The 71,470-nt window shown below is 43.7% G+C and overlaps 3 protein-coding genes and 1 non-coding gene across 4 annotated transcripts; all 4 read left to right on the forward strand.

The window, feature by feature from the left end:
* Positions 1-33,082: 33,082 nt before the first annotated feature.
* On the forward strand, positions 33,083-39,764 carry LOC125545818 (phosphatidylinositol transfer protein PDR16-like). Its single transcript, XM_048709853.1, has 4 exons — positions 33,083-33,390; positions 38,790-39,057; positions 39,150-39,403; positions 39,495-39,764. Exons 1-4 carry the CDS (start codon positions 33,289-33,291, stop codon positions 39,609-39,611), a joined length of 741 nt encoding a protein of 246 aa, XP_048565810.1. The 5' UTR covers positions 33,083-33,288; the 3' UTR covers positions 39,612-39,764.
* A 2,370-nt stretch (positions 39,765-42,134) lies between these two features.
* On the forward strand, positions 42,135-46,535 carry LOC125545819 (phosphatidylinositol transfer protein 3-like). Its single transcript, XM_048709854.1, has 3 exons — positions 42,135-42,351; positions 45,620-45,887; positions 45,990-46,535. Exons 1-3 carry the CDS (start codon positions 42,256-42,258, stop codon positions 46,358-46,360), a joined length of 735 nt encoding a protein of 244 aa, XP_048565811.1. The 5' UTR covers positions 42,135-42,255; the 3' UTR covers positions 46,361-46,535.
* Positions 46,536-47,531: 996 nt separating this feature from the next.
* LOC125545820 (phosphatidylinositol transfer protein 3-like) lies at positions 47,532-50,426 on the forward strand. The gene is made up of 5 exons (XM_048709855.1): positions 47,532-47,807; positions 48,522-48,780; positions 49,213-49,249; positions 49,339-49,555; positions 49,733-50,426. Exons 1-5 carry the CDS (start codon positions 47,706-47,708, stop codon positions 49,841-49,843), a joined length of 726 nt encoding a protein of 241 aa, XP_048565812.1. The 5' UTR covers positions 47,532-47,705; the 3' UTR covers positions 49,844-50,426.
* TRNAK-UUU lies at positions 50,418-50,489 on the forward strand. Its single transcript has one exon. It is a non-coding gene; the product is annotated as a tRNA-Lys (tRNA).
* The last annotated feature ends 20,981 nt before the right edge of the window (positions 50,490-71,470 follow it).

Raw genomic sequence — 71,470 nt, forward strand, 5'->3', positions numbered from 1 at the left:
CAATTTCTTGTAGGTGCTTCTCAAGCCGGAGGACAACATATTAGTCAAGACATTAGGAATCCTCATTGATGTTTTATCTCTCGTCTGCACTTATTTTGTTTGCTCCAATTCTATATATTCTCACAAGTAGATGCGGTGTAAGCATCTGCAATGTAGTTCCTTTTTCTATATATGGTGATTGATTTCTTCTTTGGTAACCCAACTAACGGATGGTAATCAATCTTCAAATACCAAAACCAAACGTACAAGGCAACAATCAATTCACGTATCACAATCAGATTCTTCTTTAGTACCCAGCTTAACTCACGGATGGTAATCAATCTCCAAACAAAGGAAACAATCACCATCGTTTACCTCTCGCCAATGTTACATAAAAATAACGCTGAGAATTTAGATGTATTGTTTGTCATGGAGCTATGGTTGGCCGATTACATGAAATTAATTCCCTCAATTTTGGTGGCAAATATAATATACATAATCCATATTGTTATGCACTAGCGCGTGTGCGTGTGAAATAGATGGATTATGGTCCCGTACCCAATAAGATGGATATGTGTGTGTGTGTTAGAGAGAGAGAGGGAGAGGGGGAGAGGGGGAGAGGGAGAGGGGGAGAGAGAGTGAGGAAGAGGGAGGGAGAGGGTGTGTGTGAGAATTTGATGGTAAAAAAGGTCGCCAATGTCACTTAATATGTATGAGAATATTAAATATAATACTAACATAATTGATATTGAACTCTTAAAGTTAATGTGGCCCCGTTGCAACGCACGGGCGTTCAATAGTGTGTGAATAAGTTTCCAAATTCTTGAATTTTCTAATGCATGGTTTAAAAAATTGGTATATATATTCAAATTCATGGATTTCAATAAATGTCATAAATGTTTTAGGTTCGTGAGCTTTTCTTAATTCGTTAAAATTTTCAAAGGAGGGTGTTCCTTTTCACGAGTGAGCTAGAAAAGGAAACACAAGCAACCGCATAGCATGCAACTAAGTGTGATCACTATTGGGCCGCTGCCCATTTAGTATGTGCACTATTCGACGCCTGTAGCACGAAATAGGCTCCCCACGAAACCAAAGTTCATCACCAATGGATTGGCAGACCCTATTATGCGTGTGAAACTCAGAATAACAGGTAACCACGCACCCGCCGAGCGCTGCACTGTTATAGGGCTGACACATTTTGTGGTATGCTTTTAAGTGGTTATTCTTTTGTTAAGTACTTGTTTTTGCTATCTTTTTCTAAATTTTATTTCTTTATTTATTGTTTTATTTTCCTTTTTTATTATTTTTTCCAAATTCATGAACATTTCTTGAATTCACCGACATTTTGAATGCCATGGAGCTAGTTCTTCAAACACATTTAAAATGCTTCCTACAATATAGTATTTTTTATAACAATGTTTCCCACAGTATGTGCAAGCAAGCCTTGTAGATTAATTAGCTACCCTAGAGAACATGCATAAATCATGACATGGTTTAGCTAATCAATGTTTTCCTTGCACAGAAGGCTATGGATTTATATTAAAAACTTCCAATGATACAAGACATCGAGAAAAAAATTCTACCGAGTTATCACAGAGCCAAATAAACTCAATCTTCACCATGAGCCGAAGGCGTAACGCCATTGCCGCTCCATTGTCGGAGTCGACCTAACACTGTATGTCGCCATCGAGAAGTCGTCTCCCTAAGGTCCAGCTGGACCGACACCCTAGAGAAGAAGTCGTCGTCATAGAATACTTGCATAAATTGAAAATCGGAACCGAAACATCTCATGAACAAAACTTCCCTCAGCTTCGCAATGACGGAGGAGAGAGCACCGCTATGACGGATAGGGAGCACGAGAGGGAGCACGATCCATCAGTGAGTGATCTCCCGCATTATAGGGACACACAAGGGGATAAAAAGGGGTCACACCCTCGTCTCTATCGCAAAACCGGTTAGGGGAACATCACCCCGGTCTCCAAGGGTCGGTCATCCACTATCTAAGCCGTTACCTCAACACCAACAAGACACATGAAGCCCCCTCCCGGACTTAAAGGGCGCGAGACGATGTAGACACCTCCTCCTAGATCCATCACTGGTAGTTGAGAGAACCACCGTTTCAGTGAGGAATCTAAGGGAAACTTATTCGATGTCGCTATCGCCACGGATGGAGCCGAAGTCATGGACAGTGAAGGACCTATCTACTACACCGGACTACCGAAGACACGGAAACAAAGTCCTAGTGTTTTCCTCCCACCGCCACTAGAGCAGTCGATGGCGGTGAGGGGACCCTAGTAATACGCAGTTCGGGGCACATGTTCCTTGTTGTGGCGGCTAGGCCATGACCTAGGAGAAATAACAATTCACTTTGTTGATGAACTTAATTAGTTAATCAATGTTTATGGGTTTAATATTTAGTAGTGGGTTATCTGACTTTGTGGATTATTTACTGTCCTCAAGAAAACCCTAGGTCTAGCCTTCGGTGGTTGTACCTAACAATGGCGGCTCCCTAGTCATTTTTCTTGTTGAAGACATTGTTTGGAGATGAGACCTTCTCAAGAGTCTGACCATGATGGTTAGGCCGTGTTAAACCAGGTGCATATACTCTGTCACATATGGTTTAGGTAGAGGATATCTTGCGCATGAGATAAGTTCAGGAGGTAGTTTAGACTAGATCTTCTTGTTGTAACTAAACCTATCTCCTCCTCTTTCTTTCTCTCCAAGATGTATCCTCTCAACCAAATCATGTATGCGCTGTCAGGGTTATTGCGCCCCTGCTATATAACATGCAACATGTCGCCCAAGCTAGGGTAAGATGTTTCTGCCAGTCGCACATGGTAATCAGAGCCTAACCTCTTCCCATCTAAGCTTTCCATGATTCCAATCTGTGCCTAGCCATGTCTTCCTCATATTCCTCATCCGGCGCTATCTCCCAACCTACCCTCAGCAGTCAGGTCACCGAGAAGCTTTCCCGCACAAATTATGTGCTATGGCGCACGCAGATCATCCCGCAACTGCGTGGTGCCGGGGTCTTCGGCTATGTCGACGGCACCCTACCGGAACCAGCCAAACTCCTTGCCACCAAGGACAAGGATGGCAAGGAAACGTTTGAGCCCAAACCTCTCTACTCGATCTGGGTCGGGGAGGACCAACAGGTGCTCGGCTACCTGCTGAGTAACCTCTCCAAGGAAGTCCTCATCACGCTGACCACGGTCACCACAGCGACTGCGCTCTGGATGACTCTGGCGGCCATGTACTCGTCGCAGTCGCTGAGCCGCGTCAACAACATCCGCACCTCCTTCATCAACGCCCAGAAGGGCAACCAGTCCGTCGCCTCCTACTTCGCCTCCATGCGTGGTCTTGCTAACGAACTCGCCGCGGCCGGCAAGCCGATCCAGGACGATGAACTCATCTCCTATATCCTTCATGGGCTGGATCAGGACTATCAACCCCTGCTCTCGGCCCTCGATGCTCGTGTCACTCCTGCCTCCCTCGACGAGATCTTCTCCATGCTCAGCAACTTCGACCAACGCATGGCTCAGTTCCATGGCTCCGACGGCGGCGGCGGCTTCAAGTCATGTGCAAACGCTGCCTCTCGGGGTCGTGGTGGTGGTTCTCGCTACCGTGGCTCTTCCTGCGGCAAAGGATGGTCCTCAGGTGGAGGGCACGATGGTGGCGGCGGCGGGCGCTCAGGCACCAGGGGTCGCCGTGGTGGCAGCTCTGGTCGCGCTAATGCAGACAGTCCTCGCTGCCAGATCTATGGCAAGCCGGGGCACACAACAAAATATTGCTGGTACCGCTACGACGAAGATGACGACGACTCCCAGGATGAGGACAAGGTCGCCAACGCTGCTGATGGCTCCTATGGGATTGGCACCAACTGGTACGTCGATAGCGGCGCCACCAACCACATCACCAGCGATCTTGAGAAGGTGACGATGAAGGAGAAATACCGTGACAAGGACCAGATCCATACTGCTAGCGGCGAAGGTATGCGGATATGTCATGCTGGTCATTCAATTTTTAGTACCCCTAAACGCAAAATTCATCTTAGGAGAATTCTACATGTTCCTCGTGCCGACAAAAATCTTCTCTCCGTTCATAGAATTGCTATTGATAATCATGTCTTCCTCGAGTTTCATCCCTATTTCTTTTTGATAAAGGATCAGGCCACGAAGAAAATCCTCCATCGAGGTAGATGTATTCGAGGGCTTTACCCATTGATTCCGGAGCGTAGAAGATGTAACACCCACGATGCGGCTATATCTCCCACGTGTCGAGGCACGACTTAGAGGCTGAACCGCATGGTGGTTTGGTCGCAAGAGGGGTAATCTTCACACAATCCCATGTACTGAATAAGAAAGGGATAAAGAGTTGGCTTACAATCGCCACTTCACACAAATAACAAGTTAAACATACATCATCCAGAGTACAATCAAGGTCCGACTACGGAACCAAAATAAAAGAAGACAAACCCAAATGCTAGATCCCCAATCGTCCCAACTGGGCTCCACTACTGATCAACCGGAAAAGACACATAACAACGATCAAGATCTTCATCGAGCTCCCACTTGAGCTCGGTTGCGTCACCTGCACTGGTATCATCAGCAGCTGCAAATGTTTGGAAGTATCCGTGAGCCACGGGGACTCAGCAATCTCACACCTGCGAGATCAAGACTATTTAAGCTTATGGGTAGGATAAGGTCATGACATGGAGCTACGGCAAACGCAAAGCAATATATGGTGGCTAACATACACAAATAAGAGCGAGAAGAGAAGCAACGCAACGGTCGTGAAGCTAGAAGTGACCAAGAAGTGATCTTGAAACTACTTACGTTCAAGCATAACACAAGACCGTGTTCACTTCTCGGACTCTGCCGAAAAGAGACCATCACGGCTACACACGCGGTTGATGTTTTTTAAATAAGTCAAGTGTCAAGTTCTCTACAATCGGATATTAACAAATTCTATTCTACCACATAACCACGGGCATGACTTTCAAAAGTTAAAACCCTGCAGGGGTGTCCCAACTTAGCCCATCACAAGCTCTCACGATCAACGAAGGATATTCCTTTTCCCGGAACAACCCGATCAGACTCGGAATACCGGTTACAAGAGATTTCAACAATGGTAAAATAAGACCAGCAAAGCCGCCCGATGTGCCGACAAATCCCGATAGGAGCTGCACATATCTCATTCTCAGGGCACATCGGATGAACACTACGTACAGCTAAAACCAGCACTCAAGTTTCCCCGAGGTGGCGCTACAAGTGGTTCTCGGTTGGACCAACACTCGGAGGAGCACTGGCCCGGGGGGGGGGGGAATAAGATGACCCTCGGGCTCCGGAAACCCAAGGGAAAAAGGCTAAGGTTGTTAGGCAAATGTAAAACCAAGGTTGGGTCTTGCTGGAGGAGTTTTATTCAAAGCAAACTGTCAAGGGGGCCTCATAACCCCAACCGCGTAAGGAACGCAAAATCAAGGAACATAACACCGGTATGACGGAAACTAGGGCGGCAAGAGTGGAACAAAACACCAGTCAAAAGGACGAGCCTTCAACCCTTTACCAAGTATATAGATGCATTAATTAAATAAGAGATAATGTGATATCCCAACATATCCATGTTCCAACATGAAACAAACTTCAACTTCACCTGCAACTAGCAACGCTATAAGAAGGGTTGAGCAAAAGCAGTAACATAGCCAAACAATAGTTTGCAAGGAAGGTGGGTTAAAGGCTTGACATGGCAATATGGGAGGCATGATATAGCAAGTGGTAGGTAGCGCGACATAGCGATAGAGCGAACAACTAGCAAGCAGAGATAGAAGTGATATCGAGGGTATGGTCATCTTGCCTGAGATCCCGCAAGGAAGAAGAACGGGTCCAAGAAGTAGACGACCCAATGTAGTCAAACGAATCCTCACAACTCCGGAACAAAACCGAGGCTAACGAGAGAAGCAACCCGGAAAGAAGCAAGCAACATAGTAAACAACCATCACATAAACATGGTATGATGCACAACCAAGTATGATGCATGTCCGATTTAATTAAACATGGCATGGCAAAATGCAACAAACAATACTACAACTTAAGTGGAGCTCAATATGCAACGAGTTGCATATTGAGGGAACACCACATTCGATTATTTAGTTCACTCCTGATTATGTACCCAACATAATTAAATGTTGTTAGCCATGGCAAGAGGTGAAACATAATAAAACTAACTATCCAGGCAAGTTTAAATGAGGCCGGAACAACAAACAACAATTCCGAAAAATCCCCATGTCATATATATAGCAAATTTGAAGCAAAGAACAATTTAAACATTTTAGATGTCGTTATCATGATGCGGATGACATTGCAATTTTTATGCAATTTTTGTTAAAAGTTGACATGCGCATATTATGAAGTATTTGTCACCGTGGTGGAAAGAAAGGGTGCCATGGCGACGATAACGAAAACGGTGCCACGGCAATGTTCCGGTTCCGGTAACTCGATTGAGATGCCAGTGAAAAAGATAGGGCGTGAGCGAGTTGAGCAAAATGGTGGGGTGCTCCCGACTACCAGGTTCCCACGGGTTAGTGGCATGGAAACGAGTGACAATTCGGACACGGTGCAAACATAGGATGCATCTCATGCAACACATGTATTCGGTCCACGGGCGGTCGTCTCGGCGGTTATACCTTCGAAGCATGCAATCGGGACGGTTCGGGTTCGTAGAGGGAAGTTGTGGTACACGGGTCTTCGCTTTATAGTCGGACTTGGCAAATCCAAAACGATTGTCGGTGGTGGAACTTGGCGCCGTATTGGGAAGTAGTTGTACTCGCGGTCTTCGACGACAGTAGTCGTACATAGTTCGTAGACGTTCGGGTCTTCCGTAGAGGTACTTGATGCATGCGTTACACGGGTCTTCAACGACAGTAGTGGTACACATTGTAGTCGTTGTAGTCGAACTTGTCGGGACATGGGTGTCGTGGTACTCGTCGCGTTACAGAACCAAAATGGTACTAGGCATAGGTGAACTTTCGAGGGACTTGCGTATCCGAAGGGATACTTGGCGATACTTGTCGGTCCGGGTCTTGACGTATCCGGGTTCTCTCAAAGCAGTTGTATAGTGCGGTGGCCTGGAGCGGCACCGATCCAGTCAACGCAGCGGTTCTCCTCCCGTTCGATGTACAGAGGCCGTCCATGGAGGTTGAGGCCGCGACAGCGGTGTACACAGGAGGCAGGCGAGGCGGGAGGTTGCTGGTGGCGCCGCGCAACGACGCAGCTGCGACGTACGGTGGCTCGTAGTAGAGTAGCAGCGGGTTCAGGTGCTGGCCGCGGTCAGGCGAGCAACGGGCACGACAGCGATGCAGGCGAGGAACGAGAGGACGGCGCAGAGCCAAGGAAGCAGCGAAGCTCCGAGCTCGGCTCCATGGCGGTAGCTGCGAGAGGCGCCTGGAGGTAGCAGGGAAGCGGCAACGGCGACCTTGGCGCGGAGGGAGGAGGTCCGACGGTGGCCCAAGGGTGCAGGTCATCTGGGAGGCCGTAGAAGGGGCTCACCGGCGGCGAGGCAAGGAGGCGAGCAGAGGACGGTCACGCTGGCGGCTTGGCGCTGAGGAAGGAGGCGCGGAAGACGACGGATGTAGGCGCGGGTGCTCGAGGAGAGGAGCTCTCCTCGGGCGCTCGGGCGACGGGGAGATGGGGATTGAGCGTTGGGGAGCTCCTCTCCCTGGCGATGCGAGGCGGCGGCAGGAAGATGGAGGGGATCGAGGGATAGAAGAGCGAGGGAGACCCTGGTGACGGCGCTCGGGAAGGGAGGAAGGGATCGAGGGGGTTAGGGATAGCAAGCGAGAGAGAGATGGCGGCGCGCGTGGGAACGAGGAGGGAGAGATCGAAGGAGAGGGGGTCGGCCTAGGGTTTAGGTGGGCTTCTGGTGGCTGGTTGCTGCTGGGCCTGAGTGGCCTGCGGCTACAGGAGGCCCAAGAGGCAAGGCTGGGCTCTCTCTCTTAACCTCTCTTCGCATAAGAAAAAAATAAATAAAAACAACACATAGATAAGAAAGAAAAGAAAGGGAGGTTAGGGGAAGGAGTTGGACACGCGGATAAATTTCCCAGACTCACAAAAATGTGCTTTTTCCAAGAAAATTGGAGTGGGCAAGATTGCAAGGTTTAAATTCAAACTCATCCGAATTTAATGAAACGGTTTGAACTAGGACTAGGGTTTTGAAGTGCCCAAAAATGTTGAGAATTTAGGTGGAGCTCGGGAAAGTGACGAAAGAATTTACAGGAAAAGTTTGGGGACCAAACTTGAAGCGGAAAAAGGCATGTGATTATTTGCAAGTGTGTTTATGGGTGATTCCGAAAATTAATGGGATATTTATTATAGCTCCCTAAATATTGGGAGGATATGTTTTAAAGAGTATTTCACCATGTGAATTTCCCTCGATTTAAATAGATCAACGATCTATGCAATTTATTTAGTTGAGTTTTTAAAAAAGGGTGCAAGATGACATGATGCAATGCACATGATGCAAAGATGGATGCAACGAACCAAACAAATCACACGACGAATCTCGGAAAAACAAGGAAGGCATCTGGAGCACCGGTCTTGGGGCGTCACAACTCTCCTCCACTTACAAGAGATATTGACCCGAGATCTAAGGATGGCACCGGGAAGAAACGGAAGAGGAAGAGGTAAGACAAAATTGCTTCTTTGACAAACGAGTGAAACCAATGAACCTTGAGAGGTTGAAAACTTGAAAGAAAGAACACAACAGAGTTCAACGAAATTGAGAGCACTCCGGTGGAAAAGAGAAACAAGGAACACCATGTGAACCTTGGAGGTTGCAAATCTATGAATGCCGAGCACAATGGGCAAGAAGGAACTGAAACCACTCTGATTGAAACGAGATAAACAAGGAAGAACGAATTCGAACAACACTCCAGTTGAAAAGAGATACAAGACTTGATAAGATGAAAAGAACTTGAGCAGAGGACACAACACTCTTGCTAAACGGATAAGCAAGGAAAAGAACATGATATTTACAAAATAAGATGATGGGTCGAAGAGAGTAACATCACAATACCTCCGGAAGAAAGAATATAAGATATATCATTGGAATAAAAGAATGGAGAAGAAAATGCAAACTTCTGCCACAAATGATCTTGGAAAGCACCCTTCCAAGAAGGTTATAACGGAATTGTTAGAAAACCAACAACGAAACGAATAAGCTTGTAGTGGGCTTATGGAAAAAACTTCTCAGAATCTTGAGGTGAAATTCTGCCACCAACGAAAACAATAGATTGGATTGATATGAACAAGGAGATGAGAAACTTATTTCACGTGGAGGATAAATGAAGAACTTGGGTCATTTATGAGCACCATAAATAGAAACAATCCTTAGGGAAACGTTTAGGTGAAATATAACTCCAATGAAGAGATTGATGGATTGAAAAGATGTCTTGAGCGAAGAGAAAATGGTGGATTTAGATATGTCACTCTTGAAAACTTGTGAATCATGAAACACGAAGGGAAATTATCAACAATGACACAACACCACCTCAAAAGATGAGATATGAAATAATTGCACTTCGGAATGCAAGATGAAGAATGCTTGAACTTCTCAAAACAAGACATGTGTTGAGCACCATGTTTATTTTAGAGTATAGCTAGGCGGATCTTAACTCTGGGAAAAATCTTGAAGAAGAAATGAAGAATGAAAGAAATCCTTGACGAAACACCATGTAGAGTCTCCATAAAGAACTCCGGTAAGATAAAAAGATGGTCGCAAAGAAAGGAAGCTTGAAAATAATAAAATGAAGCCTTGCAATGATTTAGATGGATCTTAGTGATGATATAATGCGGAAAACTTAGAACTCTGGATAAGAAAAGATGAAGCACCTCAAACCGAGAAATTGATATCACGAACAAACTCCGGTAGAAAAGAATTAAACACTTGGAAGAAGCAAGAATAAGAATTACGTTATGCATATCCTTCACCAATTTAAATTGATGTCAAGCAACGGATTTGGAATACTACTTATTCTCGTAGAAAGGATTAAGAGAGATATAGCGCAAACTTGATAAGGACTTCAACGAACTACCGGTAGGATTTGGAAAGAATGAATGAATTGATACAATAACAACGGAAGAGAATTGTTGAACGAACCGCCGTAAGAATTGAAAATGAAAGTAGCAAAGGCACAATTCACCGGGAAGAATTGGAAAAATGAAAGAAGATACTTGAGGGGATTTAGATACATGAGAACGAAGAGATCATGAACTGATTAGAGGATATTTGAATGATGCACCGGTAAGATTTGGAGAATGGGAGCTGAAATCTAGAATGAATAATTCTGAGATGATGTGTTCCAGAGAATCAAACTGAAAATACTCCTGAATTGCTCCGGATGGGTGAAAATAATTCTCACAATTGAAAACAATATGAGAGGATGGCATGAAGCTAGAACCATGAATCTTTGGAAGAACGGGTAAGGATTTAAGAGGAAATCTTCTTCGGTCTTCAAAATCCGAGAATGACGACGAGAAACACCACCATGAATTGTTGAGACACTCCGGAATAATGCAGAATATAAAGGTTGAATCAACAATGAAAAGAATTTGAAAGATCTTGAGAAAGACGTTTGACTAATGATAATTCATTCTTACGTCAAACTTTGAACGGATTTGAGAATAATTCTAGAAAAATTAGAAGAGTCAGGTAGAATCCTGGGAAAAGACCTGTGGGTTAGGGCCCACTCAAAAGATACACCGTTGAAAAGATTGCTTGAAAAGAGAGATTGCACCTGTTGAATTAAATGACTCAAAAGAGATAACACCCTCGAGATAGCTTGAACGGATCTTGAATGAAAAGACGAGCCTTCTGAGATATCTTCAGCACTCCAGAACAAATGAATAGCGAGAAGTGAATGATTAAGAGGTGCACCGGCATGAGAAAGCATTTGAAAGGAGGAAAAGGGATATGATCAACACCAAAAGCTTGAATTGAATCCCCGGAGAAGAAAAAACGAAGAATGATTAGCATGAAACTGTTGCGCATCTTCACGAGAGATCATCGGTTAAGAATTTTGAAGGAAAAGAATGAAAAGACTCCACATCAATAAAAGGATACTTGATTAAGAAGTCTGAGTCCTTGAAAAAAAAGGGGGGGGGGGGGGGAAAAACAAAGGCAATTTGGGACGGATGAAACAAACACCGTTGAGGAAAACTGAGATTGGATCTTGCGAATGGTAAAAATGATAGGATCATCTTGAAGAGAATCACACTGGTTGGAAAGAATTGACATGACAATCTCGATGATCACGAAGGATTAGCATCCACATAGAAATATGAGAACACTGCTTAGGAAAAGGTATGGAATCCATACTTGGCATTGAAGCAACTCGAATACCCCAACTCAAAACAAAACAAAGATTTGGTTTGCAGGATAAATCGGAAACAAACATATGATAGATCCCATATCGTATCATGTGTCCGTTGGAATGATATCCTAAGTGATACTTGAATTCCCACTTATAAACTCCTGAAACTTTATGGTTATGCAATCTGGTATTGGGGATACAGCGGAAGCATAATATCTCACCCAAACTAACAATCCCTACATCCAGCTATATCCATCCGTCAACACATAACCAAGAAACCTTCGGAAATCATGTACCTCAACCTTTGAAAAGCATCCGTTATACGAGTTATGGCAATACTCCCGAACTCCCGCCCCAGTACTGGGTGGCGTCGAGGTTATCTCACCAACAACTGCATAAAAGAGATTTTCGATGTCGGCGAACTCAGCTATTCCAGAACTGCAACGATAAAATTGTGACGACAACACCTCGGAGCTCAACTCCCCGGGACACTGCCACAGCCCCTAAATGCCAAGAGGCACCAAGAACAATGTTCTCATTACAAGACTATCGGAACAATTCCAAGATACCCATGCAATCCTAAATTTTTTTAGTGAAATTTAAGGAGACCTCGCCTGAGCGACGAAGGGACTGAGGGGTAAAAAGAATCCTACTCTCCGATATATATATATATAATCCTAAGACTCAAAACATTTTTGCTCTAGACTCAACAACGTTAGTGATTCAACCAAGCAGGGGGCTCCTAAGTTGGGGCTGGCTCTGATACCAACTTGTAACACCCACGATGCGGCTATATCTCCCACATGTTGAGGCACGACTTAAAGGCATAACCGCATGGTGGTTTTGTTGCAAGAGGGGTAATCTTCACACAATCCCATGTACTGAATAAGAAAGGGATGAAGAGTTGGCTTACAATGGCCACTTCACATAAATAACAAGTTAAACATAAATCATCCAGAGTACAATCAAGGTCCGACTACGAAACCAAAATAAAAGAAGACAAACCCAAATGCTAGATCCCCGATCGTCCCAACTGGGCTCCACTACTGATCAACCAGAAAAGACACATAACAACGATCAAGATCTTTATCGAGCACCCACTTGATTTCGGTTGCATCACCTGCACTGGTATCATCGGCACCTGCAAATGTTTGGAAGTATCCGTGAGCCACGAGGACTCAGCAATCTCACACCCGCGAGATCAAGACTATTTAAGCTTATGGGTAGGATAAGGTCATGAGGTGGAGCTGCAACAAGCTCTAAGAAATATATGGTGGCTAACATACGCAAATAAGAGCGAGACGAGAAGCAACGCAACGGTCGTGAAGCTAGAAGTGATCAAGAAGTGATCCTGAAACTACTTACGTTCAAGCATAACACAAGACAGTGTTCACTTCCCGGACTCCGCCGAAAAGAGACCATCACGGCTACACACGCGTTTGATGTATTTTAAATAAGTCAAGTGTCAAGTTCTCTACAATCGGATATTAACAAATTCCCATCTGCCACATAACCGCGGGCACGACTTTTGAAAGTTAAAACCCTGCAGGAGTGTCCCAACTTAGCCCATCACAAGCTCTCACGATCAACGAAGGATATTCCTTTTCCCGGAACAACCCAATCAGACTCGGAATACCGGTTACAAGACATTTCAACAATGGTAAAACAAGACCAGCAAAGCCGCCCGATGTGCCGACAAATCCCGATAGGAGCTGCACATATCTCATTCTCAGGGCACATCGGATGAACACTACGTACAGCTAAAACCAGCACTCAAGTTTCCCCGAGGTGGCGCTACAAGTGGTTCTAGGTTGGACCAACACTCGGAGGAGCACTGGCCCGGGGGGGGGGAATAAGATGACCCTCGGGCTCCGGAAACCCAAGGGAAAAAGGCTAAGGTTGTTAGGAAAATGTAAAACCAAGGTTGGGTCTTGCTGGAGGAGTTTTATTCAAAGCAAACTGTCAAGGGGGCCCCATAACCCCAACCGCGTAAGGAACGCAAAATCAAGGAACATAACACCGGTATGACGGAAACTAGGGCGGCAAGAGTGGAACAAAAACACCAGTCAAAAGGACGAGCCTTCCACCCTTTACGAAGTATATAGATGCATTAATTAAATAAGAGATAATGTGATATCCCAACATATCCATGTTCCAACATGGAACAAACTTCAACTTCACCTTCAACTAGCAATGATATAAGAAGGACTGAGCAAAAGAGGTAACATAGCCAAACAACGGTTTGCTAGGAAGGCGGGTTAGAGGCTTGACATGACAATATGGGAGGCATGATATAACAAGTGGTAGGTAGCGCGACATAGCGATAGAGCGAACAACTAGCAAGCAAAGATAGAAGTGATATCGAGGGTATGGTCATCTTGCCTGAGATCCCGCAAGGAAGAAGAACGAGTCCAAGAAGTAGATGACCCAAAGTAGTCAAACGAATCCTCACAACTCCGGAACAAAACCGAAGCTAACGAGAGAAGCAACCCGGAAAGAAGCAAGCAACATAGTAAACAACCATCACATAAACATGGCATGATGCACAACCAAGTATGATGCATGTCCGATTTAATGAAACATGGCATGGCAAAGTGCAACAAACAATACTACAACTTAAGTGGAGCTCAATATGAAACGAGTTGCATAATGACGGAACACCACATTCAATTATTTAGTTCACTCCCGATTATGTACCCAACATAATTAAGTGTTGTTAACCATGGCAAGAGGTGAAACGTAATAAAACTACCTATCCAGGCAAGTTTAAATGAGGCCGGAACAACAAACAACAATTCCGAAAAATCCTCATGTCATATATATAGCAAATTTGAAGCAAACAACAATTTAAACATTTTAGATGTCGTTATCATGATGCGGATGACATTGCAATTTTTATGCAATTTTTGTTAAAAGTTGACATGAGCATATTATGAAGCATTTGTCACCGTGGTGGAAAGAAAGGGTGCCACGGCGACGATAACGAAAATGGTGCCACGGCAATGTTCCGGTTCCGGTAACTCGATTGAGATGCTGGTGAAAAAGATAGGGTGTGAGCGAGTTGAGCAAGATGGTGGGGTGCTGCCGACTACCGGGTCCCCACGGGTTAGTGGCATGGAAACGAGTGGCAATTCGGACACGGTGCAAACATAGGATGCATCTCATACAACACATGCATTCGGTCCACGGGCGGTCGTCTCGGTGGTTATACCTTCGAAGCATGCAATCGGGACGGTTCAAGTTCATAGAGGAAAGTTGTGGTACACGGGTCTTCGCTTTATAGTCGGACTTGGCGAATCCAAAACGGTCATCGGTGGTGGAACTTGGCGCCGTATTGGGAAGTAGTTGTACTCGCGGTCTTCGACGACGGTAGTCGTACACGGTTCATAGACGTTCGGGTCTTCCGTAGAGGTACTTGACGCATGCGTTACACGGGTCTTCGACGACGGTAGTGGTACACATTGTAGTCATTGTAGTCGAACTTGACAGGACATGGATGTCGTGGTACTCGTCGCGTTCCAGAACTGAAGTGGTACTAGGCATTGGTGAACCTTCGAGGGACTTGCGTATCCGAAGGGGTACTTGGCGATCGACGGACGTCGTGGTACTTGTCGGTCCGGGTCTTGACGTATCCGGGTTCTCTCAAAGCAGTTGTATAGTGCGGTGGCCTGGAGCGGCACCGATCCAGTCAAGGCAGTGGTTCTCCTCCCGTTCAATGTACAGGAGGCCATCAATGAAGGTTTAGGCCGCGACGACGGTGGACACAGGCGGCAGGTGGGGCGGGAGGTTGCTGGTGGCGCCGTGCAACAGCGTAGCTGCGACATACGGTGGCTCGCAGTAGAGTAGCAGCAGGTTCAGGTGCTGGCCGTGGTCAGGCGAGCGACGGGCACGACAACGATGCAGGCGAGGAACGAGAGGACGGTGCAGAGCCAAGGAAGCAGCGGAGCTTCTAGCTCGGCTCCATGGCGGTAGGTGCGAGAGGCGCCTCGAGGTAGCAGGGAAGCGGCAACGGCGACCTTGGCGCGGAGGGAGGAGGTGGCGGTGGCCCAAGGGCGCAGGTCATTTGGGAGGCCGGAGAAGGGGCTCGCCGGCGGCAAGGCAAGGAGGCGAGCAGAGGACAGTCGCGGTGGTGGCTTGGCGCTGAGGAAGGACGCGCGGAGGACGACATACGCGGGCGCGGGTGCTCGAGGAGCTCCTCTCCTCGAGCGCTCGGGCGATGGGGAGATGGGGATTGAGCGTTGGGGAGCTCCTCTCCTTGGCGATGCGAGCCGGCGGCAGGATGATGGAGGGGATCAAGGGAGACCCTCGTGACGGCACTCGGGAAGGGATGAAGGGAGCGAGGGGGTTAGGGATATGATACGTCCATTTTGCATCATGCTTTTATATCGATATTTATTGCATTATGGGCTGTTATTACACATTATGTCACAATACTTGTGCCTATTCTCTCTTATTTTACAAGGTTTACATAAAGAGGGAGAATGCTGGCAATTGGGATTATGGGCTGGAAAAGGAGCAAATATTAGAGACCTATTCTGCACAGCTCCAAAAGTCCTGAAACTTCACGGAAGTCATTTTCAGAATATATAAAAAATACTGAGCGCAAGAAGTTCCGGAGGGGGGCCAAACCCTGCCCACGAGGGTGGGGGCGCGCCCCCTGCCTCGTGGGCCCCCTGGTGGCCCTCTGATGCCCATCTTCTGCTATATGGAGTCTTTCGATGAGGAAAAAATCATAAGCCAGCTTTCGGGACGAGACTCCGCTGCCACGAGGCAGAAACTTGGCGGAATCAATCTAGGGCTCCGGCGGAGCTGTTCTGCCGGGGAAACTTCCCTCCGGGAGGAGGAAATCATCGCCATCGTCATCACCAACGATCGTCTCATCGGGAGGGGGTCAATCTCCATCAACATCTTCACCAGCAACATCTCCTCTCAAACCCTAGCTCATCTCTTGTATCCAATTCTTGTCTCTAAGTCCGGGATTGGTACCTGTAGGTTGCTGGTAGTGTTGATTACTCCTTGTAGTTGATGCTAGTTGGTTTATTTGGTAGAAGATCATATGTTCAGATCCTATATGCATATTAATACTCCTCTGATTATGAACATGAATATGCCTTGTGAGTAGTTACGTTTGTTCCTGGGGACATGGGAAAAGTCTTGCTATTAGTAGTCATGTGAATTTGGTATTCGTTCGATATTTTGATGAGATGTATGTTGTCTCTCCTCTAGTGGTGTTATGTGAACGTCGACTACATGACACTTCACCATTATTTGGGCCTAGAGGAAGGCACTGGGAAGTAATAAGTAGATGATGGGTTGCTAGAGTGACAGAAGCTTAAACCCTAGTTTATGCGTTGCTTCATAAGGGGCTGGTTTGGATCCATATGTTTCATGCTAGAGGTTAATCATAAATGGGATGCTTGTCCAAGTAAGGGCAGTACCCAAGCACCGGTCCACCCACATACCCAATTATCAAAGTACCGAACGCGAATCATATGAACGTGATGAAAACTAGCTTGACGATAATTCCCATGTGTCCTTGGGAGCGCTTTTCTCTATATAAGAATTTGTCCAGGCTTGTCATTTGCTACAAAAAGGATTGGGCCACCTTGCTACACTTTATTTACTTATGTTACTTGTTGCTCGTTACAAATTATCTTATCACAAAACTATCTGTCACCCAGTGCTTGCAGAGAATACCTTGCTGAAAACCGCTTATCATTTCCTTCTGCTCCTCGTTGGGTTCGACACTCTTACTTATCGAAAGGACTATGATAGATCCCCTATACTTTTGGGTCATCAAGACTCTTTTCTGGCGCCATTGCCGGGGAGTGAAGCGCCTTTGGTAGGTGGAATTTGGTAAGGAAAATTTTATATAGTGTGCTGAAATTTACTGTCACTTGTTACTATGGAAAGTAATCCTCTGAGGGGCTTGTTCGGGGTATCTTCGCCCCAACCAGTAGAGCAAAGAGTTTCTCCTCAACCTATTGAACCTACTGAAAATGAAAATGTCTACTTTGAGATTCCTTCGGGTATGATAGAAAAACTGCTAGCTAATCCTTCTGCAGGAGACGGAACAATGCATCCTGATGAGCACCTAATATATGTGGATGAAGTTTGTGGATTATTTAAGCTTGCAGGTGTGCCCGATGATGTTATTAAGAAGAAGGTCTTCCCTTTATGTTTTAAGGGAGATGCATTGACATGGTATAGGCTATGTGATGATATGGGATCATGGAACTACAAACGATTGAAATTGGAATTTCATCAGAAGTTTTATCCTATGCATCTTGTTCATCGTGATCGCAATTATATATATAATTTTTGGCCTCGCGAAGGATAAAGCATCGCTCAAGCTTGGGGAGGCTTAAATCAATGTTATATTCATGCCCCAATCATGAGCTTCCAAGAGAAATAATTATTTAAAATTTATATGCTCGGCTTTCTGATAACAATCGCACCATGCTCGATACTTCTTGTGCTGGCTCTTTTATGATGAAGACTATTGAATTCAAATGGGATTTATTGGAAAGAATTAAACTCAACTCTGAAGATTGGGACCTCGACGAAGGTAAGAAGTCAGGTATGACACCTAAGTTTGATTGTGTTAAATCTTTTATGGATACCGATGTTTTCCGTAAATTTAGCACTAAATATGGACTTGACTCTGAAATAGTAGCTTCTTTCTGTGAATCTTTTGCTACTCATGTTGATCTCCCTAGGGAGAAGTGCTTTAAATATCATCTTCCCATAGAACTAAAAGTAGTTGCACCTATTAAAGTTGAAGAAAAGATTGTCACTTATAATGATCCTATTGTTCCTACTGCTTATGTTGAGAAACCACCTTTTCCTGTTAGGATAAAAGATCATGCTAAAACTTCAACTGTGGTTCATAAAAGCAATATTAGAACCTATACACCTCCTAAGCAAATTAAAGTTGAACCTAATATTGCTATTGTTAAAGATCTCTTGTCTGATAATATTGATGGGCATGTTATTCATATCTGTGATGAGACTGCTAGAATTGCTAAACCTTGTGCTAAAGATAAACATAGACCCGTGGTAGGCATGCCTGTTATTTCTGTTAAAATAGGAGATCATTGTTATCATGGCTTATGTGGTATGGGTGCCAGTGCTAGTGCTATACCTCATGACTTATACAAAGAAATTATGCATGATATTGCACCTGCTGAGATAGAAGATATTGATGTTACCATTAAGCTTGCCAATAGAGATACCATATTACCCATTGGAATTGGTAGAGATGTTGAAGTCTTGTGTGGGAAAACTAAATATCCTGCTGATTTTCTTGTTCTTGGTTCCCCACAAGATAGCTTTTGTCCCATTGTATTTGGTAGACCCTTCTTAAACACAGTTAATGCTAAGATAGATTGCGAAAAGGATGTTGTTACTATTGGTTTAGGTGATATGTCTCATGAATTTAATTTCTCTAAATTTTGTAGACAACACCGTGAAGAGGAATTGCCTAGTAAAGATGAAATTATTGGTCTTGCTTCTATTGCCGTGCCTCCTAGTGATCCTTTAGAACAGTATTTGCTAGACCATGGAAATGATATGTTTATGAATGAAAGAAGGGAAATAAATGAAGTATTCTTTAAACAGGAACCCATCCTGAAACACAATTTGCCTGTCGAAATCCTAGGGGATCCTCCTCCACCCAAGGGTGATCCCGTGTTTGAGCTCAAACCGTTACCTGATACTCTTAAATATGCTTATCTTGATGAGAAAAAGATATATCCTGTTATTATTAGTGCTAACCTTTCAGAGCATGAAGAAGAGAGATTATTGAAAACTCTGAAGAAGCACCGTGCTGCTATTGGATATACTCTCAATGATCTTAAGGGCATTAGTCCCACACTATGTCAACACAAAATAAATTTGGAGAAAGATGCCAAACCAGTTCATGATCACCAACGACAGCTAAATCCTAAGATGAAAGAAGTGGTAAGAAAGGAAATACTAAAGCTCCTTGAGGCAGGTATAATTTATCCCGTTGCTGATAGTCAGTGGGTAAGTCCTGTCCATTGTGTCCCTAAAAAGGGAGGTATTATTGTCGTTCCTAATGATAAAGATCCGCAAAGAATTATTACAGGTTATAGGATGGTAATTGATTTCCGCAAATTAAATAAGGCTACTAAAAAAGATCATTGCCCCTTACCTTTTATTGATCAAATGCTAGAAAAATTATCCAAACATACACATTTTTGCTTTCTAGATGGTTATTCTGGTTTCTCTCAAATACCCGTGTCAGCTGATGATCAATCTAAGACCACTTTTACTTACTCGTTCGGTACTTTTGCTTATAGACGTATGCCTTTTGGTTTATGTAATGCACCTGCTACCTTCCAAAGATGCATGATGGCTATATTCTCTGACTTTTGTGAAAAGATTTGTGAGGTTTTCATGGACGATTTCTCCGTCTATGGATCCTCTTTTGATAATTGCTTAAGCAACCTTGATCGAGTTTTGTAGAGATGTGAAGAAACTAACCTTGTCTTGAATTGGGAGAAGTGCCACTTCTTATATTTACTAATTAGAGGCACCATACGAGGCACCACGTTAATCCTTAGAATTAAAGAATTTTGACCGTTGGATTAATATATAATCTATCCGTAGCCATCAGATGAAGTATAAGAAATGTTGTCTCAAACTACCATGTATGGAAGTCTTGACCCCTTGGGACTCTCTCTATTTCCTAGAAAAAACAAAAATCTGAGCGGCCATATGTTGTCTTATACTACCACGTATGGAAGTCTTGATCCCTTGGGACTCTCTCTATTTCCTAGAAAAAACAAAAAGCTGAGTGGCCATATCAATTAGATGAAATCGTTACATTTGTAGTCCAGCTTCCTCACGTCCAACATTGGTTGAAAGAAAGAAAATCAGCCATGGTTCCATAAAAAGGATAGCCCACTTCCAGAAAAATTGGGCACTAAAAAAGAAAAAAAAACATATCGCATCTAGAAAAGGAAAAAAACAAATCACATCTGTCACGTTATAATTTGGTGAAACAAAACTAGGAAAGACTCCACGGTTCCCTCAAAAAAGAATAATATCCTTCAATAAAAACACCACCGATGAAAAAAAAACAGATCTAATCTCCTTGCATAAAAAACTCCAGGGATGAAAAAAAAATATGTTTGACTAACAAATCTTTTTTTCCCGATTTAAAAGGAAATAAACACCCACACAAGGCTTCCATACGTGGGTGAAAGTTTTTTTTTGAAAGATACGTGGGTGAAAGTTATACGTAACATATAGATGGCCCGGCCAAAAAACCAGGCATCTACATGTAACGTTGGTGAAAAGAAAGTAGGAAAACATCATCATATAGATGGTTCCTTATATGAAAAGGGATAGCTTCTTTACATAAAAACTACACCGATGGAAAGAAAAAAGAAACAGATCAAATGTAAGAAAGGAACGACATCTCATCCTCAAAGAAAAAAGGAAAATATCCCCCTCGAATCCTGTACATGGCTACTTAATCCTATATAAAAAGGATTAACATAATTCTTTGGAGGTGTAGATTGTCATATATAGTAAGTACGTACATGTATTTTTTATCCTAATAAAAAGAGAAAAATAATAGCTATTAAAACATCATTATATACATATAAATCGCTGAATTAATAAAAAAAGAATTTGATTGTATCATTAGCCACAAATATCTCATATAAACAGTACAGTTTTTCTATAGCCACTACTGTCCCTCTCATATAAACATGATTGTCTATGTGATATGCATATGTATAGTACGGATAGAAAATATTTAAATTTTCCCATACATGTTAATCATAAGAGAAATTCTTTAATAAAAGTTGGTACATACAAGATCTTATAATCAGAATAATTTATGGTGCTTATAGTATAATGAGAATATACAACTGCCTATTTTTTAAATATGTACATTATTCGCTACGACGTGGCGTATGTTGATAAAAATTCATTCATGTATGTATCCATTATTCTGTATAGAAACAAAGTTTTTATAATTCTACCATACTTCCGTGGCAAAAAGAAGACGTCTGTCTTTTTTGGCTTAATAAGAAAGTAATATATATGCTGCAATTGGGCACTTTATCTTTATACCTTCTAGAAACTTTTAGATCATAAGTACATGATACATGCAAGAACTTCTAGGTCCATAACCATGTTTTTTACCAACATAACACATATATACCCTTATGTAATCTTGATAAGTAGGACATCCATATGTCCACATATCGGCCATAAATCTGACGTGGATCGCTGTGACATAATTGGATGCAAACAATCTAATCACAAAATAGTCAAAGCAATGTAACTTCATTGCAACCTATGTGCATGTGTGATAATAATAACTTATATCAACATATGCAAATTATTGTTTGACATTTGGAATCTCTCAAAACATTGTTATATATAATATTAAAATTGCTAGCCCGTGCAGGTGCACGGGTTGACGACTAGTTATGGTTAATGAAGGTATTGTCTTGGGGCATAAAGTTTCTGAAAGAGGTATTGAAGTTGATAAAGCTAAGGTTGATGCTATTGAAAAGATGCCATGTCCCAAGGACATCAAAGGTATAAGAAGTTTCCTTGGTCACGCCGGTTTTTATAGGAGGTTCATTAAGGACTTCTCAAAAATTTCTCGGCCTCTCACTAATTTATTACAAAAAGATATACCATTTGTTTTTTATGATGATTATGTAGAAGCATTTGAAATACTTAAGAAAGCATTGATCTTTGCACCTATTGTTCAGCCACCTGATTGGAATTTACCCTTTGAAATTATGTGTGATGCTAGTGATTATGTTGTAGGTGTTGTTCTAGGGCAAAGAGTTGATAAGAAATTAAATGTTATTCAATATGCTAGTAAAACTCTAGACAATGCTCAGAGAAATTATGCTACTACTGAAAAAGAATTTTTGGCAGTTGTATTCGCTTGTGAAAAGTTCAGACCTTATATTGTTGATTCTAAAGTAACTATTCACACGGATCATGTTGCTATTAAATATCTTATGGAAAAGAAAGATGCTAAACCTAGACTTATTAGATGGGTTCTCTTGCTACAAGAATTTGATTTGCATATTATTGATAGAAAGGGAGCTGAGAACCCCGTTGCAGACAACTTGTCTAGGCTAGAGAATGTCCTTGATGACCCGCTACCTATTGATGATAGCTTTCCTGATGACCAATTAAATGTCATAAATTCTTCTCATACTGCTCCATGGTATGCTGATTATGCTAATTATATTGTTGCTAAATTTATACCACCTATTTTCACATACTAGCAAAAGAAAAAGTTTTTTCTATGATTTGAGACATTACTTTTGGGATGACTCACATCTTTATAAAGAAGGAGTAGATGGTGTTATTAGACGTTGTGTACCTGAGCATGAACAGGAACATATCCTACGCAAGTGTCACTCCGAAGCTTATGGAGGACACCACGCTGGAGATAGAACTGCACATAAGGTATTGCAATCCAGTTTTTATTAGCCTACTCTCTTCAAGGATGCCTGTAAGTTTGTTGTATCTTGTGATGAATGTCAAAGAATTGGTAATATTAGTAGACGTCAAGAAATGCCTATGAATTATTCACTTGTTATTGAACCATTTGATGTTTGGGGCTTTGATTATATGGGACCTTTTCCTGCCTCCAATGGATACACACATATTTTAGTTGATGTTGATTACGTTACTAAGTGGGTAGAAGCTATTCCAACTAGTAGTGTTGATCATAACACCTCTATTAAGATGCTTAAAGAAGTTATTTTTCCAAGGTTTGGAGTCCCTAGATATTTAATGACTGATGGTGGTTCACATTTTATTCATGGTGTTTTCCGTAAAATGCTTGCTAAATATGATGTTAATCATAGAATTGCATCTCCTTATCACCCGTAGTCTAGTAGTCAAGTAGAACTGAGCGATAGAGAACTCAAATTAATTTTGCAAAAGAATGTTAATAAATCTAGAAAGAATTGGTCAAAGAAACTTGATGATGCATTATGGGCCTATAGAACTGCATATAAAAATCCTATGGGTATGTCTCCGTATAAAATGGTTTATGGAAAAGCATGTCACTTACCTCTCGAACTAGAACATAAGGCTTATTGGGCTATTAAAGAACTCAATTATGATTTCAAACTTGCCGGTGAGAAGAGATTATTTGACATTAGCTCACTTGATGAATGGAGAACCCAAGCCTATGAGAATGCCAAATTATTTAAAGAAAAAGTTAAAAGATGGCATGACAAAAGAATACAAAAGCGTGAGTTTAATGTAGGTGATTGTGTATTGCTATACAACTCTCGTTTAAGATTTTTTGCAGAAAAACTTATCTCTAAATGGGAAGGTCCTTACGTTATCGAGAAGGTCTATCATTCTGGTGCCATAAAAATCAACAACTTCGAAGGCACAAATCCGAAGGTGGTGGACGGTCAAAGAATTAAACATTATATCTCGGGTAATACTATAAATGTTGAAACCAATGTTATTGAAACCGTAACCCCGGAGGAATACATAAGGGACACTTTCCGGAACGTTTCAGACTCTGAAAAGGAATAGGTATGTGGTACGGTAAGTAAACCGACTCCAAAACAGTTCTAATGGCATTTTTTCCATTTTGGAATATTTAAAAAAATAGAAAAATAAGAAGCAGTCCAGGAAGGACATGAGGGCTCCACGAGGGTGGAGGGCACGCCCCCTACCTCATGGGCACCTCGTGTGCTCTCCGGACTCCATTTTCTTGCACGTTACATATTTTGGTCGGTAAAAATTCATTATATAATCTCCCGAAGGTTTTAACTCCCGTATCACGCAAATATCCTCTATCTTTGTTTCGAGCTGTTTTTCTGACAGATCCAGGTCGTCATGTCGTCTTCAAGTGCCTCCAAGGACTAGTTCTTCGAGAAGGTCATCAACCCCTACCTCGCGGAAGTGCTGCAACACCCTCAAACCATTGAGATGCGTGAGGGGTTGTTGCACATCCGCGATGTTGAGGGACCAAGGAAGACCGGAAGCACAGAGGCAAGGCTCGAGACATTGGAGCAACAAGTTTTCAAGTGTCAGGAGATGGTGGAGCGTGGACTCGATTCCAATCCCATTATGATCACGGAGTTCACCAACAACCACAAGATGGACGTCAAGGACATTGGGGAGGCCATCTTCAAGCTTCATGAGAAAATCGAGCACCTCCAAGCCCAGATCTATGACCTGCAAAATCAAAACTGTGAGTATGAATATAGATTTAAGAGGATGAGTTTGGCTGCAGATTTGAGGTTTCAGGAGACTCGATCATCCTTCTATGATGGTGAGCCTATGCCTTGGAAGAGGGACGACAAGCCTACGCCATCAACAAAACCATCAACTCCTTCACCGGCAAAAGAGATATAATCACATGGGTATGGGCACTCCCCTTGGCAACTGCCAAGCTTGGGGGAGTGCCCCGGTATCGTATCACCATCACTTCTATCTTTACCGTTTTTCTTAGTTCGATCCTTTTGGTAATATCTTGATCTAGTAGAATAAAGTTTTAGTATGATCTAGTTGTGAGTTTTGCTTTATGATCCTTCTATGTAATCGAGTCCGTGAGCTATATATAATAAAGATTAGTGTTGAGTCCAGGGCTTGATTATCTTGCTATGATCTTGAGGGAATAAAATAAAAGAGAAAGAATAAAAAGGAAATAAAAGAGATCATATGGATCTTATGGAGAGTAATGATCTCACATATAAAAAGTATGATGAATAAAAGTTGTTGAGAGTTGACAAACATAGTTTTGGTCATCGTTGCAATTAATAGGAAGTAATAAAGAAAGAGAGGTCTTCACATATAAATATACTATCTTGGACATCTTTTATGATTGTGAGCACTCATTAAAATTTGACATGCTAAAGAGTTGATGTTGGACAAGGAAGACAACGTAATGGGTTATGTTTTCTTACATCTGAGATAAATTATATTGTCATGGATCATCCAACATGATTGAGCTTGCCTTTCCCCCTCATGCTAGCCAAATTCTTTGCACCAAGTAGAGATACTACTTGTGCTTCCAAACACCCTTAAACCAGTTTTGCCATGAGAGTCCACCATACCTACCTATGGATTGAGTAAGATCCTCCAAGTAAGTTGTCATCGGTGCAAGCAATAAAAATTGCTCTCTAAATATGTATGACTTATTAGTGTGAGAGAAAATAAGCTTTATACGATCGTGTGATATGGAAGAAATAAAAGCGACGGACTGCATAATAAAGGTCCATATCACAAGTGGCAATATAAAGTGACGTTATTTCACATTAAGATTTTGTGCACCCAACCATAAAAGCGCATGACAACCTTTGCTTCCCTCTGCGAAGGGCCTATCTTTTACTTTTATCTCCTACCTTACATAAGAGTCTTGGTGTTCCTCACCCTTCCTTTTTACGTTTTATCTTTTGGCAAGAACAACATGTTGGAACGATCCTGGTATATATGGCTAATTGGATGTGAGTTTTCATGAACTATTATTGTTGACATTACCCTTGAGGTAAAACGTTTGGAGGCAAAACTATAAGCCCCTATCCTTCTCTGTGTCCGACTAAAACTCCATACCCATAAGTATTGCGTGAGTGTTGGCAATTGTGAAAGACTATATGATAGTTGAGTATGTGGACTTGCTGAAAAGCTCTTATATTGACTCTTTCCTATGTTATGATAAATTGCAATTGCTCCAATGACTGAGATTATAGTTTGTTAGTTTTCAATGAAGTTTATGATTCATACTTGAAATTGTGATTGAATTGTTACTCTAGCATAAGAGATCATATGACAAGAATTATATAAGTTGCTGTTCTAAGAATGATCATAATGCCCTCATGTCCGTATTTTATTTTTATCGACACCTCTATCTTTAAACATGTGGACATATATTTCGATTTCGGCTTTCGCTTGAGGACAAGCGAGGTCTAAGCTTGGGGGAGTTGATATGTCAATTTTGCATCATGCTTTTATATCGATATTTATTGCATTATGGGCTGTTATTACACATTATGTCACAATACTTATGCCTATTCTTTCTTATTTTACAAGGTTTACATAAAGAGGGAGAATGCTGGCAGTTGGGAATCTGGGCTGGAAAAGGAGAAAATATTAGAGACCTATTCTGCACAGCTCCAAAAGTCCTGAAACTTCACAGAAGTCATTTTCAAAATATATAAAAAATACTAAGCGCAAGAAGTTCTGGAGGGGGGCCACACCCTGCCCACGAGGGTGGGGGCGCGCCCTAACCCCCTGGGCGCGCCCCCTGCCTCGTGGGCCCCCTGGTGGCCCTCCGATGCCCATATTCTGCTATATGGAGTCTTTCGATGAGGAAAAAAATCATAAGCCAGCTTTCGGGACGAGACTCCGCCGCCACGAGGCGGAACCTTGGCGGAATCAATCTAGGGCCCCGGCGGAGCTGTTCTGCCGGGGAAACTTCCCTCCGGGAGGGGGAAATCATCGCCATCGTTATCACCAATGATCGTCAATCTCCATCAACATCTTCACCAGCACCATCTCCTCTCAAACCATAGCTCATCTCTTGTATCCAATTCTTGTCTCTAAGTCCGGGATTGGTACCTATAGGTTGCTAGTAGTGTTGATTACTCCTTGTAGTTGATGCTAGTTGGTTTATTTGGTGGAAGATCATATGTTCAGATCCTATATGCATATTAATACTCCACTGATTATGAACATGAATATGCCTTGTGAGTAGTTACGTTTGTTCTTGGGGACACGGGAGAAGTCTTGCTATTAGTAGTCATGTGAATTTGGTATTCGTTCGATATTTTGATGAGATGTATGTTGTCTCTCCTCTAGTGGTGTTATGTGAACGTCGATTACATGACATTTCATCACTATTTGGGCAATAGGAAGGCATTGTGAAGTAATAAGTAGATGATGGGTTGCTAGAGTGACAGAAGCTTAAACCCTAGTTTATGCGTTGCTTCGTAAGGGGCTGGTTTGGATCCATATGTTTCATGCTATGGTTAGGTTTACCTTAATACTTTTGTTGTAGTTGCGGATGCTTGCAATAGAGGTTAATCATAAGTGGGATGCTTGTCCAAGTAAGGGCAGTACCCAAGCACCGGTCCACCCACATACCAAATTATCAAAGTACCGAACGCGAATCATATGAACGTGATGAAAACTAGCTTGACGATAATTCCCATGTGTCCTCGGGAGCGCTTTTCTCTATATAAGAATTTGTCCAGGCTTGTCCTTTGCTACAAAAAGGATTGGGCCACCTTGCTGCACTTTATTTACTTTTGTTACTTGTTGCTCGTTACAAATTATCTTATCACAAAACTATCTATCACCTATAATTTCAGTGCTTGTAGAGAATACCTTGCTGAAAACCGTTTATCATTTCCTTCTGCTCCTCATTGGGTTCGACACTCTTACTTATCGAAAGGACTATGATAGGTCCCCTATACTTGTGGGTCATCAAGATAGCGAGAGAGAGAGAGAGAGAGATGGCAGCGCGGGTGGGAACGAGGAGGGAGAGATCGAAGGAGAGGGGGTCGGCCTAGGGTTTAGGTGGGCTTCTGGTGGCTGGCTGCTGCTTGGCCTGAGTGGCATGCGGCTACAGGAGGCCCAAGAGGCAAGGCTGGGCTCTCCTTCTCTTAACCTCTCTTCGCATAAGAAAAAAATAAATAAAAACAGCACATAGATAAGAAAGAAAAGAAAGGGAGGTTAGGGGAAGGAGTTGGACACGCGGATAAATTTCCCGGACTCACAAAAATGTGCTCGTTCCAATAAAATTGGAGTGGGCAAGATTGCAAGGTTTAAATTCAAACTCATCCGAATTTAATCAAACGGTTTGAACGAGGACTAGGGTTTTGAAGTGCCAAAAATGTTGAGAATTTAGGTGGAGCTCGGGAAAGTGACGAAAGAATTTACAGGAAAAGTTTGGGGACCAAACTTGAAGCGGAAAAAGGCATGTGATTATTTGCAAGTGTGTTTATGGGTGATTCTGAAAATTAACAGAATATTTATTATAGCTCCCTAAATATTGGGAGGATATGTTTTAAAGAGAATTTCACCATGTGAATTTTCCTCGATTTAAATAGATCAACGATCTATGCAATTTATTTAGTTGAGTTTTTTAAAAAGGGTGCAAGATGACATGATGCAAAGATGAATGCAACGAACCAAACAAATCACACGACGAATCTCGGAAAAACAAGGAAGGCATCTGGAGCACCGGTCTTGGGGCGTCACAGAAGATTCAATAAACAAGCCTATGGTGTTGCCAAGATTTCGTCAACACGGTGGCACGATCGTCTAGGACATGCTTATTTTTCTCTAGTTGAAAGATTGCTTAGGAAAAATAAGCTCCCGTTTGTTGGTGAGCGTCATGTTGAAACTATTTGTGATTCATGTGAACGAGCTAAGAGTCATCAGTTACCTTACCCTATATCTACTAGTGTCTCCACACAACCCTTGCAATTAATCTTTTTTGATGTTTGGGGTCCTGCCCCTAGTTCTGTGGGTAGACACACCTATTATGTGAGTTTTATCGATGACTACAACAAATTCTCTTGGATCTATCTTCTTAAAAAGAGATCAGATGTTTTCCAAGTCTTTAAAAATTTGCAAGCTCTTGTTGAACGCAAGTTTAATAGCAAAATTATTGATGTTCAATCCGACTGGGGGGGAGTACGAGAAACTAAACTCCTTCTTCCAAACTCTTGGCATCTCACACCATGTGTCATGCCCCCACGCTCACCAACAAAACAGTTCGGCTGAGCGCAAGCATCGCCACATTGTTGAGGTTGGACTTGCCCTCTTAGCAGGAGCTTCCATGCCGCTCAAGTTTTGGGATGAAGCGTTCCTCACTGTCGTGCATATTATCAATATGCTTCCTAGTCATGTCATTAACAATGAAACACCACTAGAACGCCTTCTCCACACCAAACCCAACTATAAGTCTCTCCGTGTGTTCGGATGTGCCTGTTGGCCTAATCTGCGTCCATACAATAATCGCAAACTTATGTTTTGCTCCACACAATGCATGTTCATTGGATATAGTGCCCAACACAAAGGAGTCAAACGCCTAGACGTCTCTACAGGCTGTGTCTATATATCTCGTGATGTTGTCTTTGACGAAACTAAGTTTCCTTTTGCTGATCTCCATCCAAACGCCGGTGCACTCCTTCGCAAAGAAATTCTCCTATTGCCTTCACATCTCACCGGTCTTGATCAAGGGGGAAACAATATTGATGATCAACTATTGACTAATCCTACTAATAGTGTGCATGAGCATTGTGATGATACAGGAGCAAACAATGAAGAAAATCACAAAAATGCAGCTCAGAATGATGAAAATGGTGCAAGGTTTGGGCCTCATTTTATGTGTCCCGAATCAGGAGGCAGATCCTCCCCGGGATCAGCTCCAGGGCAAAGAATCCGATCCTCCTCGGGATATGTTGCCGCAGACGGACCAGGCGGACCAGGCGCACGCGCCGCTGCCTCTGATCCCGCTGGCGACACGCGGTGTCCTCCCACTCGCCGTGATGCGGCCCCAGCCTCGTGCCAACCATCATCTGACATGTGGCAGCGTGCCGCTGGTGCAGGCGACACCCGATTCGGCGGCCAGCCTGTCTGCTACGGGAGGCGAGGCCCAATCGGCTCCACCGATGTGGGCCACAGTACAGGCACAGAATCTCGCGTCAATCCCCTGTGCACCCGACAGGCGCGGACTCCCGTGTGGATCCGCCTGCACGCCCAACAGGCGTGGACTCTGGATCAGATTCGCCATCATTGGAGAATGATGGGCCGGCCCACAGGTCGGGATCTTCTGTGGATCAGGCCAGTACAGAGGCGCGGCTATTGGACGCAGAAAATCCTCACGCGGCGGACGCAGAGAATCTCTCCTCGAGATCTGCTGCGGCTGATACTTCTGTGCTGCCTACGGGATCCTCTGTGGCCACAGAATTGCTCACTTCGTCACCTCGGCATACACGTCTACATAAAGGGGTAACGAAACCTGTCAATTACAAGCACATAACCAAGTATGGAATGATTTGCTCTACAGGTGAACCTACAATAGTTCAAGAGGCCCTTGGTGATGAAAAATGGAAGAAAGCCATGACTGAAGAGTACATAACACTTAAGAAAAATAACACATGGCACTTGGTTCCTCCACAGCAAGGTAAAAATTTAATTGACTGCAAGTGAGTATTTAGGATTAAAAGAAAATCCGATGGAACCATTGATCGGTACAAGGCTAGGCTGGTTGCAAAAGGCTTCAAACAGCAAAATGGTATAGACTATGAAGACACCTTTAGTCCAGTAGTAAAATTTGCTACTATTCGTCTTGTCTTGTCCATTGCTATTTCCAGGGGTTGAGTCTCAGACAACTTGATGTACAGAACGTGTTCCTCCATGGTGTTCTGGAAGAGGAGGTATATATGAAACAACCTCCTGGGTTTGAAAATAAAAGTGCTCCCACTCATGTCTGCAAACTTGATAAAGCATTGTATGGGTTGAAGCAAGCCCCAAGAGCCTGGTATTCCCGTCTCTGCCATAAAATGCAAGCACTCGGTTTTGTTCCTTCTAAATCTGACACCTCATTGTTCATTTACAACAAGTCCAACACATGCATGTTTGTTTTCATTTATGTTGATGATATCATTGTGACAAGCTCATCTAATGAAGCAATTCAAGGACTGTTGAGAGACTTGGGTGCAGAGTTTGCCTTGAAGGATCTTGGAGACTTGTATTTCTTTCTTGGAATTGAGGTGAAGAGACACAAGGATGGATTGCATCTCTCTCAGGAAAAGTATGCAATTGATCTAGTAAAAAAGGCTGGCTTGCAAGGTTGTAAACCCTCATCCACTCCTTTATCTAGCTCAGAAAAATTGTCTCTTACAGAAGGAACACTACTAAGTCAAGAGGACAGCACAAAATATAGGAGTATGGTAGGAGCTTTGCAGTATCTCACTCTTACTAGGCCTGGCATTTCTTTTGCTGTCAACAAAGTATGTCAATTCCTTCATGCACCCACTACTGTTCATTTGATTGCTGCTAAACGTATAGTAAGATATGTCAAGAACACTTTGGGTGTTGGCTTAAACTTCAATAGATCACCCTCTACTGTTGTCAGTGCCTTCTCTGACTCTGATTGGGCAGGATGTCTGGATGACAGAAGATCAACTGGTGGGTTTGCAGTTTTCTTTGGACCTAATTTGATATCATGGTGTGCACGAAAGCAGGCTACTGTCTCTAGGTCAAGCACAGAGGCAGAATACAAGGCATTAGCAAATGCCACAACAGAAATCATATGGGTCCAATCTATGTTAAAGGAGTTAGGTGTAAAAGTCCAACAAGCTTCTTGTTTATGGTGTGACAATCTTGGTGCAACCTATTTATCTGCAAACCCAGTCTTCCATGCCAGAACAAAGCATATTGAAATTGATTTCCATTTTTTGAGAGAAAGAGTTGCTCAGAAAGAACTTGATATTCGGTTTATACACTCCCAGGACCAACTGGCAGATGGATTCACCAAGGCGTTGCCTGTACGGAGTTTTGAAAACTTCAGATCTAATCTCAACTTAACTAAGTTGTAATTAAGGGAGGGTGTTAAACCAGGTGCATATATTCTGTCACGTATGGTTTAGGTAGAGGATATCTTGCGCATGAGATAAGTTCAGGAGGTAGTTTAGACTAGATCTTCTTGTTGTAACTAAACCTATCTCCTCCTCTTTCTTTCTCTCCAAGATGTATCCTCTCAACCAAATCATTTATGCGTTGTCAGGGTTATTGCGCCCCTGCTATATAACATGCAACACGACGCCCAAGCTAGGGTAAGACGTTTCTGCCAGTCGCACAGGCCGGACGAGAACGGTGTTTGTGCACTGTTACCTTTCTGAAGGCGTCGTTTTGGAGAACCTTCTTCGAAGTCTACGTGTCATCACCACTGGTCGTGCTCTTGCTGCTGCGGATTTCTATTTGCTTCGGCGGTGTCTTCATTTTACTTTGACTGTGTGTATCCTTGATGTTTGGACTTAATCTAAGCATTATGTTGTTGCAGAGCCTGGATGTATTTGGTACTATCTTGATATTAATATATCTCCTTTATTTATCAAAAAAGAAAAGAACAACAATCATTCATGAAGAGGCAACAAAAAGTGGGGTCGATCGACTTTGCGTCGCCATCTCACGGTGACCATTACCGGGGCAATTGAAAAGTATATAATTTTCATTTTTTTCAAAAATATTTACGCTTCTCTTTGTTTTTTTAATACGGTACAGACGCAAGCGCTCATATACACGTGTATACACTCATCCCTATGAACGCGCGCACACACACACTCTATCCCTATGAGCATCTCCGAAAGACTGAGCCAACATATCATCTTGGAATTTACGAAGCCACCGTAGGTACCTTGCCGTCGACGGAAACGTCTCCACCCACTAAATGCGCATCATCGAAAATTCTAAAATAAATTTAGAAAATAAATGTGAGCGACAGGACTTGAATCCTGATGGGCTGAGGATACCATAATCCCTCTAACTATCCAACCACAGGTTGGTCCGCACGCCAAATATTGTTGAGGAAGTCCTGGCGCCAAATATTATGGACAGGGAACGCCCTGGCCCTAAACAATGAATAGACCAGAGCCGTCGCCATTGCTGAGTGCTGACTACTGGAAGAGAAAAGAACGCAAGAAAACAAATTAAGCCCACGAGATAACAAGACGGAGAAATGAAGAATCCCTGCACTGCACACCTCTCGCTCCCAATATCCCACCGGTCTCCCTCCGATAACATCTATTCGCCTCCTTCCCTATCCCCCTGCTCTACTATTCGAGTTGAGATCTTTCTCCCCTCCGGCTACTCCTCCGCCCTCCAACCTTGCTCACTCACCTTGCCAGTAGGCTGCACCCCAGCCTGCCTCTCGTTGAAGAGGGAGATCGATGGCGAGCAGCGTGGAAGGAGGAGGGGACGCAGGGGAAGGGGAGTGGCTCAAGGTGGCCGAGCTGAAGGCCATGGCGGAGGCCCAGGACCCGCATGTCAAGGTACACACGCAGCCGATAGCTCTTTGACAGATGAATCGTCGATTAACTGTTAATTCTTCTTTGATTTCCCACAAAAAAAACTTCTTCTTTGATGCTCTGCTTTACGAGAGGATTTCTCTGCTGTCTTAGTTTACTGTCGATGATGCGCAATTAACCGTAGTTACTAAAGAAATGTGCAATTGATCTAGTGGTCTGGTTTGCTTTCCCCGCCCGGCCTCGTCGATCTGTTCCTCGTGACCGGTCAGTTTTCATGTTTCCACCGTCTAGGGTACAGCTACACTGCTATACTACAGAAGTAGTAGTATTAATTAGTTAGTTTAGAGCGGCAACTTGCCCCCCTTCTACAGCAACATATACTGCTGAAGGGACATCTATTAATGCTAATATGATACCAAATACACTTGGACTTTACCCATGACATGTACCGCTAAAATGTTGGTGTCGTAGTACTCTATTTCTAAATATAAATCTTTTTAAAGATTTTAATGTGGACTACATACGAAGCTAAATGATTAAATCTACACTCTAAAATATGCCTATATACATCTGCATATAATCTTCGTTAAAATCTCTAAAAAACTTATATTTAAAAACGGTGGAAATAATATAATTACTTTTTTGTAAGAATAGTAAAGAGAAGTCAACCGGTAGCTATAGCAACATAACTACTCGTTGAGATCTCTGGGATCATGGCATGGATAAATTAGACTAAGGCCATGTTTGGCAGGCGTCCACTCCCCGCTTTCCAACTCCCAGCTCCATCCAAAAACGAAGCGCACGGAGCGGCACTTTTGCAGCTCTGAAAAAGTGGCCTACAAGCCGCTCCGCTCCGCGTTGGGAGAGGCATGGAGTCAGCGTTCGGTGCCACTCCGCAGCTCCTCCCGCACCTCCAGGAGCTGAGCTGTGGAGCGGAGGCCTGCCGAACAGGCACTAAGCTAGCTGATGGGTTAACAAACTGATCAATATCGTTGACTAATCATATACTACTGGTAAAAGAAGATATGAGCAGGCTGTATACCTGGCCATACCTCGGGCCGGGCCGGGCCTCGCCAAGCCCGGCGCAAAAAACCTAGGCCCGGGCCCGGCCCGGCCCGGCCACCGGGCCTGTTTTTTGGGCCCAAGCCCGGCCCGAACATATAAAAGCTCGCCGGGCTCCGGGCCAGCCTGGCCCGACTTTCAGAAAAGTGCAAAAATGACGGGCCCGGCCATCGGGCTCAAAATCTAGGCCCGAGCCCGGCCCGGGAGCAGCGTCGGGCCAGGCCGGGTCGGGCTTTTTCGAGCCGGGTCGGGCTTCCCATGGCCAGGTATAGCAGGCTGTGTACCACCTCACATCTACCAGGCCACCTGAAGCATGGCCCTTATAGTTTTCCATCAGAGATAATTGCATCTATAGTCCTCGTAGTTGTTGGCGACGTCCAACTTAGTCCTGCAACTTGCGTATTGCTTTAATACGGTCTCGATGCATGAAAATACGTGGTCAATATGATCCCTGAGATTGAAACAACAGTCCTAGCTCTACACATTGCATACGTATGTCGTATTTACGTAGGAGACATGTGGGCCAAGAAAAAAAAGCAACCCACCAGAACAAAACGTGGGCCATGACGTCTGTCAGTGGGCCAAGAAATAAGAGGGAAAAAGGGGCAGCCCCTGGGATTCGAACACGCACACCGTAGCACATACTTGCGCGAGCAAGCCACCGTAACAAGCACATGATATTGTACGTAACGGGATGCAAAATTTATTAGTATGTGCGTTCTTGTCTTTTAGAAAAAATTGTGAATTTATAGAATGTTTATGAGTTTTTTTAATGCGTTCATCGATTCAAAAAATGTTCTAGCTAAAAAAAATAAAGGTTCGTATCTAAAAGGAATGTCCATGATTTTGTAAAAATATATTTGAAACAATGTACGGGAATTTTTAAAAATTCCAAAAAAGGTCCGTCGCAAACAAAAACTGTTTCAGAATACGAAAATTTGTTCCAAAATTTCAAGAAATGTTCGCCTATGCATAAAAACTTGTTGACGAGTTCTAAAACAATGTACGCAATTTCAAAAAATGCTCGTGAATTCAAAACATAGTCACAAATTTTTAACAAAAATCATCATTTTAAAAATATTCGCATTTTCAGTAAACAAATGGATTTTTACTACCTAAAAAATTCCATAATTGTATGTATATGCACAACATTTTCAAAATTGTATAGTAGCACAATATCACTGTGCAATATTTCATCAATATATGTGCTTGTATGTGACAGATACAAAAAAGATGAATACATGAAAAAGGACTTCTTGAAAAAATATTCATCAAAAACACTAACATTATTTTAAATTCTGGATCATTTTTTAGAAAAGGGGGAATTTTTTTGTATTGCTGTAGAAAATTTAAAATTCAGAAGAAGAATTTATAACCGGGAACAATTTGAAAATCCGAAAATTAAAAAATGCAAATGAAAACATTTTTCAAAACTTCTAATAGTTTTTTTATACTGTGACCAAAATTTGAAACTTCAAACTATTTTCGTAAAATCTGATTCGTTAAAAAAATTCTGAACTAGTTTTGAAAGCGTTAACAAATGTTGAATACTTTAAACATTATTTTACAATTTATACTAAACAGAAAAGGAGGAAAAGAAAAAATAAAAAGAAAAGAAACTATGGTTTAAAACCATGCGCAAAAAAATACTACTGTTTTCGCAAAAATAAAAATACTACTGCCAGCTTAATTCGCTAGCACACGCGTTTTCAAAAAATGTGTCTGGGCCTGCTATAGCGGAATGGACAATGATGTTTATATATAAAGCAGTTCATCATGATTTTGTCCCTACAATGCCCTTAGTGTGGTGACTTCCGCGCGCAATTTTTTGCTGGGGGTCGCGGGTTCGAAACTTGGCTGCATGCATTCTTCAAATTCTGTTCGCACTTTTTATATTCCTGTACATTGTTTTGAATATTTTTTATAAAATTGTGGACATATTTTGTAGAAACGAACCATTATTTTTAATCTTGAACATTTTTTTAGTCGACGAACGTTTAAAGAAAACTCATGAACATTTTATAAATTCACGATTTTTTTAAAAGCCAAGAACGCACATACTAATGCAGTACGCATCACGTCATATAATAGATTACGCGCTTGTCCCGGTGGCTTGCTCGCGCAGATATGTGCCACGGTGTGCAGGTTAGAATACCAGAGCCCGCGCTATTTTTCCCTTTTTCCCGCTTTTTTCACTGTCCACTGTCATATGGGCCATATACAGACGTCACGGCCCACGTTTTGTTCAGGCGGCTTGCGTTTTTTTTTCTCAGCTCACGTGTTACCTACGCAAATACGATATACGTATGCAACGTGTACAGTCAGGACTGTTGTTTCAACCTTAGAGGCCGTATTGACCACGTATTTTCATGTACCGAGACCGTATTGAAGCAATACGCAAGTTTCAGGACCAAGTTGGACGTCGCCAGCGACTACAAGGACTATAGATGCAATTATCTTTTTTCCATCACAACGGAATATGCTCGATCACGAAAAAAAAGGGTAAACAAGCTTTCTTCGATTGACCAAGTGAACACGGTTGATCTAGCTAAAATAAACCATGATGCATTAGCTGGGGCTGAGCAGCTGAGATGCTTCGAGGATTTGTGCATTAATCGATCGATGTAGGTGTCAAAAGTGTCCAAACGAGCAAGATTGTAAATTAAATACTCCCTCCGTCCCATAATATAAGAACGTTTTTTGCACTATATTAGTGTCAAAAACGTTTTTATATTATGAGACAGAGGGAGTATCTTACAATATCATGGAAGGCCGACCTGAGATTTATGAGGACCAGAAGTACTTTACGCAGTACTTGCGGCACTGAAACTTCTCGGTTGATTGGGAATTTGTTTTTCCAAGTCAATGATTTTAACCTTTTGAATCTATATCCAACATCAGTCTCGAGCAAAATTACCACATTTTCCAAATTGCATGCATTTTTAGTTTGAGAGGAATCCATACTACAACACTTGACTCTTTCATTTGTCCAAGATTCAACCCTAACTATCAAAATTGGCTGGGAATCAACCCTCCCCTCTACTCAATCCGGTTTTCATTGAGTAGGAATTGTTTTGACCTGTTGACCGGCCACCTCCCCTTGAATTAAATTTTGACAAAAAAAAGAATGTGTCCAGATTTTTATTAAACAGATTCTGTAAAAATCAGCACAAATATAGTGATCATTCTAGGAACTGTTCATAATTTTTCAAACATATTTAAAAATATAATTAAATTACATTTTCAGCAATTGTTTGGTTACATTTTGACAAAAAATTACAAGTGTCCAGCAAAAATTAAATCTATTTTCTAAAATCAACACTAATATAGTGAGCATTTTGGGAAGTTTCACCTATTTTTCCAAACAGAATTTATAATACACTTAAATTATATTTTCAGCCCCTTTCCGGTCAAATTTTGACCCAAAAACTGTCCAAAAAGAATTGAAAAAATGTCGCGAAATCACCATTCATATAGTGATCATTCTGGAAAAATTTCACACTTCTCTTATATATCTACACATATTTAAAAATACACTTAAATTGCATTTTAAGCCCCTTTTGGGTAAAAGTTTGACCAAAAAATGAAAGTCTCAATACAAAATTGAAAATATTATAAAATCAACACTAATATAGTGACCATTCTGGAAAGTTTCAAACATTTTTGCTGAACAGAATTAAGAATTCCCATAAAATTTGACCAAAAAAGAAACTGAAAATGTAATGTAAGTGTTTTTTCAGAACTGTAAGAAACTTTCCCAGAATGATCACTACATTACTGTAAATTTTTGACCAAAATTATACTAGTGTGTAGATTTCTTTTTAAAAATACTGTAAACCCAACACTAATATATTGATCATTCTGAGAAGTTCTTCGAATATTTTTGCCTAACAGAATTAAGAATGCCCTCAAAATTTGAACAAAAAAGGGAGCGGAAATGTATTTTGAAATCTGTTTGGGACAATGTGTGAAACTTCCCCAGAATGATCATAAAATTAGTATTGATTTTACAGGATTTTTCAAAAAAAATTGGACTCTTTCATTCTTTTTTTGGTCTAAAAAATGGGCTGAAAATGTAAATTTAGTGGGTTTGCTTATGTAGCTGCTGCCTGGGATGCCAGCTGGTCGGTCAATCGGCCCAAATCAGGGCTACTTAGAGAAAATCAGTTTGAGGAAAGGTGACGGTTGATTCATAGCTACTTTTGACAGTTCAGGGTTGAATCTTAGACGAATGGAAGAGTTAAAGATTGCAATATAAACTGGCTTCTTTAGTTTCAGAAAACGGTCTGCTAATGTAGGCCTGACAGCTGCTTTAGAATGGCAAACCCGTGGAAGCAAGTAATTCTGGTGCTGAACTGCAGGAGGTGGACAACATGACGCTGCGGAGGTTCCTGCGCGCGCGCGACCACGACGTGGGCAAGGCCTCGGCGATGCTGCTCAAGTTCGTGGCGTGGAGGCGGGAGGCCGTGCCGGGCGGCGTCGGCGGCGTGATGCCGGCCGATCTGGTGCGGACGGAGCTGTCGCAGGACAAGGCCCGCATGGGCGGCGTCGACCGCGCCGGCCGCCCCGTCCTGCTCGTCTTCCCCGCCAGGCACTTGTCCGCCGACCGCGACATGGCGGAGCACAAGCGTGCGTGCACGCACATGCTGCAGATGATCCCAAGCTATCTGCCAATGCAATGAAACTTGATCATATCATGCATTTTCGACTCTTTTTTGCAGGACTTGTCGTGTACCTGCTGGACAGGATCAGTGCCAGGATCCCGCGGGGGCAGGACAAGTTCATGTGCATCGTGGACCTCAAGGGGTGGGGGTACCCCAACTCCGACGTGCGCGCCTACATCGCCGCCATCGAGATCATGCAGGGCTACTACCCGGAGCGGCTGGGCAAGGCGCTCATGGTCCACGTGCCCTACATCTTCATGAAGGCCTGGAAGATGGTCTACCCCTTCATCGACACCAACACCAGGGACAAGGTGCGTGTATCCATGTTCAAACAATTACTAGTAGTAAAAATGCCAACGTTGCTCTGCTTCTGCTTGCTTAACTGTTTGCGCGCGCATGCAGTTCGTGTTCGTGGACGACAAGAACTTGGAGGAGACTCTGCGGCGGGAGATGGACGAGAGCCAGGTGCCGGAGATGTACGGCGGGAAGCTGCCCACTGTCCCCCTCACCGACGATTAGCTAGCTACAACGTACGATCGATCCATGTACCTAGTACCGAGACAAACAATGGTCTCCTGTAGATGTAATTGGGGGAGAGATACGCTACTAGCTCGCACCGTCACTGTCTGTTTTGTAGGATAATTTCTCATCAAATCCGTTTTTTAGAAAGAAGGCTCGAGACAAAGCGCTTTCAAATTAATGAAGTCATCCCTGACCGGTCAGGGAGTAAATTGCAGGAAACCACCACATTCATGGACCCTAAATCAAAAACCACCAGTTTACGTGTTTTTTTAGAAACCCATAAGTATTGTGCTGACAGTTTGGCAAAAACACTGAACGATCGATTAGCACCTGTTGACGTCAAATCTGACCGGTGGGTCCCATCGATGGTGCCATGTAGGCAACATTTGGTTCATGAATTGTGAGGCTAAGGAACCCAAGGCATTACCAGATGAAATTGACCAAACCAATCAAAAATATAGTTCTCATTGTATGACAGAACATGACGTCATGGATGTGGCCTACTTCCATGGCGGTCGAAAATTCATCATTGATGGTGCTGAAATTGTCATAGAAGTGCCCACACATGGCCCGCTTAACTTATATGACAGAGTTGGTTACAGTTCTATGTCCGTTTTTTAGGTTCCGTCATAGATTGTGTCAACCTCTCCTGGAAGTACACATACAGTAATGCTATACCGAGGGACAGTTACAGGGTTTTACGGGGTGAGTTTCAGGTGGCAAATCGTGATTGGATTAAGGGGAGTGAGGGGCCCCACCCACCTGAAAATCGAGGGGGGGGGGCAATGTTTAGTTGGTTAGGAAGGAGCCCATAGGAGCATGTAAAACCCCATACATCTAGCATTTTTGGTGCACATATACATGCCTATTTTTTTCTCGTCAAGTCATTTCGTCATAGATATCACTATATGTTGTAGTGATGATTGATGAAATTCACTGAAAAGCAATTAGTCTCTCCTAAATAAAAATAAAAATATGCCGTGCACCTCATTGATAACAACGAGACAATATTACTATTTAGAACAAAATGAAAATCATGCAAGAAGTTCAAAATACGGAAGGACACTATTAAAGAGTTATTTGTGGTTTGTCCTCACTCCTTTAATAGTACTTCAAAATTTATCCAAGTTTCGCAACAATTATGTTATGTTCAAATTGCTACACTACACAAATAATAGATTACTACACTACATAAATAGCTAGTTAATGCATAATAGTATTGTTAGTGTGAACATATCAACATGGACTTGAGTGCACTCAAACAAAGAAACCATATGCAGATAAGAAATATGCTTGTCTTTTATTTCCAAATTAAAACTAGTACAGGTCCGGTTTGCACACGGTAGTGCATGACACTTTATTTGTCGCCACTACATCAATCGAACCATCAACTGATCAACGGCGAACAATCTATCTAGTATTACAGCTCTAGTCAGTTACCAACAATGCCACCAAATGAGTCGGTGATGGTGGAGCGATATTGTGAGACATACGCACCGCACACCGCCGGTAGTGTTTGCAAGACAAACATCCTTATTGCCTCAAATGGAGGTTGGATGGAGCCCTGGCCCGACGGGTATTGTTGTTGAGGTAGCTTGAAGGTGCCCACACCCCACGAGTATTGTTGTTGTTATTGTTGATGATGATGATGCAAAATAATGGCATGAACGACAGTATTGATGGCCAGGCATCATGACTGCTCAGGGAGCTGCATGAACTGCTCACAACACTCTTTCCGCATCACCGCGCAAACATTTTCCTGCAACCCATCCCCCCCCCCCCCCCCCCCCCCCCCCCCCCCCCCCCGCACGCCCTTGCATATTTACTAAAGGATATTTTTAGAGGTTAGAAGTCGATGAGGGGAGTGCATGATGAGGCGTTTACGTTCGCGTCACACCAGATGTGATGGAAGTCGGCGTAGTCGGTGATGTTGTACAACGTTTACGTCCTTGTCACACCGCTAATATGTTTGAAGATGTTTCACAAAGTTTAGTGAGTATATGTTGTCTATCTCATGTTATGTACATCTACAATCTACGGAACGTATTAGTGCTTATATTTACACATTGTGTAACTAAATATCGAATAGTTGCAGTTCTCGGTACACAATGTGAAGCACTCTCCCCGTAAAGAAATATAAGAGCATTTAGATCAACACGGAAGAAGTAATAAAGTAATGCGGTGTGACCGGGCTTCCACGAAGTGCTACCTGCCATGAACAATGTGGGGTAAATAATTTCAAAAAAATTAATTTAGCATTTTGATCACTACTTTACAGAGGGAATAATATTAACTATGTTGGAACGAGACGAAAGTTCTTCGGAAACAAGACCAATAGCAGCCGGCTTACGAGAAGTCAAACTTGCATCCGTGCTACAAAAATCTCCACGAGAATGGAACGCAGGAAAACAAATGCACCCGACGCCACGACAAGCAGAGGAACGGAGAATCACTGCATACTCTCCTCTGGCTTATATTCCACCGGTCAAACACGTGTGCATACTAGTAGTAGCTTGCCACTCCCTTTCTATCCTGCATTTCTCCTCCTGCACAGCCAGTGACGAGACAGGCACAGACTCCCCGCTATACGAGTGCTCACGGTGCCAGTTAGAAGGACAGGAGCCGGGAGGAGAGGAGACCGATGGCGAGCAGCGTGGGGGGAGATGCCGGGGAAGGGGAGTGGCTCAAGGTCGCCGAGCTGAGGGCCATGGCGGGAGCCCAGGACCCGCATGTCAAGGTACGCTCCTTCCTTCATCTTCGTCGCTGTCGTACGTCCTCCTTTCGAGAGATGGACTGTGGATGCGTATGCACGCTCGACGGTTTGTCACCGGCGATCGATATGCAACTAACCAGAAATCCCCGGCCGCTTTGCATGCTTAAGCTGTGTTCGGCAATGCTCCGCTCCTTTCTCAGGAGCAGAGCAGGTGAAGCACCCATTTGGCCGCTCATCAAAATTTCACTGTATGCCGCTCTGCTTCGCTCAGGAGTTACGGAGAGGAGAGATTCCGAACGGCCTCTTAATTTTAGTAGGTTGCGAGCAGAACGCAAACAACCGATTTTCTTTTTTTGATACCGAGACGAAAGTATCGGTAGCATATATGAGTACGTTATACGGCTGGTAACCTGTCACTTTCATTGGTCAATAAGGTATACGGAGGAACTCCCTGCCCTGCTTGAACTACCTCGTGATCATGCAAAAATTCTGCCTGGGTTTGGGTGGCGTCCGCTTGATGATGGAATTATCAAAATCGATACACACGATGCCATCTTTTCTGATCTGTGGAAGGGAGGGGTGGACCGTGGACGGCGTTGCTCGTTCTGCTTCGTCGTTTATTGCTGCATGGAGCAAGCCTTACGAGGATGTTACCGACCCGCTAATCATAGAGACCTTATCCTTCTGTGATGGCGTTCGTCTAGCAAGCATCCACGGTTTTAGTCATGTGACCGTGGAGTCAGATTGCCTGGAGCTAGTTAATCTCTGGCACACTAGGTGACTGTCACGCTCGATGTAGCGTCTCTTTTAGATGAAATAGGAGAGCGTATACCTCAGTCTATTTCTTTTTTCCTTTCAGCATGTAATTTGTACTGCTAACCTCCCGGCTTACCTCTGTGCGAAGTTTGCTTGCACTCCAGATGTGTCCGAGAATTGGCTACATGTTACACCCAGTTTTCTGAACAGTAGCCTCACGGCTGACTGTCCCAGGGCTGTTTTTGTTGAATAAAGCTCTTCAAGTTTGCCCGCAAAAAAATAAGGTATACAGAGCATCTCGGTAGCAGTTCGTTGTATGAACAGATCATGGGGGATTCATCTTAACAAATTGATCCTTAACTGAACAACCAGATGCTCCAGAAAAAGTGATGGGAACAGGCGTATCGTACTCGTAGCTCAACTTTAGCTAGCAGAGCCATGTGGCCACGTGAAGCAAGGGCGCCGCGCCGACCCTACTGTTTTTCGAGTAAATAGGCAAAAACTATCACAGTTGAGACAACTTTTTTTCCCAGAACTACCACTTCCAATTTTTTTTGCCAAAACTTACCAATTTTGTGTTGTTTTTTTCTTCTAAAAACTATCGTATTTTGTTGATGGCCGATTGACCTCAAACTATCGTATTTTGTCAGCTCAATGGTGGTTATGACATATATGGCCCACCCTTTAGGACCGACGTAGCACAAAGCCACAAAGTCAACCCCATTGAGCTGCATTGTAATGTTGACCGTTATGACATGTGGGACCCACACGCTATTTTCAAGGAGGGGGGTGGAGGGGGGCGCTCGCGCGCACGCACTAGGCGAAGCACTTTCAGTTTGTGCGTTCGGTTAACCAACCGCTCGCACGGATGCAGGAGGCGAGGCTAGGTTTAGCAATAATCCTACATCTACGTATCCACTACGTAACCTTACGTAATCTTCCTAATATAATTCTCTCTTCCCCCCTTGATTTTTGCGGGATGGGGCCGTGCCATTTTCTCTTCCAATCAGAGCATGCCAAACCAACTCTTACGTAGCTTTACGATGAATCTCTACCCCGGCTGCCTCCAGCCCCGAACACGTGGCGCGTGCTCTGCCTCGCAGGGTGGCCGTCCCTCGTGGGCCAGCACGGGTTCCTCTTCGCGGTGCCACTGCGTCGACTCTTCGCGGACGCTTCCCCTTTCCCGGGCCCGGATGTCAGGGAGCTTGGCGCCGAGGGCATCCCTGCGAAGAGCGTCTCCATGGTGGACGTGTATTACAGGCCTCGTGTTGTCCCATGTGGTGGAGATGACCGTGTCACTGCCATGGTTCCTTAGCTCACAGCTCTGCGTCGAGGTCATGGATTACAAGAAGCTGGCGCCGGTGGCGGTTGCGTTCTCTTCGGCGGAGGTCGAGCTGAGCTGGTTGGTCGTCAACCCCGCCCGCGGCCAAGCGATGAAGGTGTCTAGCAGGCATGCAGTCGCCTTGGCCCGGCAATGGTACGCCGGTGAGATGTTGGTGCGGTTCGCGATGGTGCTGGGCAGCTGCAACTTCAAGATCACCGTGACTTGATCCGAAGAGGCCAGACACGTCAGCAAGGTCAGCCTCGCAGTGGAGAATGCCCACGGCGCTGTCGTCTACAAGCTGCCCGAGGAAATTTCCCATAGATAAAATGTTTCGAGAGAGAAAATGGTTGATGCCGACATGGGTCCCACCTATAATAGTGGCTGAATAACGGTCAAAGTTAACGGAGTTGACATTTTATGCCGTGTTAGCCCTGACAAGTGGGGCCAGCATGTCATAAACGATTCTAAGATGCCCAAACCCGTACCCAACTCGAAGGAGTATGTTTTAGCAAAAAGTTAGCGCAAAATTGGTAGGCTTTGACAAAAAAAATGTAAAGAGATAGTTCTAGGGAAGGTTGCCCCAATCGTGATAGTATCACTCACGATAACTATCCAAGTAAGCATACAGCGGATCGAATAAGCTCGAATCACCGAGACACGTGGCGCAGAGTAATACTACATCTACAAAGGTTTACTTAAAAAAATTACATATAAACTGATGTGGATGATTGTGATTGGTAATAGAGAGGGGTGAGGGTTCACCCCACTTAAATTTAGGGGATAGAGACTCTTATAGGGTGTTTGTTTCCAGGGATTTATTGGCCTAGGGACTTAAAAAAAGTCCCTATGAATCCCATCTAAACCAAACAGGAGGGACTTATAGGGACTTAAAGTGGGCATTTAGGACTTATGAAATAAGACTTTCAAGAAGGGACTTATAGAGACTTATAATTGTAATATGATCTTATAGAGACTTATAAGTCCCAGGAACCAAACAGGTAGAGATTTTTTAGGGATGTGGGACTTATAAGTTGGGACTAAAAAAAGTCCTACAACTTATGAATCAAACATGGCCTTAGTTTGAAAGGTTAGTAAACCTTTGTAGATTCTTTGGAGGTCAATGCTCGCAGCTAGAAGAACTCAGTACAGTATTAACTTAGTTAATTCCATTCAGTATTTTACCTGATCGAATATACTGACGCGTACGTGCAGGAGGTGGACAACCTGACGCTCCGGAGGTTCCTGCGCGCGCGTGGCCACGACGTGGGCAAGGCCTCGGCGATGCTGCTCAAGTTCATGGCGTGGAGGCGGGAGGCCGTGCCGGGGGGCGTCGGCGCCGTCATGCCGGCGGAGCTGGTGCGGGCGGAGCCGTCGCGCGAGTTGGCCTCCATGGGCGGGGTCGACCGCGCAGGCCGCCCCGTCCTGCTCGCCTTCCCGGCCAAGCACTTCTCCGCCAACCGGGACATGGCCGGCTTCAAGCGTACGCACATCGACCCCGCCTTCACCCCCATGGCCTCCGATCTTCGCTTGCTAACGATCGACGATGGAGCTTGATGAGCTTGGTTACCTTCATCCGGTGCAGGGCTCGTTGTGTACCTGCTGGACAGTGTCTGCTCGAGGATCCCACGGGGGCAGGACAAGTTCATCGTCGTGGTGGACCTCAAGGGGTGGGGGTACGCCAACTGCGACGTGCGCGCGTACGTGGCGGCCATCGAGATCATGCAGAGCTACTACCCGGAGCGGCTGGGCAAGGCGCTCATGGTCCACGTGCCCTACATCTTCATGAAGGCCTGGAAGATGGTGTACCCCTTCATCGACACCAACACCAGGGACAAGTTCGTGTTCGTGGACAACAAGAGCCTGGAGGGGGCGCTGCGGCGGGAGATGGACGAGAGCCAGGTGCCGGAGATGTACGGCGGGAAGCTGCCCGTTGCCCCCCTCACCGACGACTAGGTAGCACCGAAACAAACAGGACAGGGTCTCTTGTATGTTAGATGTAATTGGGGGAGAGAGCTCGCACTGTTACCGTCTTTATGGTAAGGTATTTTCTGACAGAAAGCATTCCTTTCAGCGGTGCGATATGGTAAGGGATTAATGGCATTTTAAACACGACAGAATTTGGACCCGAGTCTTGTTGATAGGATATTCGTAGTACTACCTCCGTTTCAGTTTACAAGTCCTGCGCGTATATCTAAATTACCAATTTTATTACCTTAATATAAATTATATAACATAAAAATTATACGGTTTGAAAATAGAACATCTGAAGTTTATATTGTTATATTTTTTATAATATATGACTTGTATTAGGTTGGTCAAATTGACGACCTAGAGGCACGCGCATGCCCTGTAAACTAAGAGAGAGGTAGTATTATTTAAGAAAACATTCAATTTACCCCATTACTTGAGGACACTGGACTTAAATGTGAGAGTGAAATGCGTCATTAATCCATTAACTTAGAGAAATGTTATATACTAGCTGACGTCAGTTTTTTTGACGATTCTCAATGAAGAACTTGCTCGCTGTCGGATGGCCAACACGAATCCCAAAGCGATGGAGCGCGTCATGTCAGCCGACACCATCTTTTGCCCGATGCGAGTTCTCGTGCGAACGACCTCTTTAGTACGACCTTGTCCTCTTAGCCACCATACACCGCAGCTCCACTCCCCATTTCTCTCTATTAGAGATATATTTATCATGTGTTTTAAGGAGCAAAATTCCTAAACTTTGCCATGTGTTCATGGAAAATTCCTAAATTTGACATCTGTTCAAAGAAAAAAAAATCCCCAACTTTGCCATGTGCCCATTACAAAATTCCAACAAAATCCCCCTCATATTTCGTCGATCATTATTTTTTATGCTTCATTTTTTTTTCTTGTAGAGGTTGGATCTGTGCTTTCCATGCTTATTTGAGCCGATAAAATTCATCCTCCGTCGAAAAAGACGCTACAACGAGATGGAAGTTTTGTGGACACCAGTCCGTCCAATAGCAGCCGGCCTACCAGAAGTCAACACTTGCGTACTCCACGGAAAAGGGAACGCAGTCAAATGCAACCCACGCCACGACGAGGAGAAGGAACGAAGAACCATTGCACCACTCCCATCTCCGCATCTCGCTTATATTCCACCCGGCCAAACAATAAGTAACACCTAGCCAATCACGTGGCGTCTATACAGCTAGCTTCTCTGCAGTCAGGGAGACCAGAGAGGCAGAGACTCCTCCGTCCCGCGCTCCACAAGTACTCACAGAGTCAGAGTACCAGTAAGAAGGACGGGACCGGGGAGGAGAGGAGATCGATGGCGAGCAGCGTGGGAGGAGAGGGGGACGCAGGGGAAGGGGAGTGGCTCAAGGTCGCCGAGCTGAGGGCCATGGCGGAAGCCCAGGACCCGCATGTCAAGGTACGCTCCTTCATCTTCGGTAGCTCCGTCGATAATAAACACTCGTTCTCCTTCGTCGTCTTCCTTTCGCGGGACGTCTCACGGTGGTCGATCTGATTCTGCAACCAGCCGAAAATCCCCGTCCCCGGCCCTGTTCTTGTTGTTTCTTTTGCCCGGCCGGTCGATCCAACTCAACTGTTCTTCATGACCATGGGGATGCTGCCGTTTCCTTGCTGTTCCTAGTCTGCCACTCTGGCCTTCTCCTGGCCTTTGGGAGCAGAACACAAACAACAGACTGTATTACTGTAGTATTTTATGGCCGGTAACATGTCACTCTAATTGCCCAGTGATGCGTACAGTGCTACTGACGCTGTCACCAGTCACCAGATAACATCTTGTTAGCAGTTGGTTGTATGGAAAAATCAATTGATTAAGCTAGCTGATGGAGATTCTTCCTAACAAATTGCTCGTTGACCGAATAAGCAAATACTCCAGCACAAGTGATGGGAACGGGTGCACCTCTCTCTAGCTAGCAAAGGCAAAGTCGTGGCCACGTGAAGCATGGCCACGATAATTATTCGAGCAAGGATATAGTATTACAACGGATCGAATATGCCCGAATCACCAGCGCACATGGCGCGTGCAGCTAGAACATCTCAGCAGTAATTTAATTGATTCAGTTCAGTAATTCAATGATCCACCGGACCGAACATAGACTGATCACGACGCGTGCAGGAGGTGGACAACCTGACGCTCCGGAGGTTCCTGCGGGCGCGCGGCCATGTCGTCGGCAAGGCCTCGGCGATGCTGCTCAAGTTCGTGGCGTGGAGGCGGGAGGCCGTGCCCGGCGGCGTCATGCCGGCGGAGCTGGTGCGGACGGAGCTGTCGCACGAGATGACCTACATGGCCGGCACCGACCGCGCCGGCCGCCCCGTCATGCTCGCCTTCCCCGCCAAGCACTTCTCGGCCACCCGCGACATGGCCGGCTTCAAGCGTACGTTCACATCTCACCTTCACTCTCATGATTGAAGTTTAGACTTGCAGGTGGGCTGAATCAACTGGTCAAAACAGACTCTATTACTATGAGACCCAATTGATTCCTCCAATCCTAGTTAATTGAAGTTTAGACTTATCCAAAGTCAAACTTCTGGATGTTTGACAAAAATTATATTTTAAAATGCGCTAATACCTATAACATCCAATAAGAAAGTACAAAAACATGTTTTGTGATGGAACTATAACAGAATAATGTAATATTGTAGACATTGATATATATATTTCAATAAACTTGATCAAAGTTGTTTAAACCTTAACTTAGGACAAAGCTAAATATTTACTTTTTTGAAGAATGAAACCATGACATGATGTATTCAATACAAAAACATTTGGAGCGCCCATTGATATAATTTTCTTCTCCTTCCTACAGGCTATATTGTCTACTTGTTCGACGCCATGTGTGCCAGGTAGCGCGTTCATTACCACACCCACATGTCTGTTGATCAGCATGATTTGTGGCAGAGTTTAGCATGACATTGGAATCGAATTGTTGTAGGATCCCTAGAGGGCAGGAGAAGTTTCTGTGCGTCGTGGATCTAAAGGGGTGGGGGTACGCCAACTGCGACGTCCGCGCCTACATCGCGGCCATCGAGATCCTGCAGAGCTACTACCCGGAGAGGCTGGGCAAGGCGCTGATGATCCATGTGCCCTACCTGTTCATGAAGGCGTGGAAGGTGGTTCAGCCCTTCATCGACGCCAACACCAGGGACAAGGTAATTAACCTCGCTGCCCAAGAAGATACCAGTGGTTCATGCATGTTTCTCGTCTCTGTTGTCGATTATTTTTCTTGTGTTTTGGAGCATGTTTACCGGTTGAGCTGGCTGATGAATGTTTGCTGAGAAGTCAAATCCTGGCTAATTGCATTGCGTCGTCTCGATTGACCGGTGCAGTTCGTGTTCGTGGACGACAAGAGCTTGGAGGAGACGCTGCGGCGGGAGATGGAGGACGGCCAGCTCCCGGAGATGTACGGCGGGAAGATGCCCATCGTTCCCCTCGCGTAGAGTGAGGAGGGGCACGGAAGAGGAATGGATGTACCTGAAACAAACTAACCATGTGTGCGATGTCGATGTAACCAGGGGAGGGAGACGACCGCAGCTTGCTCTCGCTCTCTTGCAGCGCTGTGACTGCTTCGTACGTGTGGCCAGCCCAGCCGGTGCTAACGTCGACGGATCAATAATACGGAAGAACTCTATGGTATATTATATCTTTTATTATCTTTGCTACTCCAGTAGACTACTAGTAGGGGGTAGAATATCTTTGCTAGTGGCAGCGTGTTGCCATCCTTTGTCACTGTTTGAGACCTGGTGTCGTTACCAGAAGACCTGTATGCGTGTTTGGTTTCGTTTTCTATGAAAATGGAGCCCGGGGTGCTCCCCTTTGATCGAAAAAAGAACTCTATGGTACTTAGTGTTAGGTATATATCAATATATGGGATTATGTCTGGTCACGTGAAGATACCACCTTTTGTGCTGTATCACATATCTGTGGGTCTATGCTTCTCTCGTGTAGTTGTGATGAACAAATGGGAAACTTGTTTATGTTTATGTACTATATGGAATAAATTCAATCACATTAGCCGTCCTAGCTCAGTGGTAGAGCGCGTGGCTTTTAACCACGTGGCCGTGGGTTCGATCCCCACGGACGGCGTTTTCATGTTCTTGGCACACAAACATTTTACTTTTTTTTTGAGAAATACACAAACATTTTTTACTGAAGCGGCAACTTCTTTTTGGCCCACAACATTTAACCAAACCATAAATTTGATGCATTCTACTTTTTGGCTCACAACATTTAACCAAACTACAAATTTAGTAAAAGCATCTTTATGTAAGTATACATGCAACCACGAGTCAAACCATAAATTTGGTGCATTCTACTTTTTGGCCCACAACATTTAACCAAACCATAAATATTTGTGTGCATTCTACTTTTTGGCCCACAACATTTGACCAAACCACAAATTTAGTAGAAGCATCTTTATGTAAGTATACATGCAACCACGAGCCAAACCATAAATTTGGTGCATTCTACTTTTTGGCCCACAACATTTAACCAAACCATAAATTTAGGCCCCTCCCAATGCTCCACCTTGTACAGGTGCTAAGGTTGCCAACTAAGTAAAAAATATGATGTGGCATGCTAGTTAAGAAGAGAGAGAGAGTAGTATGGTGATCCCAGGAAGAAACAGTGCTAAGCACGTGCACCTAGGTGGAAGCATGATTCTAAGTGTACAACGAATTAAATGTACGAAGCTTAGCACCCAAAAGCTTAGCACCTTTGCATTGTGGACTTAAGTTGTTAAGGCATTTAATATACTTAGCAGCTCATCTAAGCACCTTTGCATTAGGGGAGGTCTTAGTAGAAGTATACATGCAACCACGAGCCAAACCATAAATTTGATGCATTCTACTTTTTGGCCCACAACATTTAACCAAACCACAACATTTTACTAAACCACAAATTTAGTAGAAGCATCTTTATGTAAGTATACATGCAACCACGAGCTTGGAGACGAGCTAGCTCTTACCCTGAAATTAATGATTCAAATTTGGGGGTTGACTATCTAGGAAAAAAATAAACCGTTTGTCCCCTTACTAGGCAATTCCCCATGTCCCAACCTTTGAAACTTAACCCCGGCCTCCTTTGGTTTGGAGGAATTTCATAGGAATTCTAGAGGATAGGATTCTTATAGGATTTTTTCCATTAGAGCCCTTTGGTTCATAGGAATAGATTTCTACTCCTATATAGGATTGGTTCCTATCCTCCATATTTTATAGAAAAATAAAAATGAGCCTAGACTCAATGAAAAAATTCTTTTGGTGTCAACCAAATGACATCTCATTTTCTATTCCTACTCATAGGATTTGGGATACATGCCATCTCATTTGCTACAAAATTCCTATTCCTATGATAATCCTATCCTATAAACCAAAAGAGGCCTAAACAGTTAGTAATCTTACTAAGTCAAGAAGGAGGCGAGGAGGGGGCGAGTAAACTGCATGTTGGTCGAGGATGCAAGTCGCTGGCCTCGTGGCCAGGTCAGACGCCAACCTCTGTCACCTAGTCCTTGGGTTCAGCACCTCGCCCGCAATTGATCACAATTCCCTACGTCGCACATCTTTGGGAAACGAAGAGACGAGGAGCGGCAGCGATCAACCGGTTGTATTTCCTCTCGTCCACAAAAGTTGTTTTGGTCGTAAGTTAACTGGGTTGGGCTATGAGCATGTGACTGCTGAAGGAGACTCACACACTTTTGCTCGGGTAAAGCACGATACAAAGCAGGTTTAACCCATTGTGACGGGGTTATCCTTATTGTTGTAGAGCCAGCGAGCCCGAGCAAGTGCCTAGGCCATTGGCTAAAGGGAACCTGGCTTCAGCCCTTACGACTGCCGATAGTCTGTGAACTCATCGTGATTTCAAGCTCCTTTTTGTGACCATGCCACTTTAATCATCGGGGCAAAACAGGTTTAATGTCAAGACACAATGAAAAGTAGAAGGGGATACAACAAATTGTATGGTGTGTAATAACATGCTTCAATGGGCCAAACAACAAACCGGGTCTTTTGGAACATTCTCAAAAAAACAAAAATGATTAATATGATTATGACACTGATGAACATTTTTCTAATAATTCAGGTTAACCATCTCTGTAAGCAAAGTGTACACAGGAAAAAGCTTCAGCCTCAATAAAAAATGTATTAAGATGTAAATGTCTCTACATATAGGATCGACTGAAAATGTATAAAGATGTAAATCTATATATAGGCTCAACCAGGCTCTATGTAACTTAACCAAATGTAGGACATGCGCATTACCTTGGTTAGCTGAGAAAACTGAAGGGCGCATGAACTTGGTCAGCCACACATGTGCCTCACAATTAATAAAAGTGGTTGGTCCCCTACATGTGTCCAGCTCTTGATTACTTTAAGGGCGTTCATGCAAGAATGCTTTCGGCAGAGATTGCATGCTTCATCCATCCTGCCTTCCATACTTTTTTACTTCTATTTTTCAATCTATTGCATCTTTTGAACATAACGTTCAATTTCTATACCATTTGCATATTCGTGTTCCTTTCAACGAGGACTTTGAACCAGGACCACTCTTAAATGCATTTTTCACAAGTTTTAGCATTTTACCAAGTTTCAAATATTAAAAGTTGATAATTGTATTAATATTATTTTTGCAAGTTTTAGCAAGTTCCATTTCGCTCTTAGGGTTTACTGTTTAGGGCCTAGGACTTAGGGTTTAAGTTTTAATCTGTGTAACTTGGTGAATGTCTCTTCGCTCTTATCAAGTTTTAAAGGTTGAAACTTGGTGAAAAATTTAAAACTTGTCAAAACATATTCAAAGTGGTCATGTTTCAAAGCCCTCATCACAAGGAACATGAATATACATGTGAGACAAAATTTGAACATTTGGTTCGAAAGATATAATAGATTCAAACATGGAAGTCATAAGAAAAACACATGGGAGGTGGGGTGAGTGGAGCATGCAATCTCATGCAAAAGCATGCATGCATATCCCCTAACGTAAGCAAGGGCTTAAGCCATGCAGGGGACCAACCAACTTTTTGAATCACAAAGTAGATAGGCGGTCCACAATTAGCACTCGTTCAAAGTAAGTTGAGATTCAAACAATTCCCGTAAGCTAGTAAGTCAATCAAAGCTATAAACTCTATTTGTTAGTTTCAGGAGACTAGTACATATTTCTATAATATATCTATATTATTATTTGGTATTTACCAATTTTAGACTAAGCATAAATTCATTTGGAAAGAAAAGGGGAATCCCCTGAAATAAAGGATTTTTACTACATTGCCCCAAAAAGAAGAGTCATTTTTCTATACTACTATTAAACAATCAAACCAGAACTTTTCTACGTGCACCCAACAATTAATCCCACAACCCCGCACGAACCAATCAGCACCGCACGATTAGACTCACAATTCTAAATTTAACAGCCATCATTGATCTAATACCTCTATTGTGTGCACGTAGCAATTTTCTATGGCTGACCGTGCTCCAGCAGGGGAGGAATATTCGAACCCGCGTGCACCCTGTCCTGTATCCTATTCACGTTACGAATTAAAGGCTAAAATTAAGGGCTTGCTGTTTTAGATAGGTGAGAGGACTAATGCATGTACCTTCCAAAACACACGTCGCCTCGCATCCCATGCCCCGCGCCGGCATCCTCCATGCGTCTCATCGTCGAAGTCGGAGACGTGCCGCGCCTGGCAGCGTCCGGCGGCCGAAGGGGGAGGCGTGCCGCGCCCAGCCACCGCTGCAACCCCAATCACCGCACTAAAATCACGCCGCGTCCTGCCCCTTGTCCTCTCTCCTATCAGATGTTCGCGCGGCTGGGACACCGCTCGAGGATGCCGCCGGCGCAGGAATTCGTCCGCCACAGAAGCTGCAAAAACGGGGTCACCAGCCACCATCACGGCCTCCCTCCCCGCCATTCTCACGCGCACCTTCATCGCGTCGCTGTCGAGGCCGGAACTGCTGTTGCCCCCTCTACGTCATCTGAATCCTTCCAAGGTAGACCACTTGGGTTTTCTTTCACAGCTCACTGCCGAATCGATGTTGTTAATTTATCTTGCATTTCAGCCTCCTTGGCATTATCGTTTGTATTTACAGCATGAACATGATTTAGATGCTCAGGTTCAAGTTGCATTCTTGGGTGAGCTGTAGATTTTGTTTCAGTGCGAGACAGTTTTTTTCTTTCATTTTTATTTTGCTCCTCATTCCGTCTAGCTAGCATAGGATTACACCACCGATCATGCTTATCAGGATTTGCTGCACAACATGGTGCCCGCACATGCCTGCATATTTGTTGGAATTTGTGTCAAAAACTGATATACTATAAGGCATACTCCCTACTAACATGCTACTTGGTAATCACAAGATATATACCTATTCTCCATTCCTTTTTTGCTTCAGTTCTAGAAGAATAATTTTTTACCTTCTGTTACAATTTTAAGTGAGGAATTGTTCTCCCAAAGTTGAGTGATATACGTAAATATAAGATGTGGAATTACCTGACGCCCTTGTCTTCACTACTATATTTTTCTACCACTTCACTGGCTGAGTATATTGATTTGAATGAATGTCTTCCCTTGTTTGTTGTTGGCATTTAGCTGACTTGGCTCTCTACTTGCTTGGATTGGTTGCATGTCGGAAAGGAGTATGGAGTTGAGTTCTAATTTTTACTACCACTGATCGCAATGGCGCAAGATGTTCCCTTGATAGTTTTATGTGGGTACGAGTTTCTTTTGAAAGTACATATGGCTAAATGTTGATCTTCAATGTTATTTCATGGTAACCTTTGTTCTAAGGAAAATATGCTTATTAGTACTCTTGATTATTTATGTTATTTTTGCAGGTTTTCTCTCAGCTTTGTTCTCAGCAGTGGGCTTTGCTGATGGTTTTGTCCAAAATAAGGTATTTCAACGGAAATCATATGGCATGCATGGATTAAATTTTGAACTTTGCTGCTAAATATTTGTACTAAACATGGTGTAAGTCGCTTGTCAGTTTTGCCTCATAAGCCTAGCTCTCATTGGTTGATTTTCATGACGTTGCATACATTTTACTGAGGTTATCCTCTAAAACACGATTTTTATATCTGTGATCTTTTTAGTAATGGGCACTGTAACTTAAAAATGCTGTATATTTCTGGACTCGCATGTATAGTATTTTGATGGAAACATGCATGCTTCTGTGGTATACTATGGTGGACTATCATGCTTGATGGCAAGAGGTATGCTGTTACTTGACTACACATTTATCTTCTGATGATCTTGAACAGTGTGTTTCAAAATAGATTGACATAGTAGCACACTATCTTGCCCTTCTCACTAATTCTATGGGCATAGGCTATATCTATTTTAACGGTCAGTGCAATTTACAGGTTGCATTTCACGGCATGGTGTTCTATCCTTCACTTAATTTTCAGGTTTAGCAACCTTTTTTTGCTGGTTGGTGTCAACATGGCTGAATAGGTTCTTGAGTTGCTGTACTAGAGTTTTATTTCAACTGAGATCTATAATTTTCTGATTGCTAGCTAACAAAAGTAACTTGTAAGTACCATGTCGTATTATATATGAATGTAATCTTGCTTTTTTTGTTATAATTTACTTACATTGTCAGTACGTACTTAAAGTATATGGCAAATATGAGACATGCTTGCGAATCGTCTTCTATTTTACTGATTTACTATGAAAGTATTGGTCTCCAATGTTGCGTGCGGACCAATGAGCAGCTCAATACCTTTTCAGTAGTGAATAAGGATAAATAGAATGAAGACAATAAAATACATTTCAACGGAGATGCGATAGTGTTGTACAACTGTATTTATTGCTTGGTTTTTATAAGCCCTTTCTATTTTATTATTATGCATTAGCACCTTGTAATAGAAGATATCTCACAATCAGATTTGAAGTGAGTCTACATAAGTCAAAAGATGGTTGGACATTGTTGTCCAAAACGTTATGTTTGATATACTCCACCAGAATTCATTGTTTATTTCTGGTCATATGCTCTTTTACCAATTGTTTATTCATTTTATATTATATTTATTTCCTGCTCATAGTCCGTTTCATGAGTAATATATTGTCCCTTTTCCCACTGTTGATCTAATCTTGGGTACTTTAAATGCATGTTCGTCATGGTTTACTTAGGCATGTGCAAATTGAGACGTGCGTTGCACGTGCAAGCTTACTAGTATTAAAATGATCTCAACCAAGTGTGAAACAAATCATGCAAAATGACAGGAATTGATGGCAAAATTAAAACCACTTTTTAGTAAAATCCACACGAGCCTCACGACAGAACATGTGAAAAATAGATGGCCTATGCTTTCATTGTACAAAATACACATGTTTTGTCCCGTGCTCACTTGCCTAGATAGGTTATGTCTAGCCAAATATCAACCAAAGGAAAACCTTAATTTCAAAGGGAATCTTGACTTTCCATAAAAAATTGTGTGGGAAGCCAGCGGTGTTTGAAATCCGATTTTATACAAATACCTAACAGTAAATACACCATTAGCTTAAGCATCCATCTTATTGGATCCTTCCTACCTGAAAGAATGACATCACCATAAAGTGTCCACTAGAGAAGACATTATCTGCTGAGGTATCATGATCAAAGAGGATGGTATGTCGCCTTGGGAAGCAAAGCTTTAGAGGTCTGCAGCCCACCCACCTCCCCCCTCCCCCAAAATATAGTATTACACCTATTCACAACTAGCTTTTCGCAATGCTGATAAAAAATGTCTTTCACAGTCCTGAGACTTGACCAAAACTGAGAGTCGTCGCCATGTCTACTCCTAGTACCAATAAGAGACCAATTCTTAGCATATCCATTCAGTATGAAAGATTGCCACATTCCTTGCTTGTTTCCCAGAGCTAGGAGGGCTTTGTTCATGATGTCCAAATTAGCTACACGTATGTGCCCTTGGTCTTTGGATAGACAAATTATTGTTTAGTTAACTAGGTGGTATTTCTTCATCCCCTTGACAGACAGACCTAGCCCTAAAAAGGTCACTCCTCTTCATAACTCTAACAGGAATAGGGTAAAAAAGACATCATGTACAAGCGAGTATTACTTATACGGCCTGAAAAAGGGTTAACATATCAACAATGTTTGTTAACTTGCTCTGCGAACATGAACATTTATTCTCCATCTTTTTCTTGACGCCCCTTGAGTGTTTGTAAAAATATGAATCTCTGCGTATTTCAAAGGCATGCCATCAAGTTAACAAGTAGAAATCTCTTGGTATAAATCATACTTGCTCCTAGCCTGCCCAAAAGGGAACAATTCACTCTTATGGAAATTAATGGTGAGGCTTGACATTTTCTCGATAGCACGTAAAAAAAATCATTTTTCCACTGTCCTCACCAACTCTCACCAAAAAATGGTGTCATCGGCATATTGCAAAATATTAATATATTTTCAATTATCTCTCCAAAATCCATTTTACCACACCATCATGTGTAGTCATATTCCATGATAATGGCTAAAGCATATGTTGTTAGGTCAAACAGAAGAGATAAAGATCCCCACTGTCTAAGAACTTTATAAGAATTAAAATAGGGTCCAACATCCTCATTAAAGCTCACCTCCATGTCCTATTGTTTTTAACCATTTTTTGCTACGAGCACCATTAATGTAGAAAACCATCCACCCCGCACCCATTATCGTGTCCAGGGAATACCTATGTTATTTTTTCCTGGCTATGTGTACTGTCTGGTTAGATTTTAGCGAGACCAACTATAAAATTCAGTTGGAATACATATTCATTGCTACAACACGATGTTGTCTTGTAATTGCAGTTCTTTTTTTCGCGCTAGCTCGTGAATATTCAATCGTACACGCATGCCCATGCCACATCACGTCCAGTAATATATAACCGACCGACCCGGTTATTTATGCTACACTCCATTCGTGGATTCTTGAAGCACGCACCTATTTTTTTCCCTCTCCTTTGCAACACCATTATAATAATATATAGAGCTTTTCGCACAACACTATTTTTTACACAAAAAGGAGCGAGGGACACAGATGGAGAGAAGAGAGCATGTTCAAATTTCAAAAGTTCAAAGCACCCGAAGTATATGCGCTTTAGAGAGATTAGCAGTAAAATACATCTGAAATACTTATTTGTTTTTATGGCACACCTCTGCCTCATATTTGTAGCTAACGTTGTCACACCAGCTCGTGAAAGTATAATCGCACATGTACGTCGACGCCATGACACGTCGACTAATCTACGTCTTGTTGGCCCAGTTATTAGTGGCTTGAAATATTGAATATAATAATGAAACTAATTTTAACCATTTTTTGTTGCAAAGACCATTAACGTGAAACTGAAAGTGCTAGTTATTGACTTGATGGGGGTGATGTTGGGGACCGTAGCAGAAATTCAAAATTTTCCTACGTGTCACCAAGATCTATCTACGAAGAAACCAGCAACGAGGGGAAGGAGAGTGCATCTACATACCCTTGTAGATCGCTAAGCGGAAGCGTTCAAGAGAACGGGGTTGAAGGAGTCGTACTCGTCGTGATCCAAATCACCGGAGATCCTAGTGCCGAACGGACGGCACCTCCGCGTTCAACACACGTACAGCCCGGTGACGTCTCCAGCAAGGAGAGAGGGAGAGGTTGAGGAAGACTCCATCCAGCAGCAGCACAACGGCGTGGTGGTGGTGGAGGAGCGTGGTACTCCAGCAGGACTTCGCCAAGCACCGCAAGAGACGAGGAGGGAGAGGGGTAGGGCTGCGCCAAGAAGGAGAGGAACTCGTGTGTCTTGGGCAGCCCAAACCTCAAGTATATATAGGGGGGGGGGGGGGGCTGCGCCCCCACCTAGGGTTCCCTCCCTAGGGGTGGTGGCAGCCCCCAGATCCCATCTGGGTGGCGGCCAGGTGGAGGGGGAGAGGGAGGCGCACCAGGCATGGGCCCTAAGGCCCATCTGCCCTTAGGGTTTGCCCCCCTCCTCCCCTTAGGCGCCTTGGACCCTTGTGAGGGGGGGCGCACCAGCCCACCTGGGGCTGGTCCCCTCCCACACTTGGCCCATGCAGCCCTCCGGGGCCTGTGGCCCCACTTGGTGGACCCCCGGGACCCTCCCGGTGGTCCCGGTACGTTACCGATAAACCCCGAAACTTTTCCGGTGACCAAAACAGTACTTCCCATATATAAATCTTTACCTCCGGACCATTCCGGAACTCCTCGTGACGTCCGAGATCTCATCCGGGACTCCGAACAACATTCGGTAACCACGTATATCTGTTCCTTATAACCCTAGCGTCATCGAACCTTAAGTGTGTAGACCCTACGGGTTCGGGAACCATGCAGACATGACCGAGATAACTCTCCGGTCAATAACCAACACCGGGATCTGGATACCCATGTTGGCTCCCACATGTTCTAGATGATCTCATCGGATGAACCACGATGTCAAGGACTTAATCAATCCCGTATACAATTCCCTTTGTCTAGCGGTACGATACTTGCCCGAGATTCGATCGTCGGTATCCCGATACCTTGTTCAATCTCGTTACCGGCAAGTCTCTTTACTCGTTCCCTAACACATCATCCCGTGATCAACTCCTTGATCACATTGTGCACATTATGATGATGTCCTACCGAGTGGGCCCAGAGATACCTCTCCGTTTACACGGAGTGACAAATCCCAGTCTCGATTCGTGCCAACCCAACAGACACTTTCGGAGATACCTGTAGTGTACCTTTATAGCCACCCAGTTACGTTGTGACGTTTGGCACACCCAAAGTATTCCTACGGTATCCGGGAGTTGCACAATCTCATGGTCTAAGGAAATGATACTTGACATTAGAAAAGCTTTAGCATACGAACTACACGATCTTTGTGCTAGGCTTAGGATTGGGTCTTGTCCATCACATCATTCTCCTAATGATGTGATCCCGTTATCAACGACATCCAATGTCCATGGTCAGGAAACCGTAACCATCTATTGATCAACGAGCTAGTCAACTAGAGGCTTACTAGGGACATGGTGTTGTCTATGTATCCACACACGTATCTGAGTTTCCTATCAATACAATTCTAGCATGGATAATAATCGATTATCATGAACAAGGAAATATAACAATAATCAATTTATTATTGCCTCTAGGGCATATTTCCAACAGTCTCCCACTTGCACTAGAGTCAATAATCCAGTTCACATCGATATGTGATTAACACTCAAGGTCACATCCCCATGTGACTAACACCTAAAGAGTTCTGGGTTTGATCATGTTATGCTTGTGAGAGAGGTTTCAGTCAACGGGTCTGCAACATTCAGATCCGTATGTACTTCGCAAATCTCTATGTCATCTTGTAGATGCAACTACTACACTAAATTTGGAGCCATTTCAAATAACTGTTCTACTTGGAGCTATTCTAAATTGTTGCTCCATTATACGTATCCGGTATCTCTACTCAGAGCTATCCGGATAGGTGTTAAGCTTGCATCGACGTAACTCTTTACGTCGAACTCTTTATCACCTCCATAACTGAGAAACATATCCTTATTCCTCTAAGGATAATTTAGACCGCTATCTGGTGATCTACTCCTAGATCACCTTTGTACCCTCTTGCCAGATATGTGGCAAGGCACACATCAGGTGCGGTACTCAGCATGGCATACCGTATAGAGCCTATGACAAAAGCATAGGGGACGGCCTTCGTCCTTCCTCTTTCTTCTGCCGTGGTCGAGCTTTAAGTCTTAACTTCATACCTTACAACTCAGGCAAGAACTCCTTCTTTGACTGATCCATCTTGAACACCTTCAAGATCATGTCAAGGTATGTGCTAATTTGAAAGTACCATTAAGCGTTTTGATCTATCCTTATAGATCTTGATGCTCAATGTTCCAGTAGCTTAATCCAGGCTTTCCATTGAAATTCTACATCATTTCCGATCAACAACATGTTAACAACACATACTCATCGGAAATTCTATAGTGTTCCCACTCACTTCTTTGGAAAAACGAGTTTCTCATAAACTTTGTATAAACCCAAAATCTTTGATCATCATCAAAGCATACATTCCAACTCCGAGATGCTTACTCCAGTCCTTAGAAGGATTGCTGGAGCTTTGCATACTTATTAGCATTTTTTAGGATTGACAAAACCTTCCGGTTGTATCACATACAACCTTTCCTCAAGAAAATCGTTGAGAAAACAATGTTTTTGACATCCTATCTGCAAGATTTCATAAATAATGCAGTAATTGCTAATATAATTCCAACAGACTCTTAGCATCGCTACGAGTGAGAAGGTCTCATCGTAGTCAACTCCTTGAACTTGTCGGAAAACATCTTAACGACAAGTCAAGCTTTCTTAATGGTGATACTTACCATCATTGTCCGTCTTCCTTTTAAAATCCATCTGTACTCAACAGCCTTACGACCATCGAGCTGTTCTGCCAAAGTCTACACTTTGTTTTCATACATGGATCCTCTCTCGGATTTTATGGCCTCGAGCCATTTATCGGAATCCGGGCCCACCATCGCTTCTCCGTAGCTCGTAGGTTCATTGTTGTCCAGCAACATGACTTCCAAGACAGGATTACGTACCACTCTGAAGTAGTACGCATCCTTGTCATCCCACGAGGTTTGGTAGTGACTTGATCTGAAGTTTCATGATCACTATCATAAGCTTCCACTTCAATTGGTGTAGGTGCCACAGGAACAACTTCCTGTGCCCTGCCACACACTAGTTGAAGAGATGGTTCAATAACCTCATCAAGTCTCCACCATCCTCCCACTCAATTCTTTCGAGAGAAACTTTTCCTCGAGAAAGGACCCGATTCTAGAAACAATCCCTTATTGCTTTCGGATCTGAGATAGGAGGTATACCCAACTGTTTTGGGTGTCCTATGAAGATGCATTTATCCGCTTTGGGTTCAAGCTTATCAGCCTGAAACTTTTTCACATAAGCGTCGCAGCCCCAAACTTTTAAGAAATGACAGCTTAGGTTTCTCTAAACCATAGTTCATACAGTGTCATCTCATCGGAATTACGTGGTGCCCTATTTAAAGTGAATGTGGTTGTCTCTAATGCCTAACCCATAAACTATCGTGGTAATTCGATAAGAGACATCATGGTATGCATCATATCCAATAGGGTGCAGTTATGATGTTCGGACACACCATCACACTATGGTGTTCCAGGCTGTATTAGTTGTGAAACAATTTCCACAATGTCTTAATTTTGTGCCAAACTCGTAATTCAGATATTCATCTCTATGATCATATCATAGATCTTTTATCCTCCTGTCACGGCGATCTTTCAACTTCACCCTGAAATTACTTGAACCTTTCAATAATTCACACTCGTGATTCATCAAGTAAATATACTCAACATCTACTCAAATCATCTGTGAAGTAAGAACATAACGATATCCACTACACGCCTCAGCACTCATTGGACTGCACACATCAAAATGTATTACTTCCAGCAAGTTGCTTTCTAGTTCCATTTTACTGAAAACGAGGCTTTCAGTCATCTTGCCCATGTGGTATGATTTGCATGTCTCAAGTGATTCAAAAACAAGTGAGTCCAAATGGTCCATTTGCATGGAGTTTCTTCATGCATATACACCAATAGACATGGTTCGCATGTCTCAAACTCTTCAAAACGAGTGAGCCCAAAGATCCATCAACATGGAGCTTCTTCATGCGTTTTATACCGATATGACTTACGTGGCAGTGCCACAAGTAGGTGGTACTATCATTACTATCTTATATCTTTTGGCATGAATATGTGTATCACTACGATCGAGATTCAACAAACCATTCATTTTAGGTGCAAGACCATTGAAGGTATTATTCAAATAAACAGAGTAACCATTATTCTCCTTAAATGAATAACCGTATTGCGATAGACATAATCCAATCATGTCTATGCTCAACGCAAACACCAATCTCGATGGTAGAGGGAGCGTGCGATGATTGATCACATCAAGCTTGGAAAAACTTCCAACACATATTGCCAGCTCACCTTTAGCTAGTCTCCGTTTACTCCGCAGCCTTTTATTTCGAGTTTACTAACATTTAGCAACCGAACCGGTATCTAATACCATGGTGCTACTAGGAGTACTAGTAAAGTACACATTAACACAATGTACATCCAATATACTTCTATCGACCTTGCCAGCCTTCTCATCTACCAAGTATCTAGGGTAATTCTGCTCCAGTGGCTGTTCCCCTTATTACAGAAGCACTTAGTCTCGGGTTTGGGTTCAACCTTGGGTTTCTTCACTAGAGCAGCAGCTGAATTGCCGTTTCATGAAGTATCCCTTTTTGCCCTTGCCCTTCTTGAAACTAGTGGTTTCACCAACCATCAACAATTGATGCTCCTTCTTGATTTCTACTTTTGTGGTGTCAAACATCGCGAATATCTCAAGGATCATCATATATGTCCCTGATATATTATAGTTCATCACGAAGCTCTAGCAACTTGGTGGTAATGACTTCGGAGAAACATCACTATCTCATCTGGAAGATTAACTCCCACTCGATTCAAATGATTGTTGTACTCAGACAATCTGAGCACAAGCTCAACAATTGAGCTTTTCTCCCTTAGTTTGTGGGCTAAGAAAATCGTCGGAGGTCTTATACCTCTTGACGTGGGCACGAGCCTGAAATCCCAATTTCAGCCCTCGAAACATCTCATATGTTTCGCGACGTTTCAAAACGTCTTCGGTGCCTCAACTCTAGACCATTTAACTGAACTATCATGTAGTTATCAAAATGTGTATGTCAGATGTTCGCAACATCCACAGACGACGTTCGAGGTTCAGCACACTGAGCGGTGCATTAAGGACATAAGCCTTCTATGAAGCAATGAGGACAATCCTCAGTTTACGGACCTAGTCCGCATAATTGCTACTATCAACTTTCAACTAAATTTTCTCTAGGAACATATCTAAACAGTAGAACTGAAGCGCGAGCCACGACATAATTTGCGAAGACCTTTTGACTATGTTTAGGATAATTAAGTTCATCTTATGAACTCCCACTCAGATAGACATCCCTCTAGTCATCTAAGTGATTAGATGATCCGAGTCAACTAGGTCGTGTCCGATCATCACGTGAGACGGACTAGTCAACATCGGTGAACATCTTCATGTTGATCGTATCTACCATACGACTCATGCTCGACCTTTCGGTCTCTTGTGTTCCGAGGCCATGTCTGTACATGCTAGGCTCATCAAGTCAACCTAAGTGTTTTGCATGTGTTCCGAGGCCATGTCTGTACATGCTAGGCTCGTCAACACCCGTTGTATTCGAACGTAAGAATCTATCACACCCGATCATCACGTGTGCTTCGAAACGACGAACTTTCGCAGCGGTGCACAGTTAGGGGGAACACTTTCTTGAAATTTTAATGAGGGATCATCTTATTTACTACCGTCGTTCTAAGCAAATAAGATGTATAAACATGATAAACATCACATGCGATCAAATAGTGACATGATATGGCCAATATCATATTGCTCCTTTTGATCTCCATCTTCCGGGTGAAGGAAATATGCCCTAGAGGCAATAATAAAGTTATTATTTATTTCCTTATTTCATGATGAATGTTTATTATTCATGCTAGAATTGTATTAACCGGAAACATAATACATGTGTGAATACATAGACAACCAGAGTGTCACTAGTATGCCTCTACTTGACTAGCTCGTTAATCAAAGATGGTTATGTTTCCTAACCATGAACGAAGTGTTGTTATTTGATTAACGAGGTCACATCATTAGTTGAATGATCTGATTGACATGACCCATTCCATTAGCTTAGCACCCGATCGTTTAGTATGTTGCTATTGCTTTCTTCATGACTTATACATGTTCCTATGACTATGAGATTATGCAACTCCCGTTTGCCAGAGGAACACTTTGGGTGCTACCAAACGTCACAACATAACTGGGTGATTATAAAGGAGCATTACAGGTGTCTCCAAAGGGAGATGTTGGGTTGGCGTATTTCGAGATTAGGATTTGTCACTCCGATTGTCGGAGAGGTATCTCTGGGCCCTCTCGGTAATGCACATCACATAAGCCTTGCAAGCATTACAACTAATATGTTAGTTGTGAGATGATGTATTACGGAACGAGTAAAGAGACTTGCCGGTAACGAGATTGAACTAGGTATTGGATACCGACGATTGAATCTCGGGCAAGTAACATACCGATGACAAAGGGAACAACGTATGTTGTTATGCGGTCTGACCGATAAAGATCTTCGTAGAATATGTAGGAGCCAATATGGGCATCCAGGTCCCGCTATTGGTTATTGACCGGAGACGTGTCTCGGTCATGTCTACATTGTTCTCGAACCGTAGGGTCCGCACGCTTAAAGTTACGATGACAGTTGTTATGAGTTTTATGCATTTTGATGTACCGAATGTTGTTCGGAGTCCGAGATGAGATCACGGACATGACGAGGAACTCCGGAATGGTCCGGAGATAAAGTTTGATATATATGATAATAGTGTTTGGTCACCGGAAGGGTTCCGGAAATCACCGGAAGGGGTTCCGGATGTTTCCCGAAATGTTTGGGTATGAGAACACTTTATTTGGGCCAAAGGGGAAAGCCCACAAGGTTTTTGGAAAGCGCAAAAGGAAGTTTTGCGGAGTCCAGGGGCCAGACGCCAGGGTCCCTGGCGTCTGGGTCCAGACGCCGGGATCCCTGGCGTCTGGCCCTGGAGTCCGAGAAGGACTCTTGCCTATCGGGTGAAACCGACTTTGTGAAGGCTTTAACTCCAAGTTTCGACCCCAGGGCTCAAGATATAAATAGAGGGGCAGGGCTAGCACCAAAGACAGATCAAGAAACACAAGTTGATCCACGTGATCTATTCCTTAGCCGTGTGCGGTGCCCCCAGCCACCATAGTCCTCGATAATATTGTAGCGGAGTTTAGGCGAAGCCCTGCTGCTGTAGTACATCAAGATCGTCACCATGCCGTCGTGCTGACGGAACTCTTCCCCGACACTTTGCTGGATCGGAGTCCGGGGATCGTCATCAAGCTGTACGTGTGCTAAGAACTCGGAGGTGCCGGAGTAACGGTGCTTGGATCGGTCGGATCGTGAAGACGTACGACTACTTCCTCTACGTTGTGTCAACGCTTCCGCAGTCGGTCTGCGTGGGTACGTAGATCATACTCTCCCCTCTCGTTGCTATGCATCATCATGATCTTGCGTGTGCGTAGGAAATTTTTTGAAATTACTACGAAACCCAACACGGGGCTCCTTGATCATCATCGTCACCGTCATGACACCATGATCTCCATCATCATGATCTCCATCATCGTGTCTTCATGAAGTTGTCTCGCCAACTATTACTTCTACTACTATAGCTAACGGTTAGCAATAAAGTAAAGTAATTACATGACGTTTATGTTTGTAGGATCGAAAGTATGTCTAGAGGGGGGTGATTAGACTACTTGACCAAATAAAAACTTAACCTTTTCCCAATTTTAGTTCTTGGCAGATTTTAGCTATTTTAAGATAAGTCAAGCAATCATCACATAATTCAAGCAAGCATGCAAAGAGTATATTGGCAGCGGAAAGTAAAGCATGCAACTTGCAAGAATGTAAAGGGAAGGGTTTGGAGAATTCAAACGCAATTGGAGACACGGATGTTTTTCCCGTGGTTCGGATAGGTGGTGCTATCCTACATCCACGTTGATGGAGACTTCAACCCACAAAGGGTAACGGTTGCGCGAGTCCACACAGGGCTCCACCCAAGGGTAACGGTTGCGCGAGTCCACACAGGGCTCCACCCACGAAGGGTCCACGAAGAAGCAACCACCCACAAAGGGTCCACGAAGAAGCAACCTTGTCTATCCCACCATGGCCATCGCCCACACAGGACTTGCCTCACTAGCGGTAGATCTTCACGAAGTAGGCGATCTCCTTGCCCTTACAAACTCCTTGGTTCAACTCCACAATCTTGTCGGAGGCTCCCAAGTGACACCTAGCCAATCTAGGAGACACCACTCTCCAAGAAGTAACAAATGGTGTGTAGGTAATGAACTCCTTGCTCTTGTGCTTCAAATGATAGTCTCCCCAACACTCAACTCTCTCTCATAGGATTTGGATTTGGTGGAAAGAAGATTTGAGTGGAAAGCAACTTGGGAAGGCTAGAGATCAAGATTCATATGGTAGGAATGGAATATCTTGGTCTCAACACATGAGTAGGTGGTTCTCTCTCTCAGAACATGTGAGTTGGAATGGTGTATGTGTTCTGATGGCTCTCTCCATGAATGAAGAGGAGGTGGAGGGGTATATATAGCCTCCACACAAAATCCAACCGTTACACACAGTTTTCCAATCTCGGTGGGACCGAATCAACAAACTCGGTCGGACCGAAAATGTAAACCTAGTGACCGTTAGAGATTTTTGGTGGGACTGACATGCAACTCGGTAGGACCGATATGGTTAGGGTTTGGACATAACGTAATCTCGGTGAGACCGATTACACAAACTCGGTGAGACCGAATTTGGTAATTAGCTAACCAGAGAGTTGGTCAGGCAAACTCGATGGGACCGATTTGCTCTTTCGGTGAGACCGAAAAGTTACAAAGGGGAAACACTGAATTTACATTGCAATCTCGGTGGGACCGATTCGCTCTTTCGGTGAGACCGAAAAGTTACGAAAGGGAAACAGAGAGTTTGCAATCCCATCTCGGTGAGACCGAGATCCCTATCGGTAGAACCGAATTGCTAGGGTTTGGCAGTGGCTAATGACAAGTGAAACTCGGTGGCGCCGGATAGGAAGAATCGGTAGGACCGAGTTTGGCTTAGGGTTTAGGTCAAATGTGGATATGGGAAAGTAGTTGAGGGTTTTTGGAGCATATCACTAAGCACATAAAGCAAGAGGCTCATTAAGCAACACCTCATCCCTCCTTAATAGTATTGGCTTTTCCTAAAGACTCAATGTGATCTTGGATCACTAAAATATAAAATGAAGAGTCTTGAGCTTTTGAGCTTGAGCCAATCCTTTTTCCTTAGCATTTTGAGGGTTCCACTTTCACATCCATGCCATGCCAATCATTGAGCTTTCCTGAAATAATCATCTTGGAATAGCATTAGCTCAATGAGCTATATGTTGTTATGAATTACCAAAACCACCTAGGGATAGTTGCACTTTCAATGTTGACACGCAGGTCATAAATAAATTAAGACAACTCCTATGGCTCCTGCCGGCTGTCATACTCATCGACATGCAAGTCGTGATTCCTATTACAAGAACATGATCATCTCATACATCACATATATCATTCATCACATCCTTTGGCCATATCACATCACATAGCATACCCTGCAAAAACAAGTTAGACGTCCTCTAATTGTTGTTTGCATGTTTTACGTGGCTGCTATGGGTTTCTACCAAGAACGTTTCTTACCTACGCAAAAACCACAACGTGATATGCCAATTGCTATTTACCCTTCATAAGGACCCTTTTCATTGAATCCGATCCGACTAAAGTGGGAGAGACAGACACCCGCTAGCCACCTTATGCAACTAGTGCATGTCAGTCGGTGGAACCGGTCTCACGTAAGAGTACGTGTAAGGTCGTTCCGGGCCGCTTCATCCCACAATGCCGCCGAATCAAGATTGGACTAGTAACAGTAAGCATATTGAACAAAATCAACGCCCACAACTACTTTGTGTTCTACTCATGCATAGAAACTACGCATAGACCTGGCTCATGATGCCACTGTTGGGGAACGTAGCAGAAATTCAAAATTTTCCTACGTATCACCAAGATCTATCTATGGAGAAACCAGCAACGAGGGGAAGGAGAGTGCATCTACATACCCTTGTAGATCGCTAAGCGGAAGCGTTCAAGAGAACGGGGTTGAAGGAGTCACACTCGCCGTGATCCAAATCACCGGAGATCCTAGTGCCGAACGGACGGCACCTCTGCGTTCAACTCACGTACAGCCCGGTGACGTCTCCCATGCCTTGATCCAGCAAGGAGAGAGGGAGAGGTTGAGGAAGACTCCATCCAGCAGCAGCACAACGGCGTGGTGGTGGTGGAGGAGCGTGGTACTCCAGCAGGACTTCGCCAAGCACCGCAAGAGACGAGGAGGGAGAGGGGTAGGGCTGCGCCAAGAAGGAGAGGAACTCGTGTGTCTTGGGCAGCCCAAACCTCAAGTATATATAGGGGGAGGGGAGGGGCTGCGCCCCCACCTAGGGTTCCCTCCCTAGGGGTGGTGGCAGCCCCCAGATCCCATCTGGGTGGCGGCCAGGTGGAGGGGGGAGAGGGAGGCGCACCAGGCATGGGCCCTAAGGCCCATCTGCCCTTAGGGTTTGCCCCCCTCCTCCCCTTAGGCGCCTTGGGCCCTTGTGGGGGGGGGGGGGGCGCACCAGCCCACCTGGGGCTGGTCCCCTCCCAAACTTGGCCCATGCAGCCCTCCGGGGCTTGTGGCCCCACTTGGTGGAACCCCGGGACCCTCCCGGTGGTCCCGGTACGTTACCGATAAACCCCGAAACTTTTCCGGTGACCAAAACAGTACTTCCCATATATAAATCTTTACCTCCGGACCATTCCGGAACTCCTCGTGACGTCCGGGATCTCATCCAGGACTCCGAACAACATTCGGTAACCACGTATATCTGTTCCTTATAACCCTAGCGTCATCGAACCTTAAGTGTGTAGACCCTACAGGTTCGGGAACCATGCAGACATGACCGAGATAACTCTCCGGTCAATAACCAACAGCGGGATCTGGATACCCATGTTGGCTCCCACATGTTCCACGATGATCTCATCGGATGAACCACGATGTCAAAGACTTAATCAATCCCGTATACAATTCCCTTTGTCTAGCGGTACGATACTTGCCCGAGATTCGATCGTCGGTATCCCGATACCTTGTTCAATCTCGTTACCGGCAAGTCTCTTTACTCGTTCCGTAACACATCATCCCGTGATCAACTCCTTGGTCACATTGTGCACATTATGATGATGTCCTACCGAGTGGGCCCAGAGATACCTCTCCGTTTACACGGAGTGACAAATCCCAGTCTCGATTCGTGCCAACCCAACAGACACTTTCGGAGATACCTGTAGTGTACCTTTATAGCCACCCAGTTACGTTGTGACGTTTGGCACACCCAAAGTATTCCTACGGTATCCGGGAGTTGCACAATCTCATGGTCTAAGGAAATGATACTTGACATTAGAAAAGCTTTAGCATACGAACTACACGATCTTTGTGCTAGGCTTAGGATTGGGTCTTGTCCATCACATCATTCTCCTAATGATGTGATCCCGTTATCAACGACATCCAATGTCCATGGTCAGGAAACCGTAACCATCTATTGATCAACGAGCTAGTCAACTAGAGGCTTACTAGGGACATGGTGTTGTCTATGTATCCACACATGTATGTGAGTTTCCTATCAATACAATTCTAGCATGGATAATAATCGATTATCATGAACAAGGAAATATAACAACAATTAATTTATTGTTGCCTCTAGGGCATATTTCCAACAGGTGAATGGGAGATTTTTATGAAAGTATTTGAAACAAGCAATGTCTTCGAAGGCACGGAAGCAACATATAAGTAGAGCTACTCTAAGCATGCAATCAATGAGAAGCTAATGACATTAGCATAAGAGATAATAGGCAAACTAGGTAGTAGTAAATATAGAACAGGCAAACATACAAGCAAACAATCTTAAGAACTACAAATTGGAAGACAGAAAAGATTATCATGAGGAATGTCTTCAAGCAATGTCTTGATACGGAGATGAGCAAGCAATGGCTTCACAATACAAATATGGAAAGTAAAGTAATGAAGAGATAGAACCAGTTGCTCGGTGAAGACAAATGATTTGTTTGACCAATTTCTGTTGATGTGACAACTATATATCTGGTTGGAGAGGCTGAGATTTAACTCAGAAGACTAGGCGTTCACTTTACTCTCTAGGAGCTAAGATCACCTAGACCTCACTCAGTCACTCAGGCAAGTCTTCAAGGTAGACTTCTGAAATCTTTACAAACATGTTCACTGGCAATCCATAAATGACTTTTGGATGCTCAGAACATGACGCCTAACCGTCTAGAAGATCACAACCTTCAAGT

The sequence above is a fragment of the Triticum urartu genome, chromosome 3, assembly GCF_003073215.2.
Source record: "Triticum urartu cultivar G1812 chromosome 3, Tu2.1, whole genome shotgun sequence".
In the NCBI taxonomy this organism is placed as follows: Eukaryota; Viridiplantae; Streptophyta; class Magnoliopsida; order Poales; family Poaceae; genus Triticum; species Triticum urartu.

Coding starts and splice junctions, on each gene's coding strand:
- LOC125545818 (XM_048709853.1), top strand. CDS start 33,289: ATGGCGAGCAGCGTGGAAGGAGGAGGGGACGCAGGGGAAGGGGAGTGG. Junction 33,391..38,789: donor CCCAGGACCCGCATGTCAAG/GTACACACGCAG, acceptor GCTGAACTGCAG/GAGGTGGACAACATGACGCT. Junction 39,404..39,494: donor ACACCAACACCAGGGACAAG/GTGCGTGTATCC, acceptor GCGCGCATGCAG/TTCGTGTTCGTGGACGACAA.
- LOC125545819 (XM_048709854.1), top strand. CDS start 42,256: ATGGCGAGCAGCGTGGGGGGAGATGCCGGGGAAGGGGAGTGGCTCAAG. Junction 42,352..45,619: donor CCCAGGACCCGCATGTCAAG/GTACGCTCCTTC, acceptor GCGTACGTGCAG/GAGGTGGACAACCTGACGCT. Junction 45,888..45,989: donor GGACATGGCCGGCTTCAAGC/GTACGCACATCG, acceptor CATCCGGTGCAG/GGCTCGTTGTGTACCTGCTG.
- LOC125545820 (XM_048709855.1), top strand. CDS start 47,706: ATGGCGAGCAGCGTGGGAGGAGAGGGGGACGCAGGGGAAGGGGAGTGG. Junction 47,808..48,521: donor CCCAGGACCCGCATGTCAAG/GTACGCTCCTTC, acceptor CGACGCGTGCAG/GAGGTGGACAACCTGACGCT. Junction 48,781..49,212: donor CGACATGGCCGGCTTCAAGC/GTACGTTCACAT, acceptor TCCTTCCTACAG/GCTATATTGTCTACTTGTTC.